Below are 69824 nucleotides of genomic sequence, written 5' to 3'. Positions count from 1 at the left end.
AATCAGTAGTACTAATAGGGAGACCAGAGAAATACTGTCTTATATCGTGACCATAATCTCAGACTATAAAGCAAATTAAGTAGCATATGAAACCATCACACCACATCCACAAAATTAAAGACGTTTCATCCCTGATTTGAGCAGGAATAGGACAGAATCGGGTTTTCATCCTTAGGCAAGTTACTTAACCTCTCTGGACCTCAGTTTTATCTATAAAATGGAAATAAAAGTACTTATCTCATAGGGATGTTGTGAAGCTTAAAATAACGAGGGCTGAGCACAGTGGCTCACGCCTGTAATCCCAACACTTCGGGAGGCAGAGGTGGGCGGATCACTTGACACCAGGGGTTCGAAACCAGTCTGGCCAACATGGCGAAACCCCGTCTCTACTAAAATTACAAAAATTAGCAGGGCGTGGTGGCGCGTGCCTGTGGTCCCAGCTACTGGGCGGAGGCAGGAGAATCGCTTGAACCTGGGAGGCAGAGGTTGCAGACAGCTGAGAGATTGGCCACTGCACTCCAGCCTGGGAGACAGAGTGAGACTCAGTCTCAAAAAAAAAAAAAAAAAACACCTTGGGAGGCCAAGGCAGGCAGATCACAAGGTCAGGAGTTCGAGACCAGCCTGGCCAACACAGTGAAACCTCATCTGTACTAAAAATACAAAAAAGCCGGGCGTGGTGGTGGGCGCCTGTAATCCCAGCTACTCGGGAGGCTGCGGCAGGAGAATCGCTTGAACCTGAGGGGGTGGTGCACAGAGGCTGCAGTGAGTGGAGATCGCACCATTACACTCCAGCCCGGGCGACAGTGCGAGACTCCATCTCAAAAAAAAAAAAAAAAAGGTGAGGGGAGTGACAAGGAACATAGAAAGTAAGATGCAGGTCCCCCTCAACCCCAGGAATAAAATAGCCCAATATCCTAGGACAGTGACAGGTGTCTCTGGCGGCTTGAATCAAAACAGAGTGCATTCTAGAACCTGTGGTTTCTAGAAGCTGCACTTGTATACACAAGCAATACCTCTCTTTCCTTACCCAAAAAAAACACATGGCAGAATTCCCAAAACAGAAGGTACAAATATCTGGCCTTTCGTGATTTATGTTTCTTGAAAATCTCATTCTAGGTAAGCATTTTTTATCAAACAGAGCTGCAGATGTTATGTTGACTGGGTGTGTCCCCAAAAGAATCCTAAGTTATAACAGTCTTATTTTATACAGGGCACTTTCCATTTCAAAGCTCAGAACCGAGGAACAGCAGGCTGCTGGTGTTAGGGGAAAGAAGTTCAAGGCAAAAGTCCTACAACAGACTTTTAATTGCCAGCAAGCCAGTAGGAAACCCATACTGCCAAGGAGATAGAAGCAGCCCCTGCCACCCAATCTTTGTTTCCAAAACTTTTAAACCCAAGCCAGCTTTTTTGTCAGGCACTACTGGACTTAGTAGTACTAGTATTACAAATATAAACGACAGTCACTTATTGCTTCCTCACTATGTGCCAAGTTCTGTGCTAAGCATACATTTTCCAAAATGTATGAAAACAACTGCACAAGTGTGCTCCCAACCCCCTCTGCTCTCGAGTCTGAAAAGCTCCCTTCACATCCTCAAATTCAACCTGTTCCCTAAACTCCGGATTCTCCACACCCTTCACTGACCCTTTCAAGGCCAGGAGCCACATCTCTCCAAGCAATATGACCCCCAAACTCTTCATGCAACATTAAACCAAGCACTTCTCTGATCCAAGGCCCCTCCCACTCCCACACACCAATTCCAACCTGCCCCTAACTTGTTCCAACAATTCTGTTTCCCTCCAAACTTCGGACTTACGTAAGGCACAGGATGCCCTCACCGCCCCTCCGCATGCAACGTGCCTGTCCTTCACTCTGAAGTTCAAAATTCACAAACACACTGCACCTGGGTAGAGCCCGGGTTCTAATCCCACGAAAACTCTCCACACCCGCCCGAGTAGGGCCCAGGACTCTCCACCCCCTCACCAGGCCAGGCCGGGGCGCGCTCGGCCTCGCTCCAGACCCTAAGGGGAAGTAGGGAAGCTCCACCTGGCTCCGCAGGCGCGGCACGCGGCTCCTGCTCTGGCCTGGGCCCCGCGGCAGCCGCGCCCCCATCCCGGCGCGGGCGGCAGCGCTCGGGTTGGCTGCGGCGGGCGCACTCGCCCAGCACCTCTGAGTCGGCCTGGCCGTCGTCGCGGGCCCGACGGCGGGCCCAGCCTGGGCCGCGGGCGCGGCAGCGAGGGCAACCCGGGCCCGCCGCGTCGGCGGCGCGTTGGGCACAGCCTCGGCAAAGCGAGTGGCCGCACGGCAGGGCCGCTGCTTCTCCGGGGGGCTCCAGGCACCCGGCGCAGCCCGATTCCTCCGGCAGCGGCGGCTGCAGCAACGGCGGCGACAACACCAACAGCGAAGGTCCAGAAGCCGGGCCTGGGGCCCCAGTCTTAGCTGCCGCCGTCTCGTCACAGCGGCCCCGCCGGCCCCGCCGACTCAGAGCGGCTGCTGCCGCCGCGGAAGAGGCCCGGGTACTCGGACCTGCAGCCGCCATCTTGTTTCCCGTTTGAAGGGAGAGTCGGTTGCGAGGGAGAAGAGTGGAGGGCGGGGCAGTACGCGCGGTGGGCAGTGCTATCTACATATTCATGAGGGGCGAGGCTTCTGTGAGCCCAAAGACGGTTCTCCTCAGACCTGATTGGCCAGAGGGGATACTTCATTAATATTTATTAGTTATTCTTTATATGTGCGGTCATCAGCCGCACTCTCGAAAAGTCCTTGCAGTTTCCTCTTACTGAACTGGAAGAGGTGGGAACTGAGGGGCTTTACTGGCAATTCTGAACGATGTTAAACTTTGATACACGTACTTTTCCTGTAATGCCTTGATAACTGAGGAGAAAGTGAGTGGGGAATATGTGAGTTACTCAGAAACCTGCCTTAGTGTTCATTTGATATGAGGGCCTGAGCTCTCTCCTAAGGATGGGGGTAGCTTTGTGACTGAAACCAGGCCCACCGTGGTAACTAACTGCCAAAAGGAGCAGCCTGTTATCAATCCTACCTCCTCATCCTCTCTCCCCATGTCCCTTCCTGAAACTGCCCCCCTTGGCTGGTAAAACCACACTTTCCTGGTTTTTTTCCCAGGCCCTTGGCTCCTTCTCAGTCTCCCGTGTTTGGTGCTTCCATGTGGGTGTTCCTCTAGGCTCAGGCCTCAGTCCCTTCTCACTCTGCGTGCTGCACTGGTCCACATTTTCTTCCCTCGGGAGCTCCCAGATTGCTGTCTGCAGCCCAGGCCTCCTGAGTCCAGCCCTCCATATTCAACTGCCTGATGGAAACATCCTCTTAGATCCCTACATTCCTCATGTACAAAACTAATGTCACTGTCTCCCATCCTCCTTTCAAAAGTGCTCTTCTTATTTCCTTCATTCTATTAAAGGTCCCATCCTCCCAGGTACTCAAGCTCCAAACCTAGTCATCTTGAACTTCTTCCTTATCTCCCACAAACCATCAGTTATTTAGTCCTGTTAATTCCACTATCAAAATGACTATTTCCCCACCTCTTCATCCCATTCCCACTGCCCAATTCAGGTCTAATCATCTCTCATCTAGATTACTGCAGTAGCTGCTATAGATTGATTGTCTCCCCTCTCCCAACCTCTCTTCTAATCCATCCTCCACACTCTTCGAGTTGCTTCCTATAGGCCAGCTCTGACCGTGTCACTCCTGCTTGAGCTAGGGAGAGGTGCTTGGACTTCGATGCTAGCGCCCTTTCTAGATGCAGAGGTTCCAGGAGAAAGAATGACCCCTCTCTAATGGAAAGGTGGTTCTGCTACAGTAGTTCTCCCATTCTTTGCTTTCTTTGCCCTGGGATAGATTTGGAGCAGGGCAAAGAATGGGAAGCATTAAATAAATGGCATTTCTTAGTGGAAACCTTTATAGGATAACACGAGTTTTGTAAAGAGAGAAAAATAAAAAAGCAACATAGGCTGGGGGCGGTGGCTCACGCCTGCACTTTGGGAGGATGAAGCAGGCAGATCGCTTGAGCTCAGGAGTTAAAGACCAGCCTGGGCAACATGGTGAAACCCCATCTCTACAAAAAATACAGAAATTAGCTGGGCATGGTGGCACTCACCTGTACTCAGGAGGCTGAGGCAGGAAGATCACTGGAGTCCATGAGGTTAAGGCTGCAGTGAGCCATGATGGCACCACTGCATTCCAACCTGGATGACAGAACAAGACATTGTCTCAAAAAAAAAAAAAAATCAACATAATATAATAGAAGGCATCAGAAGCCCTGGGTTTTGATGAGATTGCCCAGAGCTAGCGGTAAACCAATCCAGTGCCGAGTGATTGATTAACTCAGAGAGCAGGGGGAAAAAAAGGTGATGGATTCCCAAGATAAGAACCAGATGGCTAAAGGACAGTCAAGAGTTGAAGAAAGGCCAATGGGTGATTAAAACAAAGACCTGTTTGCATAGAGACCCAGACAGAATCCTGCCAGACACAGAAGTATGGCCTTGGCTAGGCTATCCTTTATCCATGGGTCCTGCCCACTTCCATCCCAACTTAAGGTTCTTGAGGACATTTTTCCCGGATTCTGACAAAGGAGATCTGTGATCCAGAGATCAAGCCAACCATCATTAGAAATGGGACCATTTGTGCAGGCTGTTCACTCTCGATGGTTTGGATCTTTTAATCTGTTTACTGTTGGAGGAGCTGAGCCACAGAAACATAGCATGCTTTCTTGGATACAAATAAATATAGAAAATTTCCTTTAGCAGAGGGAAAAAGCAAGAGGTCTGAGTAGCACTGGACCAGAAGCCAGGAGATCTGGGGTTGGTCTTGGCCCCTTCTAACTCACTGTGTGATTTCAAACAGCTAACTTCCTTCTGGGCCTCAATCTCCTCATTTTTAAAACAAGAGTATTGAAGGCTTGGTGCTGTGGCTCACGCCTGTAATCCCAGCACTCTGGGAGGCCGAGGCAGGCAGATCACGAGGTCAGGAGACCAAGACCATCCTGGCTAACACGGTGAAACCCCGTCTCTACTAAAAATACAAAAAATTAGCTGGGCATGGTGGCGGGCGCCTGTAGTCCTAGCTACTCGGGAGGCTGAGGCAGGAGAATGGCGTAAACCCGGAAGGCAGAGGTTGCAGTAAGCCGAGATGGCACCACTGCTCTCCAGCCTGGGCAACAGAGCAAGACTCCATCTCAAAAAAAAAAAAGAGTATTGAAAGTCATCAGTTCTTGCTCTTTCCCTGCTGCCGCCGAGTCACGCGGAGGCAGAGGCTTGGGTGCGTTCAAGATTCAGGTTCACCTGTAACCCACTGCCATGGCCGAGGAAGGCATTGCTGCTGGAGGTGTAATGGTGGTTAATACTGCTTTACAAGAGGTGCTGAAGACCGCCCTCATCCACGATGGCCTAGCACGTGGAATTCGCGAAGCTGCCAAAGTCTTAGACAAGCGCCAAGCCCATCTTTGTGTGCTTGCATCCAACTGTGATGAGCCTATGTATGTCAAGTTGGTGGAGGCCCTTTGTGCTGAACACCAAATCAACCTAATTAAGGTTGATGACAACAAGAAACTAGGAGAATGGGTAGGCCTCTGTAAAACTGACAGAGAGGGGAAACCCCGTAAAGTGGTTGGTTACAGTTGTGTAGTAGTTAAGGACTATGGCAAGGAGTCTCAGGCCAAGGATGTCATCGAAGAGTATTTCAAATGCAAGAAATGAAGAAATAAATCTTTGGCTCACAAAAAAAAGAAAAAAAAAGAAAGTCATCAGTTCTCAACCTGGGACACACCTCAGAAACACCTGTATATATCAAGGTCCCACCTCAGATCTAGTGAACCCAGAAACCCAGGTGGGGGATACCAGGCTGTGTATTTTTTTTTTTTTTTTAGTGCCATAAGAATTCTAATGAATACTCCTAGGTAAGACCACTACAATAGATAAATTCAAAGGACAATTCCAGCACTAACATTGTAGAAGTCCAACTTCCAATTTCCAGCCTCTTCTCTCCTCTATGCCATTGCTGAGTAATCTTACTAAAAGCAATAGTGGTGACAGAGAGCAAGGCACATCTAAGAAATCTGGAGAGCCACTCACTATGTGGGAAGCTAATAACAATGAGGATGATTCTAAAGTTTCAAGCCTAGCAGCCTGGCATTGTGATGAAAATTGAAAACTGACAAAAATGCATCCAAACCTCTTTCCTTCCTTCCCTTCTTTCTCTTTTTTTTTTTTTTTTTTTTTTTTGAGACAGGGTCTCACTCTTTTGCCCAGCCTGGAGGGCAGTAAGCAATCACGGCTCACTGCAACCTCTGCCTCCCAGGCTCAAGCAATCCTCTCACCTCAGCCTCCTGAGTAGCTGGGACTACAGGCACATGACACCACACCCAGGTAACTTTTATATTTTTTATAGAGACAGAGTTTCACCATGTTGTTCAGGCTGGTCTCGAACTCCTAAGCCCAAGTGATCTGCCTGCCTCGGCCTCTCAAAGTGCTGGGATTACAGGCATGAGCCACCGTGCCTGGCCCAAACCTCCTTTCTATTTAGGGAATTCCCCATTCTGTATAGTATTGATGAGGCTAGGGAAGCTGAACCTGAAGGGATATTCTTCTCCCTGCCCCCTAACAGTTAGGACGTGACACATGACCCAGGCTCAGCCACCTGGCCACTCTTCTCTGAGCTTGGCATCTTCAGCAAGTGACATGAAAACATAGAGACAATTTTAGAATTATTCATAGCAACAGAGACAGTAGGTATGCAACAGCGTGGGGCCCTGGTGGGGTTTGAGGGGGGTGGCCCTGCCATGATGAGGGTGGCCATGCCAGGCTGTACCTGAGACACAGACTTGGCTGTGGTTCCCGTTGCCGAGCCTGCCTAGGTTACAGCCCATTTTCCATATCCAATGCTGCAGTTTTCCTGTCAACTCTTTGTATCCTTTCAGTAAATTTCATTTTTTCTTAAATGACTCACAGTCTCTGTTGTTTACATCAAAGTACTCTAACTGAGACATTAGCTTGTTGTTTTTGAAGTGTCACCTAAAAATGGTTGTCAAGGGTGCTTGGTAGATTATAAAATGATACAAGAAGCTTAAGCCAACAGCCTACAGTAGAACGAGCCCAAATAGCTTTTCTCTAAGGCCCCACCTGCACCACAGACCACCATGGGAAGAAGGATTCACAGACTCCCTTTAATGCACGATGCCAACTGGAACAAATAGCAGTGCAGCCCCAGGTACCAATGCTTCCCCTCCAGCTGCTTTCTGAGGATTGCATTGCTGTCAGAATTCCCTACCATCCTTCTTATAGCACCTCTACCCAGATAGCTCTGCATGGTTCCACCCCACCACTACCCCTTCCTCACTCCTCATCCACATCACTACAAACCTTCCCTCTAGCTGATGGCTCCAGCTTCTCCTTGCTGGACTGAAAGACTCAGATATGAGCAAGGCCATTCAGCCTAGTTCCAGGTGGAGACAAGGCTGTTTCTTCCTGCAAGCCCAAGACCTCTCCTTCCAGCTTAAGTGCTGCTGAGTCCATCCTGAGACCTCACACATCTAAGAAGGAGAAGGCTAAGCCCCTCAGACCACACCAGTGCCACCTGTCCTCTTTGGATAGCATCTTCTTCCTGTGCTCTTCCTCCCTCAAGTCAGATCTCCCCCTGAGATTTGGCCCCTTCCATTTTGCTTTAAAGATTCTTGCACCTTCTTATTTTTATTCATCTTCAGCTCCTTCCCTATTGTTTCAGAGGAAGAAGTAATTCTTTTTTTTTTTTTTTTTTTTTTTGAGACAGAGTTTCGCTGTGTCGCCCAGGCTGGAGTGCAGTGGGGCGATCTCGGCTCACTGCAAGCTCCGCCTCCCGGGTTCACGCCATTCTCCTGCCTCAGCCTCCCGAGTAGCTGGGATTACAGGTGCCCGCCACCATGTCCGGCTAATTTTTTGTATTTTTAGTAGAGATGGGGTTTCACTGTGTTAGCCAGGATGGTCTCCATCTCCTGACCTCCACCTGCCTCAGCCTCCCAAAGTGCTGGGATTACAGGTGTGAGCCACTGTGCCCGGCCTAGGTAATTCTTTTGCAAATCTAATCCCTCCGTCTGTGTTTGTCATGTCATCTGCCCAGCCTCCTCCAGACTCTTTCCAAACACTCTATGAATACAAATAAGACTTGGTCCTTGCCCCCTCAAAGTCAAAACCTAACTTTCTGGCAAAAGTAGAAAAAAATATAGCAGAAAACAGAAGAGTTATAGAAGAATTGCAAGGGCTACAACAGACATAAACAGAGTGCCATGGAAGCAGGGAGCAAAGGTGAGAGGAAGTTCAGGAGATTTCACAGAAGAGGGGACATTTGAGCTCGTTTTTAAAGACTGAGGGAAGGAAGTTCACCACATGGATACAACGGAAAGCAGAGAGAAAATAAGAGCCAAGGCACAAAGGCATAAAAGTTTGGGACCTGTGTGGGACTGATAAAGAATTTGATGTGGCTAGAACATCAGGTTAGAGATGAGACTAGAAAACTGGAGAAGAAAAGAAACTAGAATTTATTGAGCAACTACCACGTGCCAAGTGTCATGCTAAGCAACCATATACCTCTCTCATTTAAACCTAAAGTAATTGAAAGATTTAATATTTGGCCCAAGGGATTGGTACATATGGATTTTTGTTTTGGTTTTGTTTGTTTGTTTGTTTGTTTGTTTGAGATGGAGTCTTGCTCTGTTACGCAGGCTAGAGTGCAGTGGCACAATCTTGGTTCACTGTAACTTCCACCTCCTGGGTTCAAACAAGTCTCCTGCCTCAGCCTCCTGAGTAGCTGGGACTACAGGCATGCACCACCACACCCGGCTAATTTTTTTTTTTTTTTTTGTATTTTTGTAGAGATGGGGTTTCACCATGTTAGCCAGCCTGCTGGTCTCAAACTCCTGACCTCAAGTGATCCACTCTCCTTGGCCTCCTGAAGTGCTGGGATTACAGGCGTGAGCCACTATGCCTAGCCTGGATTTGTATTCTATAAGGATAAATCTCGATTCTATAATTATCAGTGAATAACAAAAAGAATCTAAGCAGGCTTCATCCCACCCCCAGAGTTGAGATATTACTGGAGAAAGTATGGTGCAGCTAATGTTCATTCATTCATTCAACAAATATCTATTGAGCACCTACTATGTGGCAGGATTATGTAAGTGCTAAGAACTCAGCAGCAAACACGGAAGACAAAGTCTAGATGCTGACCAGTTTGAGCAGGAACAGCATTAGGTACAGTGTTTGACATATTCCAGCTGCTGTGGAATGAATGAATGTTATCGCCTTAGTTACACTTTTATGTTTAGTGACTTTCAAAGTCACATTTCAAAGCACATTGGTGGGGCAAAATAGTTCTTTAATTTCTTTCTTTTTTTTTTTTTTGAGACGGAGTCTTGCTCTGTCACCCAGGCTGGAGTGCAGTGGCGCCATCTCGGCTCACTGCAAGCTCCACCTCCCAGGTTCACACTATTCTCCTGCCTCAGCCTCCCGAGTAGCTGTGACTACAGGCGCCCGCCACCATGCCCAGCTAATTTTTCTGTATTTTTAGTAGAGAAGGGGTTTCACCGTATTCGCCAGGATGGTCTTGATCTCCTGACCTCATGATCCACCGGCTTCGGCCTCCCAAAGTGCTGGGATTACAGGCGTGAGCCACCATGCCTGGCCTCTTTAATTGCTTTACATTTTCCCTCCAGATGCCTATAAATCCACTTAGAATTGGCAACTAGTCTTACTCCTCTCTGCACCTCCCTCTCCTCGCCTCAGTCTTTCTTCCTCTTTTCCCTGCACTCAGGGCCCCTATTCTTGTTCCTCTAGGCTCTGCCCCCAAGTTCCAAGCAATTAGTTTCCTCTTTGATTTAGTTGTTTTTAATTTTTTTTTTTTTTTTGAGACGAAGTCTAGCTCTATCACCCAGGCTGGAGTTCAGTGGCGTGATCTTGGCTCACTGCAACCTCCGCCTCCTGATTTCAAGTGATTCTTCTGCCTCAGCCTCCTGAATAGCTGGGACTACAGGTGCATGCCCCCACGCCAGGCTAATTTTTTGTGTTTTTAGTAGAGACAGGGTTTCACCACATTGACTAGGCTGGTCTCAAACTCCTGACCTCGTGATCTGCCCACCTTGGCCTCCCAAAGTGCTGGGATTACAGGCATGAGCCACCGTGCCCAGCTGTTTTTTAAATTTTAATTGACAAATAGAAATTGTATATATTTATAGTGTAGAGTTGTTCTTTTTGTTTTTTAAGAGGATAGAGGTGGCTTTAAGAAATCCTTTAGGTTCACAACCCAAATGTCCATCAATGATAGACTGGATTAAGAAAATGTGGCACATATACACCATGGAATACTATGCAGCCATAAAAAAGGATAAGTTCATGTCCTTTGTAGGGACATGGATGAAGCTGGAAACCATCAGTCTGAGCAAACTATCGCAAGGACAGAAAACCAAACACCACATGTTCTCACTCACAGTTGGGAATTGAACAATGAGAACACTTGGACACAGGGTGGGGAACATCACACACCAGGGCCTGTCGTGGGGTGGGGGGCTGGGAGAGGGATAGCATTAGGAGAAATACCTAATGTAAACGACAAGTTAACAGGTGCAGCACACCAACATGGCACATGTATACATATGTAACAAACCTGCACGTTGTGCACATGTACCCTAGAGCTTAAAGTATAATAATAAAAAAAGATGAGAATTAATTATCATTAAAAAATTTTTAAAAAAGAAATCCCTTAGGTTCAAGATATAGAGAATAAGAGGGAAAAGAAATGGGCAAATGGCCTTATCCAACTGCACTCAGAGTGAAATATCTAAAAGACAAAACTTTCTCTGCTAGTATTGCTCATCTTTTATAGCGTAAATCACATTTCTTATTCTCACAGAGTCTCTATTTTCCCAGTCTCATCAAAGATATCCTACTACCTTCACTTTGGTCCAAGTCTCCAAGAAGGAGTGGGTCATGGACCTGTCCCAGGAAAAGAATGAGAAGAGTGAAAACCTCTTCTTGTCATAAATAAATAGACGAATAGTTACATTGAGCAGAATGGAGGATTTGCCTCAGAAGAGAGCACTGTGATTGCAGCAGAAGAAAAAGTCAGGGGAGCTACAAAATAGCCCCTCAGAGATTGACTTTGTCTACTTTGGAAAGAAACAGGAGAGATGGGTTCAGCTGGAGGCTGAGAACAGAAAGCATGATCTCCCAAGTTCCTTTGTCCTGAAGGAAGACAGGCTTCTATGCCAATCTACTAGTGATCAACGAGAAACCTGATGGGTTCTGCACTAGAATGGTCATCGTCCCACTGTTCTTTGTTTACTTGGCTCTGTGTTCTGCAATCCCATCCCTGGGAAATGCCTGCAGGCGTCTCCTGGGTCTGCGATGTTGCTCAGTTTGACCACCAGGGGGCAAACTGAGCCTACGCGGTCTCCTCCACCCAGTTTCCAAACTCCAGAATCAGAATGTCAGAGCTATAACTGGCTTTAGAAACCATCCAAGGCTTCCAATCAAACCTTTTTGTTTCAAGAGAAGAAAACCAAGGTCTAAAGAGGGGAAATAATTTGCCAAAGCCACATAGTGAGTGACTAGTAAAGTAGAAACTAGAAAACAAGTCTTTTGACTCACTACTCCAGTTCTACACATGTTCCACACCAAGCTTTCTCCAGTCTCATATTTAATTCTAGAATACATCGAGTTTTAATGCTATATCTCTATGAAAAGATTCTCTCCCAATTAGATTGTAAGAACTTGGGGCAAGGGACCATGTTCTGACCAACATTGTACATCTTCTCCTCTAGCACACTCTTCTGCAAGGCAACCTGTATGCCCAATACAAAAAGGAAGATTTCAACAAATATTGTTAAACTGCTATATGGCAAGTCCAATAATGGTTCCTGATAACACAGAGATGAAATATACCATCTCTGCCCTCATGATACTCCCTATCTAGGGAGGGAGACAGATACACCAACACCTATAATTTAAGAGATGAGCATTTAACAGTGATGTAGAAAAGGCAATATGGAGGCACAGAAGAGGAAGTGACTATGTACCTGGATGGAATACAGAAGTAGGTCCTAAAGGAAGAAGGAGAACTCATTAGAGAAGGGAAATGGGAATTACAAATAGAAAGAATAGCAGAATAAGCCAACACAAGGAGGCATGGAGGCATGTGTTCAGTGAAAATGACTCTGAGTAGCTACACCCAGTATAGATAAGAAGTTGGACTGAGGCAGAGGAGGAGGAGTAAATAAGACTAAAAAGGAAGTCCGAGGTCAGCTGTAAAGTTGCTATTCATTTATTCAGTCATTCAACAAACGTTAAATACTCCCAAGTGCCGTGCAGTGCTGTTATTGATAATGATGGTGGTGAGATGATAATAAAAGTAACGGTAATAATAATGATGATGAAAATACTAATGTGGGTGAATTCCAAGGATTTGGGGTCTTGAATCTAAGGTTCATTACTCATATGAATCAGATAATACAGATAAATATTCCATCCTCCATTTCTTTTCTTTCTTTTTTAAATTCACTTTCTATATCAATAGCACACCTACAAATATGGTGAACATTCCTAAAACCTGCCAGACTTTCCATAAGAAGTGAGGCAAGCACCAACCCCACAAACTGACACAGTACAAGAAGGGTAAGGATCCACTGTATGTCCAGGGAAAGCAGCATTATAACAAGAAGCAGAGTGGCTAGGGTGGGCAGACTAAGCCAATTTTCCAGAAAAAGGTTAAAACCACAAAAAAGACTGTGCTGAGCCTTGAGTGCATTGAGCCCAATTGCAGAGCTAAGAGAAGGCTGACTATTAAGAGATGCAAGCATTTTAAACTGGCGGGAGATAGGAAGAAAAGGGCCAAGAGACCTAGTTCAAAGCTTCATCTTTTTTTTAATTGTGAAGACAATAAAATATTGAAGTTAGGTTCACACACACATACAAAAAAATCTGTTATGTATTAGGCATTGTTCCAGGAGCTAGGGATACAGCAGTGATCAAAAATTAAAGTCCACAGCCAGACGCAGTGTCTCACACCTGTGGTCCCAGCACTTTGGGATGTCAAGACAGAAGGATGGCTTGAGCCCAGGAGTTTGAGACCAGACTGAGCAACATAGCGAGATGCTGTCTTTGTCTTTAAAAAAAAAAAATAGAAAATAAAACAAAAAAAATTAAAGTCTAGGCTGTTGCAGAGCTTTTGTGCTCATGAGGGAGACAGATAATATACAAGTGAAAAAATGTGTTTCAGAGAATGATAAGAAAGGAAAGAAAACAAGGCAATAAGATAGAAAATTACTCAAAAGCAGGCATCATTACATAGGTTGGACCAGGGAAACATCACTAAAGAAGTGACATTTGAGCTGAATGAAGTATTATCTGTAGAAAAGGTTGAGGGAAGAGCATTCCAAGCAGGAGAACTAGCAAGGGCAAAATCCCTGAGGAGGGACCAGGCAGCTTGATGTATCCCAGGGACAGAAAGAAGGCCCGTGTACTAGAGCATAGTGAGCACAGGGAGAGTGGTCTGAAGTCAGAGTGTAGACAGGGCCAGGGCATGGAAGGCTTTACATATTTGGCAAATGATTTGGATTTTATTCTTATTTATTTATTTAGAGACAGTGCCTTGCTCTGTTGTCCAGGCTGGAATACAGTGGTGCGATGTTGGCTCACTGCAGCCTCCACCTCCCAGGCTCAATCAGTCCTCCCACCTCAGCCTCCAGAGCAGCTAGGACTACAGGCTTGTGCCACTACGCTTGGCTAATTTTTTAATTTTCTGTAGAAATGAGATCTCATGATGTTGGCCAGGCTGGTCACAAACTCCTGGACTCAAGTGATCCTCCCACCTTGGCCTCCCAAAGTGCTGGGATTACAGGTGTGAGCCACTGCACCCACCCTTTGGATTTTATTCTAAGTGCAATGGAAAGGTTTTAAGCAAAGAAGGGACTTCACTAATTTACTTTTCTTTTCCTTTCTTTTTTTTTTTTTTTTTTCAGAGATGGGGTCTCACCCTGTCATCTGGGCTGGAGTGCAGTGGTGCAATCATGGCTCACTGCAGCCTTGACCTCCCAGGCTCAAGCAATACTCCTGCCTCAGCCTCCCAGGTAGCTGGGACTACAGGTACACACCATCATGCCCAGCTAATTTTTAAGTTTTTTGTAGAGGCAGGGTCTCATTTTGTTGCCCAGGCTGGTCTCAAACTCCTGGGCTCAAGCAATCCTCCCACCTCAGCCTCCCAAAGTGCTGGGATTACAGGCATGACATATGACGCCTGGCCTGATTTACATTTTTAAAAGATAATTCTGGTGGCTCTTCATTCCCACCTTTAGGTGGATACAGTGCCTGCCACCTTCCAAGTGCGTGACCCAAGTTGTATGGCACTGTTTTCTGGTGCTCTAACTGCATCCTCACAGACCTACTGAAAGAAGTCTCTGAGAACAAACTGCTTTTCTAAAGTCCCCTGAATGTGGAGGAGGTGAGAGAACAAGGTCCACTCTCTTTGATACTTGGTAAGTGAGGATGCCCCAGTAGAGGAGGCCTCTGGCCAGTGGCAGGGCTTAAGACTCTAGAAGAATGATGATCCCACTCCATGTCTTCCGCTGAAGACACCATGTCCCCACTCAGTTTTCCTCATGAGGGCTCTCTGACATTAAGGGCTTATGTGTTCCCCATTCTGGTTTCCTGATACTTCCTCCTCTTGCTGTGTACAGATTGTCCTGGGAACAGAGGGCTCAATGAGGGAGAAAAAAGACTTGGGAATATTCATATAGCCGTATGGAAACCCATGTAAATACGGATGAGCCTCACTTTAAGAAGATCCATTCACTCACATAGATACTGATCGAGCACCCACAATGCATCAGGCACTATTTCAGGTGCCGAGGATTCATTCATCCATTCTACAGACATTTTTATTTAGGCCAACTATATGCACAATATCTGGAGAGCCAAATAAATACAAAAATGATAGTAGGTTCTAAATAAATGTTTGTTATATAGGTGAGTAACTGACTCAGTTGAGGGGTGAGAGTAGGGTAGGAATTGTTCACAAATAAATTAACTGTGAAGGTCCTTTAAATAAGACTTTCCTCCTAATGTAAATAAATTGGACTCAGCTTTATTTATTTATGTATTTATCTAAATGGTATAGGGTTTCACAATGTTGCCCAGGCTGGTCTCAAAGTGATCCTCCCACGTCAGCCTCCAGAGAAGCTGGGACTACAGACATGCCACCACCACTGGCTGAACCCAGCTTTAAAGAGACTATTTGTTCATTGCTTTTCAGCACCTAATCATGTAAAAGCAGCGTACTAGAGCTGGCTTTTACCAGCTAAGGAGAGCCAGGGGTTAAATTTTCAGAAATGTTGCAAGCTGGTTATTGAACACAATCATTCCTAAAAATTAAATAACAATGTATAATTAAATAAGTTACACTTAAAACACAGGTAATAAAAACTGAGTCATCACTTCCTAATTACTACTCTCAATGTTCTTGAGGTTATTTACAACTACTATGTCGATAGGGAGGAAATACTGTATAACGGTATTTCACTGTGCCTCTCTTCTCCACTGCGCTGTCAGTGATGTCACATTGGTAGCGTGAATTGGCCACAGTGGGAGTATTTACACCACCGACATTGGCAACTGTAAAAAACAAAACTTTTTTTCCCCTGGAGAACCAGTTGTTAAACATTTACCAGCACACCACTGGTGTAGAGTCTCTATTATGTAATCTTCTTGTGATGAATCTTCTTTTAGAATCTTATGGACAGAATTAAGCGGACTAGGCTAAGTCTCTCCTTGACACTGATCCCTATGATCCTTATCGCTATGGTAATTTTACATAATTAAGCAACCTGTGGCGGAGGAGGTGGCCTTTTAGTCACAAATAGCATGTCACATGAGGACTGTTTGAAGGAACTAGGATATTATTCAACAAACCTTTATTTAGCCGCAAATATGTGCAAAGCTGTGTGTTGAAGGCTAGGGAAGATATTAAATAGTAGTCTATGTTCTCAAAGAACTCACTATAGAGGAGGTGACACAAAACCTATTGAAAATACAATGTAGTAAGTGCTATAACAAAGAAGTATGGAGCGGAACGGAGCTAACTCAGAGACCAGCAAAGAGGATTCAGAGCACCTAGAATACAAGTGTCGGTATCTGTCTTGTTCTCCACTGTGTCCCTAGCACCTAGCACTATGTCTGGCCCAGAATTTGCACTCAATAATTGTTGCATGAGTGAAGGAGTTAGCAATTACCTTAACCCTTGAAAAATAAGTAAGCTTGCCAGACAAATCAAAGTGAGTACAGAGAGGGCATTCCAGGGCGAAGAAACAGTGTTTGCAGAGGCATGGAGGCCCAAGAGCTTGGCACATTTGAAGACAATGTTTAATGTGGCATGAGGGGTCCCGGGACCCAGACTGGTAAAGGTGAAGGTATGGAAGAGGGGTTCTCTGCCCCAAATCTCTAGAGAGCTCTCAAAAGACAAAAGGACTTGGCTTGTTCTGTATAGCCCTGGGGACAGAGTGAGGGGCAACACAGGCAGTCACAGAGAATCAGATTTCAGTTTAATATAAAGAACTTTCTAACAGAGCTGTCCAACAGTGGAATGGGCTGCCTTGGCAGGCAATGAGCAAGTTCGCTATGAAGGAAGCAAGCAGATGCCAGATAAACTCTTGGTGCAACAAATTGCTATGGGGAGATGCATTTTTTTTTCCTGACTAGATTTTGGAAGAATTTATTCAGTCTCCTTTTTAAAAGGATATTAAATAATATATAGACAACTCTCTTCAATAGTAATTCTACAGAAGACACAAAGACTTTCTTTCCTTCTTTTTTTCTTTTTGAGACAGAGTCTTGCTCTGGAATGCAGTGGTGCGAACACGGCTCACTGCAGCCTCAACCTCCTGGGCTCAAGCGATCCTCCTGCCTCAGCCTTCAGAGTAGCTAGGACTACAGGTGTGTGCCACTATGCCCAGCTATCTTTTTTACTTTTTGTAGAGACGAAGTTGGGGGGGGGGGGTCTCACTTTGTTGCCCAGGCTGGTCTTAAACTCCTAGGCTCAAGCAATCTTCCCACCTCAGCCTCCCAAAGTGCTGGGATTACGGGTGTGAGCCACTGGGCCCGGCCTGACACAGAAACTTTCAAGTGTTTGTTTCTTATGTCAATCATTGACTAAAGCTGAGGCCAATAGTGGGCTGAAGGCTTTTCCAATCACTGAGGTCTTCACTCACTCATGTAGCAATTATTTATTCAGTATCTGTGTGTCAAGGACTTTGCTAAATGCTCGAATTACAGATATAAATTTCAAAAGGCACCTGCACTCACAGTGCAGGGTAAAAATGCAAATAAATACTTACACTCCAACAGCTACAATTCAAAGTGCTATGGGAAACACAAAGACTAAACATTGACTTTGCCTGGGGGACTCAGGGAAGACCTTGGAGTGGAGGTGACTCAACTGACCTTGGAAAGTTAAATGGGATTCACTAGATGGAGGAAGAGAGAGTCCAGGCAGAAGGAAAACATGTGTGAGGATATGGAGGTGCGATGACGCATGGTCAGTTTGGGGAGGTGACCGGTTGGCCAAAGTGTAGGGTAGGTGGCAATGGTAGATTGGAACTAAAATATGCGTGGTGTTCAATTCAGTGCTGAAAATTTTAGATTTTAATCTATAAATGATAGGAAGTGAATAATAGGTTTTATGTGGGAAAGTGATGTGATCAGATTTGTCAGTAGAAATGATCAGCATAGTTCTCAAGGCAGGTGTGACGAAAATAGATAGGAGAGATCTAGATTAGGGGGAGGAGACCTGTTAAGAGGTTGTTGGGAAAGTTCAAGTAAGGAATGAAGATGGCCGGGTGCGGTGGCTCATGCTTGTAATCCCAGCACTTTGGGAGGCTGAGGTGAGTGGATCAGCTGAGGTCAGGAGTTCAAGACCAGCTTGGCCAACATGGCGAAACCCCATCTCTACTAAAAATACAAAAATTATAGGTGGTGCATGCCTGTAATCCCAGCTACTCAGGAGGCTGAGTCAGAAGAATCGCTTGAACCCAGAGGCAGAGGTTGCAGTGAGCCAAGATCACGCCACTGCACTCCAGCCTGGGCGACAAGAGCAAAACTCCATCTCAAAAAAAAAAAAAAAAGGAATGAAGATGGCCTCAACTCTGGGGATAATAGGGATGGACAGGAGGGCTGAGATGGTGGAGGCCTTTTTTGAAGTATGATGGGCAGGATGTAGGGGAACCCATCTTAATCCACTTCTTACATCTAAGACATGAATATATGTGCACAGCACATTTTAAACAAAGATAGAGAAAGGAAAAGATCACCGTCCCAAACCCTTGGGATGAGATTGTTTATGCAATTAAGCAGCACAGGATTTAACTCTGAGATCCCTGGAAGCAAAGGCAAAAAGGGAAGCATGGTGACATGCATAAGCTTGCACTATCTGTTAAAATAAAGAATACTCAGGGGAAAGGAAGAGACTGGCCAGATTAGAGTAGAAGTTAAGCCTGAAGGGCACTGGACAGATCATGTTTGTCCCTGATCCTGAGAGCCCTAGGAAGGGCCAGTTTGGGGATCACTGGTTCCTCCTACTGCTCTCTTTTGGAGGGTGGAAATCTTGGGGGTAATACCCTGAAAGTACAGTGCAATGGGGAGCCCAGCCTTGGCCCAGAAAGATACCTTTACAGCCAGCCAGCCAAGTGTTTAAACCCGGAAATATGATTCCCTACCAGAGTGGGATATGGCTCAACATCCCTTCCCACCTCATACTCCTCTGGCACTCTTTGGAGTCTCCATTAGCTCTTCAAGAGAAGCTGGGCAGAAAGTTGAGGTCCAAAGCAAGGATAGATGTATTTACTCAAAGTGGCCCAACAAGTTACGGATGGAGCCAGGACAGTGACTCTGCCCTTTTGATTTCAGAGCTTGTGTGTTTCTGGTCTGGCCAGAGCTGGCTATTCTCTTCTTAGTGTCCTATTAGTGCATGTGTTCATTCAACACAAGAGATGGAGCACCATTTGAGGGTGGAGGGTGTCAGGGCCCTGTCCTCAGGGAGCTCCCCTTCTGGTGGGAAAGAAAACTCTTTGACAATCAGCTCTCCCTAAAGATGACTGAAGGTGACCATCACTCCCAGAGAAGTGCAGGCCTCACCTGCAAAGGCAAAGGAGAGATCTTGCCTTGATTCGGGAGTGGGAGGGGGGAGCAGAGGAAGACCTCCAGGAGAAGGCACAGGATCCCTATGGGCTGACGTTCCTGAGAATGGCGCATGGGCAGACGGAGTGGGGACAGGGGCCACTGGTATTGTAGGCACCTGGAATTAGGACCCCTTCTCTTTGTGGGGTGAGTGCTTCGACGTTCATTACCTTATTTCATCTTAGCAACACTCGTGGGAAGATAGTAGAGATATTTTAAGATCTTAAAATGCCCATTTTAAAGCTGGGAAAACAGACTCTCCGGTGGCGTGCTGTAGACCACAAACTGAATTAAGAACGCCAGTGTTCTGATTCCATCCATCTGCCGAGTTCCGGGCACGCACCGCAGAGCGCCTTACCCTGAGCCTTCCCGGTACCCGCAGCCCCGACAGCTCAGCCTTCCCCACCTGAAAGTTCCACCTGAGGTTTCCCTCAACTCTGCCCTCCTGCATTCTTGGCGTCGCGGGGAGTCAGGGGTTAAACCCCGTGGCCCGCGTGGCCCCTTCCCCCTCCGCAGCCCCCTCGCCTCCACTCGGCGCCGCGCCTGGAGCGTCCGTCCCGGAGACCCGCACAAGAGAGGAGGGGAAAAAGTGGGCCTGTTTCTCGGGTGGCCAATCCACCGAGCCCGCGGTGCCCCAGAGGAGGCGCCAGCGCTAGGCCAGCGCCAGGCCGGGCTGCCTGCTTCCCGCGGCAAAGTACAAATGCGCCCGAGCGCGGCGCCTGGAGCCCTTGGCGAGCACAGCCGTCCCGCGCTCAGCCTCCCTCCGCGGCCGCCGCGCCGCCGCCGCTGCTGGGACCGCCGCCCCGCCGGGCCCCAGGACCCCGCGGCCCGACCCCGAGCCCACCGAACAGGGGGCGCCGGCCGCCTCTAGCCCGCGCGCCCGCAACACCCGCTGGTCCCGCGCGCCTCGCCCGGCGCTGCGCGCTCGGCAGACGCCGGTCCTCTCCCTGCTTTCTCCTCCTCTCCCTCTCACCTTCCCCCTTTCTTTGATCGCCTCTCCCTTCTGCTGGACCTTCCTTCGTCTCTCCATCTCTCCCTCCTTTCCCCGCGTTCTCTTTCCACCTTTCTCTTCTTCCCACCTTAGATCTCCCTTCCTGCCCTCCTTTCCTGCCCACCGCTGCTTCCTGGCCCTTCTCCGACCCCGCTCTAGCAGCAGACCTCCTGGGGTCTGTGGGTTGATCTGTGGCCCCTGTGCCTCCGTGTCCTTTTCGTCTCCCTTCCTCCCGACTCCGCTCCCGGACCAGCGGCCTGACCCTGGGGAAAGGATGGTTCCCGAGGTGAGGGTCCTCTCCTCCTTGCTGGGACTCGCGCTGCTCTGGTTCCCCCTGGACTCCCACGCTCGAGCCCGTAAGTAGACCGGGAGGCTGGGTGGGCAGAGGAGGGATGCGGCCCCTGGAATGTGCGGGACAGCGCCAGGACCTGGACCCCAAGCTCTTCTGACAGCCGTCCAGGCAGCACCTGTGCCGGAGGGGTGGAGACTCCGTGAGGACCAGTATGGGCCGGGGGACCGGAGGAACTCGGCACGACTCAGAACTGAGAGAGGGCTGCTGCCAGGGACCTGAGGAGGGGCACCAAGGGCAGCGGGGGAGAGGGCAGGGCACTGTGTTTTGGGTTGGGGGAGGACTTACTGTTCCTAGGAGGGAGTCGGGTATGTCTGGCTACAGGTAAGGAGTGTGATGGAGAAGAAAAGGCTTTTTGCCTTTGGAAAGAGCCATTGGACAGAAATGAGAGGTAATTAGGATAACCTTCCCATTCTTTTCTCTCTTTTGATCCTCGCAACTCTCCAGTGAGGTGGGTATTATCATTCGCACTTTCCAGATGAGAAAACTTAGGCTGAGCAAGGAGGAACTTGCTAAAACTTACAGAGCGGGTAAGCCATCCAAAGCCAGAACTCTAGTTCCAGATCCCATGCTTTATTCCCTGCCTCACATTGTCTAGAAGGAACCCTGAATTTGCAGCGTGAGACTCTGGGAGGCGGCAGGGCACAGTGAGATAGACCAGCGTCTTCACCATCCCAGCCCCGCTGAATGCCAGCTGCTGGGAGGCCGTCACAGAGTGCACCTCTCTGACCCTGGGTTTCCTAATCTATAAAGCGGAAGTAAAAATCCTAGGAGAGTTGATAGGATTAAATTAGAGAAAAGAGGTAAAGCAGCTAGCACAAGACTGGTGCTTGATAGCTTCCAAAAAAAAAAAAAATCAGTTCCCAATTATGCTTTTCCACGTAGATACAGTGTAACATCAAACAGGTTACATCATCAATCTGAGCCTCAGTTTCCTCACTGCGCCCACAATAGGCTGGTGTTCCCCCCTCCCCATGCCCAGCCAATCTCTTAGAATGCTGTGAGGATGGGAAACCAAACCTCATTCTCTTAATCAGAAGAAAGGAGCTTCATTCAAGCAGTGGGTTTCTCCAGGACATACATGGCACAGCCTGGGATTAAGACCCTGCGTTCCCAACTCCTAGTCTGGTGCTCTTTCCTCTCCCCAGCTCAGCTCCTCCATCTATGCCTTTCTTTTGCACGTGACATTCTGGAGCTGGTAGTGCTGGACTTTGTTACGGTCTTGTTTCTGCTCATGGAGCAGGCTGAGTGTCTCTGGCCTGCCAGCAGCATGAGACTCATAGAAGTCTTTCCATTACATAGAACAAGTAATGGAATTAGCTCAGTGTTGTATTCAAATCCTGGCTGTGCCCCTTAGAGCTGTGTGACTTTTTGTAAGTCATAACTTCTCTGAGCCTCAATTTCCTCATCTGTCTAAGAGAGATACTAATCCAGAACTTGCAGGGTTCTTGGGAGGATTAAAGGAGGTAACGGATTAAAGTGCCCAGCACAATGCTGTGTACTTAATAAATGTCTCTTCCGCTTTCTTGAACCCTGAGGGTTTCCTCCTAACACCTGCCTCCTATTTCTTAAAAGAGACTTTGCACAGGATGCCCTCCATGCCTGCCTCCCATCCATTTGACACCTTGTTCTTAGTCCCTGCAATTTTTTCTCCAGATATCATTGCCCTTGATGCATCTTGGAAAGATGTCCTAGAACAAGACTGTTATCCTACCCACACCCCGCTTCTTTGCTTCCCATATCTTGTCAGCCTTTCATGGCCTTGCCTAGGTCACACCGCTTCAAGCAAACTCTCCCCGGTGACTTGATCCACTCTGATCTCCCTCCTCTGTGCCTACCTGGCCTTCAGCTCTGTACCTCTCAGCAGGTCCTGCCAGTATTCCATCTTCCCTACAGCCTTGTAAATACAGATCTCCAGACATGTGAGAAAAAGACTTGGAGCCAACTCATTAGGGTGAGGTGGACTGGCACTCATTGGAGAATGTTAAGATTCCTGGATGTTAGAGCTGGTGAAACTATCAAAAACCATCTGCTTCTACCCATCAATGTACCTATACTTAGAGTTAAATGGAAGCCCAGAAGAGAAGAGTGACTTGCCCAAGGTCACACAGCAAATTTATTAAAGAAAAGAACAAAAGCCAGGCACAGTGGTACACACCTGTAGTTCCAGTCACCAGCTACTTGGGAGGCTGAGAGGGAGAGGAACCCTTGAGCTCAGGAGTTCAAGGCCAGCCTGGGGAACATGGTAAGACCTCATCTCTTAAAAAAAAAAAAAAAAAACAGAACAGACCTGGGTCCTGGACCCTGATTTGTCACTTATTGGCTGTGTGAGTTGGGACAGACCACTTCTTTATCTGAGCCTCATTTTGTTTGGTGCTGACAGCCTATGAATCTAGAAAGGATCCTATAGTCATTTGCCAAGGTGCTATTTGAAGGTCTCTTACAAAGGTCCTCATCTTAGTTTAAGTGAGATCTCAAGCCTGTTGTGGGTCAGAAATCTGGTGATATCTTAGGTGCTTTCAGAAACAGTGCTAACGGATGGAAATTTTCAAGTCTGTGTGGTATCAGGTTCCTGAGGTGTCGGAGCCCTGAAGAATGCCAAGGGCCTGTGAACACAGGTAACAGTTTGCTCCTCAGGCTATTCAAACAAAAAGTATTCTCTCTTTGGTTCTATTTCCAGCCATAGATTGAGCCCTAATCCCAATACAGACTAAGTTGCAATTCCAGCCATAAGCCAAGCCCTAATCCTCCAACCTTGGCCACAGGTTGAACACCAATTCCACCCCTATACAAGACCCCTTACCCAGGCTGGGTCCTTGACCTGGTTACTGACCAGTACTGGTCCCAGCCCCAGGCTGAGCCACAGACATGTGTGATGCTCGTCACTCTAGACACTTGGCTCTTTGTGGATGAGTGTCCACCAGAAGCCTACTATCTTCTTACCTCCCTCTTCAGTGCTTTCTGCCCTACTCCTCTCAGCTCCTCTCTTTGGTTCTCTTCCCTAATTGTCCCTTGTAGGTGTCTAGTATGCTCTGCTTTCTCTTCCCTCCCTCCATCCAATCCTGCTTTCAGGAGAGTCAGTTACCAGGTAAAAACATGGGGCTGGGTGCAGTGGCTCACGCCTGTAATCTCAGCACTTTGAAAGGCCGAGGTGGATGGATTACTTGAGCCCAGGAGTTTGAGACCAGCCTGAGAAACATAGCAAGACCCTGTCTCTAGAAAAAATAAAGAAATTAGCCTGGCATGGTGGCACATATCTGTGGTCCCAGCTATTCGGCAGGCAGAGGTGGAAGGATTGCTTGAGCCCAGAAGATGGGGGCTGCAGTGAGCTGTGATTGCACCACTGCACTCCAACCTGGGTGTCACAGTGAGACCCTGCTGAGAAAAAAAAAATCCATGTATTTTTTTCTTCAAGGGTTTTGTTTATTATGGGAATCGAAGCTTTCGTTCCCAGGTGATGAATTCCGGACCCTAGACGCAGGCATGGGACAGGAAGGGAGCTCTGCTGGTAGGATGTGATGTGGAGGGCAAACCTGGAATCAGAAAGTCATGGATCCAGCCCTGGCTGTGCCATCAATTCCAACTGTGACCGTGGACAGGTTGCCTTTCTCTACCTCTCAGTTTTCTCCCCTGTAAAGTGAGACGGTTGGACTCAAGTGGATGATTATTGAGGACCACTCTAGTTTTAACACCTCGTAATTCTAAGTCTCCAAAACCCAAAGATGTGGTTGCCTTGATTCCGAGTCCACTCTGGCCTTTGGAATAGGGATGTGGGAGGGTGGTACTCCTGCCCTGCCAGGGAGGAGTGGACAGGCAGACCCTCAGACACCAGAAAAAAGTGCCTGGATGGCCTGGGGCAGTGAAGGTAGTGGGAGACCGGCCAGAGGGGACCTGCTTGTCTGCCCAGCTTAGTCGCATCCCCATCTACCTGTGCAGGTGTGCATGAGGCAGTGGGGAGCACCTAAGTGAAGGCCTGAAGTCCGGCTCCAGGCTGACTTCTCTCTGGATCTCTGACTGGGCCGTTCTGCACCTCTCCTCTCCCACCAGCAGAGGTCTCTGCCTCACTCACTGGCGCACAGGCTGCTGAGCCTGAGCCCGGCAACAGCTGCGCAGTTGCTCCAGCTGTTGCACCTGTTCCAGGACTGGCCTCTCAAGTTCCCCCAGCCGCCAACCATGGCGCCGGACTCTGGGAGAGGGACCTTGAATCCTTCATATTCTCAAAGAAAAGGACTGGCATGACAGCGGTGCCCCTGGGAGGTGTAGTACAGAGATCATTTCAGGCGTCCCCCTTCCTCTGTCCAGGACCCCATCCTCATTCTTGTACTCAGGAGTTCTTTTTTGTGTCTCGCCAGAAGCCTTCTGTTTACAAATTAAAGCCATTTCTTCTAGTCCTGCCTAGTAGGGGATGGGTGTCCCTGTAAGCATTCTCTCCACATCTGACGACTGGCGTTGAAGATTGTGCTGGAGTGAATCAAGCTTAGTCAAGTCCTGATCTCTCTCTGGGACTCAATTTCCCACAAAGGAAACAGGGGACTGGATGTCTCTGAGTCCCTAGCTTTCTACGATTCTATGAATCTAAGCGTATATGTCCAAGGCAGAAAAAAATGTGAACAGTCCCCACCCTGTTTCCTGCCCTTTAACAGGTAACAGAGCTGCCTTTCCTGGTTCAATAGTTCTCTCCCTAGAGGCCCTTCTATGCTCCTGTATGTCTGTCATGTGCCAGAGGGAAAAGTCAGGTTCAGAGAAATGCAGTTCCTTTCTCCGGGTTGCACAGCTCAGCCACTGAGGAGCTGAGGCTTTTCTTCTGATTTCCTTAAGAGGCCTCTCCCATCGGGTGCCAGAGCCCAGAGCAGAGCTTATGTCTCAGAGGGGAGCAAGTTTGTTTGTGTGAAGAGGGGATTATAAATAAATAGAGAAAGTATGGCTGTGTGGGTGTGAGGGAAGAGATGTAAACGTTCTACATTCCTGGGCAGCCTGGCTCACTCAGGTTTCCTGAGTTCTTGCAGCCTGGGGACAGGCCAGCCACAATTCCAGACCTCTCTCCTGTCACCCCGGCCCCTCCTGATGCCCTTTCCATGGTCTTGACCAGCCTCCCCTCCAGCCCAGAAGCTTCTTTCTAGTTGTCTTTTCTGCTTCCTGTTGGGGAAGAATTCTCAACCGCACTAACCCCTCCTAACTGACCCCCATAAAAAAACCTTTTATCACAGCATGAGAGTTTCAAGCCAGACTGTGGGATGAACTTGGAACTTGGATAGAGACAGTTTGGAAATTTTGACTTATGCGTGAAGATCATGGAATCACTCATCCCCTTAGCTACTCTGGGCTCCTGACCTTTTTGTACATGTTGTCATTTGGTTTGGCCAGTGGTTTGAGCATTCAGATGGCAGGGAGCTGGAAAGTGGGGGTTTTCAGAAGCTAATTTCTGTTAGGTGGCAAGGTAAAAGTGCTGAAAGGGAATTGGCCCTCTTCCCATATAATGAACTACTCCTTTTGTTAAAGAAGGAGGCTTCCAGGGCCGGGCGTGGTGGCTCACGCCTGTAATCCCAGCCCTTTGGGAGGCCCTGGCGGGTGGATCATGAGGTCAAGAGATCGAGATCATCCTGGCCAACATGGTGAAACCCCATCTCTACTAAAAATACAAAAATTAGCTGGGCGTGGTGGCACTCACCTGTACTCCCAGCTACTCGGAGGCTGAGGCAGGAGAATCGCTTGAACCTGGGAGGCGGAGGTTGCAGTGAGCAGAGATTGCGCCACTGCACCACAGCCTGGTGACAGAGCAAGATTCCATCTCAAAAAAAAAAAGAATGAAAGAAGCTTCCAGGACTAAGGACCGTCAATTGGCTCCTCTTCCAGAATCTCTCCCTCTTTGTTAACTCTGTTCTTTCATCATTGATTTCGTTCATGAGGCACGAACTCTATCTATGTAGGCTCTGCATTGAGCACAAAATTTAATGAGATCTGGTCCTTGCTCTCAAGAAGGTCCCAGTTTAGTTAGGAAGCAAAGCTTACTTAAGAAGTACCTCTAATCCATTTGTGATGAGAACTGTAATGAGGGCTGAACTCAGTTCTGCAGGAAAGGCCAGTGGCTGGAAGTTTGGGGCAGCTTCACAAAAAGGGTAGCATCTAAGCTGGCTTTTGAAGAATGGGAAGGAGTTGGTCAAACATTGGAGATGGAGGATTCCATTCCAGGTGGAGGAAACAGCATGTTTGAAGGCACAGTAGGAGCAAGCCTGGGGGCTGGTGGAAGAGTGAGGAATTTAGCAAGAGGAAGTGAGGCTGAAAACAGGGTCACCACAAAAAGTTTTGCTGGAAAAGCAGGCAGGAGCCACCTCACGATAGGCTGGGGATGACACAGTGACATTTGGAATCTGTCTGGTAAACATTGCTGTCCTGAAATCAGATTAGATCAACTAAGTCCAGTCACTTTAAGTCTGTTCAGACAGGTAAAGAGATTTGGCTGTGGCCCATCCAAGTGGACACTTCCTGTGGGAAAGGGAGCTAGTGTCTAGCACTTTGGATATGCCAAAGAGAAGCCTCTGTGTCCTTCATGAACCACATCCACTCCCACCTCTGTGCCTTTGCATCTAGCACCCACTGCCTGAGAAGTCCTTCCCCTTCTGCATCTTGTTAATTTCTCCAAGATCCAGCTCAGGCATGTTCCTAGAGAAGCCTTGCCTAAAGACCCTATGCTCACGCCATCATAGCGTTTGTCAGACTGAATGTATTGTATCTATCTGTGTTCTTCACTAGGCTGTGAGCTCCTTCAGGTGACTTTGTTTTAAGTCATGTACCAGGCCCATGAATGTGTATAATGTTTGACATACAAAAAGTTCAATAAATAAATGAATAATGGGAAGTAATATTACTGTAGCAGTCCCCCAGTATTCATGGTTTCAATTTCTGAGGTCTCAGTTTCCTGTGATTAACCTCGGTCTGAAATATTAAATTGGAAATTCCAGAAATAAAGAATTCATATGTTTTAAATTGCACATCATTCTGAGTGGCATGGTGAATTCTGTTGCCATCCCTCTCTGTCCCATCCAGAACGTAAATCACCCCTTTGTCCAGTGTGTCCACGCTGTAGATGCTCCCCGCCCGTTAATCACTTGGTAGCTGTCTCAGTGATCAGATCAACTGTTGCAGTATTGCAAGGCTTGTGTTCAAGGAACCCTTATTTTACTTCATAATGGCACCAAAGCATGAGTAGCAATGCCAGCAATTTGGATATGCCAAAGAGAAGCCATAAAGTGCTTTCTTTAAGTAAAAAGGTAAAAGTTCTCAATAAGGAAAGGAAAAAAATGGTAGAGTGAGTTTGCTAAGATCTACAGTAAGGATGAATCTTCTATTTGTGAAATTGCAAAGAAGGCAAAAGAAATCTATGCATGGTCTATGTAGGGTTCAGGACAAACTGTGGTTTCAGGCATCCACTGGGGGTCTTGGAATGTATCACCCAAGGATGAGGGGGGACTACTGTATTACTAATGATAATAATGTTTACTGCCTGTTATGCCAAGTGCCCCACACTCACATATGTGTTCAGTCCCGAAACCTCAATCCTGACCTTGATGGCTCCTTTGCCCTCTCCACCCATATCCTATCCAGTCTGTCCCAAAGCCTGCCCATTGTACCTCCTAAGTGTTTCTCAAATCTGTACTTTTGCCCATCAGCACAGCTTCCATCTTGGTCCAGGTCCAGCATGATCTCAAAACAGGATGACTGCAACAGCCCCTCCCTGGTCTCTCTGCCTCCAGTCTTGCCCTCCAATCAGTTCTCCATTCCTGTGAGCACAGTGATGATTCTAAAATGCAAATCTGATCATGGGACTCCCCAGTTTAAAGCTTTTCCATGGCTTTCCTTTGCCTCTCGGGCTCTCAAAGCCCTCTGTGAGCCTCTGCTTCTCCTTCCAGACTGGTCTCTTGCCTCTCACTCCTGTCTTCCCATTCTCTCCTCCAACTTCTGAGCCACTTTCATCTCTGTATCCCCGCCCAAGGTCTGTGGGCCTGAGGTGAGTTGAGGCAAACTAATCTGGTTTATGAGTGGGGCTAGAAGAATGCAGGAGGCCACCAGAATCACGATTGGTGCAGTAGTAAATGAGACCTGGGAGATTTGGCCTCAGTGTGTGCTATGATGTTCATCCCCTAATAGGTGCCTGGGGATGACCACAGAGAGCTCTGGGAGTCAAAGAAACACCACAGGAAACAAACTATTAAGGAAGTCTGGGGTCAGTGCCTAGATCTGTTTTTTTTTTAAACCTATTTAGTTGAGCATATAATATATGTCAGGCACTAGGCATATTACATATATTATCTGACCTAATTCTACAGTAACTCTGAGAGGTAAAGATTGTTATTAGTTCCATTTAATAGATGTGGAAACAGAGGCCCAGAATGGTTAGGTAACTTGTCTAAATTCAGGCTGCAAATAAAAGCCAAATCCACAATTTGAACCCCAGCCGATCTGACTCCAAAGGGTCCCTGAGAAAAGTCATGCTTGGTCTCTGAGATGGGGAGGGATGCATGGGCACATGTGGGATGAGACTTGGTGGTGGGGTGGGAGAGGAATCAGGGCAGGTCCAAGGCCAGGGCAGAGGTGGGAACGCCACAGAGGACCAAAGGGAGTGTATGGGAAGAGAGTGAGGTATGAGACAAACTTTACCTCCTTCACACTCAGGTGACACACCTGTGTCACTCAGGACTGGTCCTACTGGCTCCCTGAACTTCATCCTAACCCACTTTGGAGCCTCTGAGAGCCTAGGATGTATGAGACCATCAACACATCCAAGAATCGTAGAATCTTGGAATGATCGAATCTTAGAACCACAACATTGGACAATTCTAGAAGCTTTGTGTTCTAAGGAAATACAGGTTCTTAGAAACATGGAATTCTCAAAATCCTGAACCTTAGAATCCTAGAATTTTAGAGTCTTCAAATGTTGAAATCATGGATTCATAAAGTATCTATGCAGAAAATATTTGAAGATCATAGCTTACCCCCTCCCCTTATTTTGCAGATGGGAAACTGAGGCTCAGAGAAAGGAGGATGAGTCTCTGAATGTCACACAGTGAACTTGTGGCTTAAAGAACTAAAACTGTTTTCACCAGCCATGTTCAAGGGTTGGGGCTAGTGCCAGCACTGCAGGAACTGAGGCGGCCTGTCGCTGTCTGGCAGTTCTTCCTCCTGCTTGGTTTTGGCATGGCCTTGGGCACTCATCTCACTTGAGGAAGAGAGAGCTCCAGGCCATGCCACCCTTCCTTGTGCCTGTCACCTTCTAGGGTATGGTGGGGTGGGGATTGTGGCCACTGGAGGCCTCCTGCCAGGCCCCTCACATTCTCAGCCTCTGCCAGGTCTGTTGGTGGGGGGAAGGGGCCTCCTGCCTGGGCATTGGCTGAGACACTCTTTCTGTCTTCATGCTCTGAGCAGGCGGTGAGGTGAAGGGGGTGCCAACTGGCACAGAGACCTGGGCTACAGGGCTGCCCCAAGGAAGGTAGGACAGGGCTTCTTCAGCAACAGGCTGAGACCTAAGGTGGTGGCAGTGTTGCAATCACCCCCTCCCTGGTGGGAGGAGGGGACTGAGGAAGAAAGACATTATTCACTCCTTGGAGAGTTGGGCTGGCTCTGACCAGCACCCCAGCTGGGCCCGTGTCCCACCCTCTCTGCCAGTAGAGGCTGAGAGATAAACACAGCTCATTTGATACGGGCCAGCCGGGCCTTGCTGGCTTGCTGGGAATGTGAGAGGCGAACTTTAATCGCTCCTCCACTTTGCGGAGTTGGGAAGGGAATGGCGAGGGAACTAAGCCATGTGTTCCTACTCTCAGCGACCCTCGAAGCACAGACTGAAGGCATCGTGACAGCAGTCTCAAATCTTTGTTCTAGGAGGCCCAAGAGGGCAGAGCAGGAGCAATATGAGGAACCCGAGAGAGGCCAACTCCAGCTCCTTACAAAGAAAACCTTCTGATGGTTAGGAATAGCCCATGAGCTCCTGTTTCCTGGAGGCGTGTGTCAGGCAGGGGCTGCACGCCAGCCCAGCCCCCAGTGCTGAGAGGGAATTCCTGCACTGAATGTGAGCTCCCCGCTCACCCCACCCAACTCATTACTGCTTTCAATGCTCTGCGATTCTGTTTCAAAGTCTAAGAGAATGTGATTTAGGAAGTGTAAGAACCCATGTTTCTAAGATGCTTGACTCTGGAAAATGAGAAGGAGGCATGAGAGGCAGCTTCTCCATTTTAGACCAACAGGGGACTAAGAGAATAAGCTAGGGAGTCGGGGATGGTGGCTGGTGGGGCAGAGAGAGAAGAAGGCCTTTAGGCCCTGGAATTGTGTAAAAAGCCACAGGAGATGAGAGATGAGATGAAGAGAAAGGAGCTCTGCTTTGGAGGCAGGAGTCCTGGGCTGAAATCCTAGCGGAGGACTTTAGGCAAGTGGCATAGTCTCTGTGAGCCTTCTCATAATTGTGGTAACAGTCCAAAGCCACTGCAAGACGGATACTGTCATCTATTCCAGAAGATGACAATGTCCATTTTGCAGTGGCTTTGTGATTGTTACCACAATTATCATAATAATAGCATTCAACTAAGGGTCAGAAACTGGACTGGGTAAACACTTTACAAGCGTTATCTAATTTAATGGTCAAAACGATAATGTTAATGAGATAATTAACTTCTATAAGGGGTTCGGCAAAGAGAAGATAGTCAATAATGTTGGTTCCCTTCTCCATATTTCAATCTCATTTAATTCAACAAATCTTTACTGGCACTTAGCTTGTGCTGAGCCTCCCAGTTCCTCCTGAAAAGAGCTCAGGCAATGGAGTGTTTCTCCCTGCTGGCGTGAAGATCACTAGGTACGTGCGTAGAGGAGGGTTGGTGAGGATAGCGCGGGAGGCAGAGGGGCAGGGCACAAGGCTGCAGTGCTGGGCTGGGAGGTCTGACCCAGGGCTGGAGGTGAGTGGGTAGGAGGTGGGAGCAGGAGTGGATCAGTGGGTTATGGGAGGTGAGAAAGGCAGAGATTTCAGGAATGGAGGATTGTAGGAGAGATAGCCAACCCATGGAACAAACGATTTTAGTAATTCTTAGAAGCATTCATCCAGATATTGACGACTGATGTGCGATTGCAAAAAAGTCCATTGGTGTGCCAATCACAAATCACAGTAGTAGCAACGACCATTTTTAAGGATACTTGAAAGTCAGTTTCCTAACAACCTTCTCATCACGGCTCACCAAAATATAAGGACATAGTACAGTGTGAAAGCAAGAAAGCTCCCGGAGCCATGGCCTCAGGCCCCATCCCTGCCAATCCTCCTCTACACAGGTACCTGGTGATCTTCACACCAGGAGGACTTTGTTCAAAAGTTGGGCTACAGGACCCAGAGAATGTGTACACGTGTGTGTGTGTGTGTGTGTGTGTGTGTGTGTGTGTGTGTGTACGGGGGAGGGGGATGGGAGAGTAGAGAGGGGTGGGAAGGGAGGGAAGGGTGTGGTGAGGTACTAAATAAGCAAAATGGGACAAATAAAAAGGAAACAAGCATGATTGTGAGGGCAGAGGAGCGTGGGACTGAGTCAGGAGACTGGTGCTGTCATCGCTGCCTGGTGACTGACTTGCTGTGTGGCCCTCAGGTGTAACTTACCCTCTCTGGGCCTCATTTGTCTAATCATAATAATTAACGTTGATACCATGATATAAATCTGTGCAGCATTTCACTGCTTGATTCCCTAACTGCCCTGTGAGATAAGCTTTAAGGCTTAGAGACAGTGGCATGCCCAGCGTTGCACAGTAAGTGTGTGGTAAAGTCGAGATTCAAACTCAGACCTTCTGGCCCCTTGCCTAGGAGAGCATGCCCAGTTGTCTAGCAGATTCTCTTTTGCCTGAGTGGCCCAGATGACATCTCTTTTAGAGCTAGAAAGAAGGAGAAATGAGACAGGGTCTTTGGGCTGGAGCCTCCTGGGACTAACATGGCACTGGTCGGTTTGCCAGGCCCAGACATGTTCTGCCTTTTCCATGGGAAGAGATACTCCCCCGGCGAGAGCTGGCACCCCTACTTGGAGCCACAAGGCCTGATGTACTGCCTGCGCTGTACCTGCTCAGAGGTAGGTTCCTCTGGCCACCTGACCACCTGTGTCAGGGATGTCTGAGAACCCTCCAGAGAAGTCACCCCAGAAGGAGGACCAGGCCTTCTAGAACTGTGCTGTCAGCGGCAGCTGAGAGACTTGGGACAAGCCACTTCACTACTGAGTACTCAATATATAGGATTAGATGGCTACTGTGTACCTCCCAAAGATAAGTCACACAAACATTAGTGGCTGGGTTGGGATGAGGGGCCTGGTCTCCCATCTCACATCCCAGCCTTCTTTCTACCTCGTGCTGGTGCCAGCCTCCCTGCCTCCCACGCAGCCCAAGACAGAGCCTTTTTGACCTTATCTCCCATTCCCTCCTTTTCATGTACTATTTCCTCCAGCCACTTCAGCCCTGCCTTAGGATGTGTTCCCCCACCTCCACTAGCCCAACTACTTGTTCCTCAAGGATTTGCTCAAATGGGAAAATGACCTCCACCTGGAAGGATTTTCTTCTTCTGGGATCCCACATAAGTTTCTCTGCCCCTTTCTCCTGATCATTGTTGACCAGGCAACATAGTTACTGCCCCTCCTAGACTGAACCTCTGAGGCTAGGACTTGCTGGGCCCTCACTCACACCTGGCATGATTCCCTGCCAAAGGCTGAGCCACCTGGGGTAGAGACCATGTTTTTGTTTTCCATCTCCTCCCACCCCATCGCAGCCCACAATAATCCAGCACCTCCACAGGGCCTTGTAAAATCAACTGGGCAGAATAAATGAGACCCCCATGTGGTCCAGAATTCACAAGTAAGGTATGAGATTGGAGGGGCGGAAGAGGAGGAAGTGGCTTAGGAGGCCTGAAAAACCCTTGGCTTTAGCTCAGCTGCCTGGAGCCCAGTGTGGATGTCCCCAGCTTTCTTTGTCTGGGTGTTGGTGCTTGGAGGGAGGGGTAGCTAGCTCCCAGCCCGAGCCAGCCTCCCAGCCCCACTCTTTCCCTGCACAGAGCCAAGAGAGGAATGCAGAAGGCCTCTAAGAGTCTCCCTTGTTAAAACAGAACCCTCTGGGGTGGGAGCAGAAAGAGCTCTGGAGGAGATCCTGTGGGGTGGCGGAGGGGGTGGCTAGCCCCCCTCCTGACTCTGACACTGGGGTCTCACTCCTCCTGGGGTCTTTCCTCCTGACTCACCACTGCTTCTACCGTGTTGGCCCCAAGTAGAAATGGGGACACAACCCCCACCATGACTGCCTCCCCTCGGTTTGCCTTAGCACATCTGAGGCCAATCAGCCTTTTCAAGAAGGACTTTATGAAATATAGCCAGAGAACAGAAAGGAAATCATAACAGAAAATTCCAGACATATCATGTGGTCCAGTTGACAAAGTCCAAGTTTTTTGAGCCATTGGAGTTAATTCATTTCTCCTTTCACAGAGTTCACATACAGTTTCCTCAACCCAGAGGACTTTTGCTGGTATCTGCAAAATATACCCTCAATCCCTCCACTTCTCTCCACCATCACTGCTCCCCCTAATCCAAGCCACCATCATCTGTCATCTCTTTCCTGGGCTGCCACACAAGCCTCCTAACAGGTCTTCCTGTTTCCCCCCCAAATCCATCCTCCACGCGGCAGTGAGAATGTTTTTGTTTGTTTGTTTGTTTGAGACAGGGTCTCGCTCTGGCACCCAGGCTGGAGTGCAGTGGTGCGATCTCAGCTCACTGCAGCCTTGACTTCCCAGGCTCAGACAATCCTCCCACCTCAGCCACCTGAGTAGCTGGGACCACAGGTGTGTGCCACCATGCCCAGCTAATTTTTGTATTTTTTGTAGAGACAGGATTTCGTCAGCTTGCCCAGGTTGGTCTCAAACTCCTGAGCTCGAGAAACCCGCCTGCCTCAGCCTCCCAAAGTGCTGGGATTACAGGAGTGAGCCACTGTGCCCTGTGAGAATGGTCTTTTCTCAGCATGAAACTGATCATGTCATTCTGCTCTTAAAACCCTCCAGTAACAGATGATGAACTCATTGACAGGCATACAGAGACTGTGTGCTGATTGTCATGTTCTGACTTAGGGAAAAAAAAGAGAGGAAAGAAAAAAAAAACCTCGAATAGCTTTTCATTGGACCTAAAGTAAAATTCAAATTTCCCGCTGAGGGCTCTGCTTCTGTCTTATTCTCCAATTTCTTTTCTTTTCTTTCTTTTTTTTTTTTTTTGGAGATGGAGTCATGCTGTCACCAGGCTACCAGGCTGGAGTGCAGTGGTGCAATCTTGGCTCACTACAACCTCCACCTCCCAGGTTCAAGCAATGCTCCTGCCTCAGCCTCCCAAGTAGCTGGGACTACAGGCACCTGCTGCCACGCCCAGCTAATTTTTATATTTTTAGTAGAGATGGGGTTTCACCATGTTGGCCAGGATGATCTCCATCTCTTGACCTCATGATCTGCCCTCTTTGGCCTCCCAAAGTGCTGGGATTACAGGCATGAGCCACCACGCCTGGCCTTATTCTCCAATTTCATTTCATACCTGCTCACTCTGCTGCAGCCACACTGACCTCTGTCGGTTTTTCCAACACTTGAACCTCATTCCAACTTGTTTCCTCCACTTGGAATGTTCTTCCCTCAGATCTTCTCATGAACAGTTCCTTCTCATCTCCCAGTTCATAACACAAATGTTTCCTCCTTATAAAGCCTTCCCTGACAGCTGTTTCTAACATAGTCTACCCCTATTAATGAAATAATATTCCTCTATTTATTTATTTATTATTTATTTATTTATTTTGAGACAGAGTCTCGCTCTGTCACCCAGGCTGTAGTGCAGTGGCACGATCTCGGCTCACTGCAAACTCTGCCTCCCAAGTTCAAGTGATTCTCGTGCGCCAGCCTCCCGAGTAGCTGGGATTATAGGCATGCACCACCACGCCCGGCTAATTTTTGTATTTTTAGTAGAAACGGGGTTTTACCATGTTGTCCAGGCTGGTCTCAAACACCTGACCTCAAACAATCTGCCCGCCTTGGCATCCCAAAGTGCTGGGATTACAGGTGTGAGCCACCACGCCAGGCCCTCTATTTTATTATATATCATAAATTTAACATCTGAAATCTTCTTGTTCCTACTTGCTTACTTTTTTTTTTCTTTTTCTTTTTTCTTTTTTTTTGAGTTGGAGTCTCGCTCTGTTGCCCAGGCTGGAGTGCCATGTCGTAATCTCGGCTCACTGTAACCTCTGCCTCCCAGGTTCAAGCAATACTTCTGCCTCAGCCTCCCAAGTAGCTGGGATTACAGGCACACCACTACTGCCTGGCTAATTTTTGTATTTTTAGTAGAGACGGGGTTTTGCCATGTTGGCCAGGCTGGTCTCGAACTCCTGACCTCAAGTGATCCTCCCACCTCGGCCTCCCAAAGTGCTGGGATTACAGGCGTGAGCCACTGTGCGCGGCCCTTGCTTACTTCTTTAATAGTCTATCTTTCACTGTTAGGATGTGAGCTCCGGGAGGGCAGAAACCTTGTTGTTCCCACTAATTGCTATGTTCCTAGTGTTCAGAAGGCCTGGCACCCAGTAGACCTGCAGCAAGTATTGAGCTGCTGATACTCAGCAGCTCAGTGAATAAGTCCATGTCTACCCACCAGAGGCAGCTCAGCATCGTGGAAAGTACACGGGCCCTGGTGACGGTTTTTACATGCTGTGTCATCTTAGGCAACTTAACCTTTCAAGGCTCTTTTCTCATTTAGAAAGTGTGACTAATAGTGTAGTATCTACCTCTAGGGGTGTTGAGAAGACGAAGTGGGATGATTTTTATATAACGTAAAGGCCCTACCTCAGTAGCCACTCAATAAATGGAGGCTATGACTTTCCTGAGAAGTTCCCTGTGACTGCAAAGGGCTTTTCCAGGTGCCTCACCTGCCCTTTCACCGCTAACCTGTCTCCATCCTGTTTCCTGCTTCGTGGTGCTAATAATCATCGCCATCCTTGGCTCCTCCAAGGCCAGAATCAAGAGACCGATTCTAACTCTTCAGGCCACACAGTCCCTTGCACTCCATCCTAGTTTCTCATCTGGGAACCTCAGATGTCTAGTGTCTAGTTTATCCTCTAGACATTTATTAAGCACCCATGTGCGTTGGGCCTCTAGAAGGCCCCTATTAGAGCTCGGACCAATTCTGTGGACTCTGGGATTCCCCTTAACACTGACTAGTTCTCGTGATTACCTCTGGCCATCTTGGGAAGCAGTGACCCCAGAAGGCATAGGGCCAGTCAAGGGTCTTCCATGGGGCAAGAGGCTGCCTCTGGGAGAAGTGCTATCAGGGAACTCAGGTCCAGGGAGAGGGCAGGAGGAAGGAACCAGGGGGAGAAGCGGGGCTAGAAACAAACTTCGCCAACTTCAGAATTGTGAACAAAGCGGGCTTCATTCATCTAGGAGAGGACCATCAACCCCTCCTTTCCTTACTCTCGTTTATTCACTCACTCATGCATCCATTCAGACTCCAGCAGCCACTAACTTGGAGCAAGGCCCCATTCTTTGGAATTCGTGGTTGAATCGGTGACACAGGTGTAAATGGTTCATCACAATGCAGCAGAGTGACCCTTGTAACAGAGTGAAGAACAAGGTGTGGGAAGGCTGAGGGGCCAAAAAAACTGCCTGGAGAGCTGGGAAGACCCCCACGAGGGGTGGTGGCCACTCTCCCTCGGTTTCTGCTTGTCTCTCTCTGCGTATGTTCGCCTGCCCAATTCTCTCACTTGCTATGCTTAAAAAAGAGAAGGAACTTCAGGCCCCTCCTTCTCTGGTGCCAACTCCAAAGGCTTTGTCCAGGATTACCCAAACCTCCCAGAGATTTAGGGGGTGGATCATAAAGCCATCCGTCTTCTCTACATGAGGTTTTTAGTCTCACACCCCCTCCCAGTCACCTGTCCTCATGTTTCACTCCTTTCTTGACCACAAGGCTCAGGCCCAGAGTTAAAAGGACCAAGCCCTAGAGTTAAAATAGTGCAGTCAAAGCATCAAGATCAATGTCAAACAACTCTAGGCTTACATGTCTTTCTCTGTGAAGGGGACAGTGTTTAAGCAAGTCCATGACCAGAACTGACCTCCTTCAGGGTAGGGGAGGCACATGGATGTGTGGGCCAAGTGAGATCCCCTTGGTGGGCAGGAATGGGGAGGAACTGGGCACACTTAATTGTTTTCAGTCCAATCACAGGCTTACGACAAGTTCAGACTTCTGCAGTTGGGGTGGGAGTTTTGGGAAAGGACAGGTACAGGTGGAAGACGATGGTTCTTTGAACCAGGGCTGACCCTTGTGTCCCCTTCAGAGCGCCCATGTGAGTTGTTACCGCCTCCACTGTCCGCCTGTCCACTGCCCCCAGCCTGTGACGGAGCCACAGCAATGCTGTCCCAAGTGTGTGGGTAAGTAGCCATGCTCCTCCCCATCGTCCATGGACTTTTCTCCTACTCCCAGTGTAGCCCTCTAGCTGAGGGAGACCCCTGCAAGGAGAGGGGCAGTCTCTACCCATCAGAGGTGTAGACACACAAAGGTGCTCAAGGGAGGAAATATCCCAGATCCCCAGGCAGTGCTGGGGTAGCAGAGACTTCATGTCCTTAAGTAGGTGTGCATGGCAGGGGAGGGAGGACATGCAGAAAGGAGCTGCAGGAAACAGGGCCTTGCTTGGGCTGCTGACTGGCACACTTAGGCTCCAGTCTCCCTTGGGCCTTCCAGAGCTGGAGGGTGTGGGCGCAGTCTGGGAAGTGAAGGTGAGTGATCTTGGGCTTGAAGATCCTAAGGGGAGACTGCAGAATTACCACTGGGGGAGCTGAGAAGGACTAAAGGAGTCAGGCCCTGTTCTCTGAGATTCCTCCCACTGCTGAGATTCAGGAACTCTATGTGTCCTGATGCTAAATGTCTATGATTCCATGATTTTAAGATTCTAAGAGCCTCTGAGAATGAGATTCTAGGAAGAAGAAGTCAGAGAAAGGAGAGGTGGTCTGGGAAGAAACTGGCAAAACCAAGTGTCCAGTGAGGGGCAGCCAGAGGGGAGGCCAACTTGGAGGTGGGAGGGGAGGTTGAGAGGAAAATTGATGTTTAGAAGCATCAAGAAAGTGGTGAAGAGGCTCCAGATTTTGGCCTCGGGTCGGGGCTCTGGAATCAGGACTTTCCTGGTGAGCTGGTATGGAGTGGGGCTCATTTTCCAGGGGGGAGCCCAGTAGGGATCTGACTCGTGGCCCCGACATGGGTCATAGAGATTCCTGGCTGTGGGTCCCCGGGGGGACAGTGGCTCTCAGCTTCATCCTGCACAGTGAGGGAGTGTCCTCATGTCTGATGCTGACTCTGGGGGGCCTCACCTCTCCTTGCTGACTTTGGGATTTCCCCCTGTGCTTGGCCCAGGCCTCTTGTTGCTAAAACGCTCTTCACTCCCTCTCTCTTCCCATCCCCTGCCCCTCTGCCTGCTTGGCTCCACAGTTCTTCAAGACTCTGCTCACCGTTGCCATGCCACCAGCCCTTCAGGAAGCCTTCCCTGGCCACTCCTCCCCGGCTGAGTTAGAGGCTCCTCCTCTCTGCTGTCACAACTTCTGTGCTTCCATCCACCCTAGCCCTCACCTGCTACAGCATCATTGCTTGTGGCTTGTCTTTCTGCCTAATTAGATTTCAAACTTCTTTTTTAAAAATTAAAAAAAAAGTTCTGGCCGGTCACGGTGGCTTGTACCTGTAATCCCAGCACTTTGGGAGGCCGAGGCGGGCGGATCACAAGGTCAAGAGATTGAGACCATCCTGGCCAACATGGTGAAACCCCATCTCTACTAAAAATACAAAAAAATTAGCTGGATATGGTGGCATGTGCCTGCAGTCCCAGCTACTCAGGAGGCTGAGGCAGGAGAATTGCTTGAACCTGGGAGGTGGAGGTTGCAGTGAGCTGAGATCGTGCCACTGCACTCCAGCCTGGTGACAGAGCAAGACCCTGTCTCAAAAAAAAAAAAAAAAAATTAAAAAAATGTTTTTGGTAGAGATAGGGTCTCACCATGTTGCCCAGGCCAGTCTCGAACTCCTAGGGTCAAGTGATCCTCCCACCTCAGCCCCCCAAAGTGCTGGGATTATAGGCGTGAGCCACCTCACCCGTAATTTTTGAGTTTGAGTTTCTTGATGGCAAGGGCTAAATCTTACTCATTGCTCCATTCCCAATGCCTAGCATGGTGCGTAGAACAGAGGAGTGCTTAGTCAAGGGGTCTTGAATGAATGAGTGGGCTCTCTCAGGACCAGAGGCTTACCCCTCCACCTGGCAGGATGAGGACGGACTGATGGGCAGGTGATGGGGGGGGGCTCTGGGGGCCAGTGAATGACAGGAGTTTACACAAGCACAGGGACAATCATGCCAGCTGGCACCACTAGAATGTAACCCTGTGAGGGCAGGGACTCTTTTGCTCACTGCTGTATCCCCAGCACCTAGAACGGTGCCTGGCACTGAGAAGTGCTCCATGAACCCTCATTCAATGCTGGATGAACTAACTCGGGCCCCACTGAGCGGAAGCTGAGGCTGCCGGCTTTACCTTCTTGCTCTGGCTGGGGCTGGCCCAGACACTGAGGGGGCTGGAGGGCTGTGGTAGAGGTCATGGGAGGGAGGGACACAGTCAGATGTAGGTATCAGAGGGACCTCTTAGTTAGCTGATAAGGGGAATGGCTGGCAAGGCCCAGGCCAGAGCTTGGTTTAAATATCAAGCTGGGGTCAAATGCAAAATCTTCAGAAAAGTGGCCTTGTTAATTTCAGCAAAGATTCACATGAAACCTCATTTTCTTCTTCCTCCTGCCCCTCCCCCACTGCAGAACCTCACACTCCCTCTGGGCTCCGGGCCCCAACAAAGTCCTGCCAGCACAACGGGACCATGTACCAACACGGAGAGATCTTCAGTGCCCATGAGCTGTTCCCCTCCCGCCTGCCCAACCAGTGTGTCCTCTGCAGCTGCACGGTAAGAACTCCTGCCTTCCCTTCAGCACAGGCCAGCACTCTGGGCCTGCAAAGAACATAGTAGCCTGGACTGCGGACTGGGGGGATTGTTCCTCCTGGCCAAAGCAAAATGAATGGGCTCAGGGGAAAGGGAATATCTGGGGTTTGGAATGTCCTGTCCCTAGCTGGGTCAGGTGACCATTCTCTGAGCTTCCACACCTTCCTGAGCCTTCTGTTTCCCCCAGTAGACGCTGCATTCCTTGAGGGGAGGAAACATATGTTTTTCATTTCTTTATCCTCTGCTGTCAGTCCAGGGCCTAAAGCACAAAAGACATCTGTAATGATTATTGAATGAGAGAATGAATACGCAAATGATCAGTTATCAGTCCTGGGGGACAGAGACAGGGCCAGATTATCTGTAGCAAATGGAAATTAATCTGAAGCTACTTAAACTCCTCCTGCCTATTGTTAGAGCTGGACCTCCGGGCAGGCAGGGCTGACTCGGCAGTGTTATCATGGGACAGAGACTGAAGCTAAGCAGGGCCTCCTCTGGAAAGTCTTCAGCCTCCTCCTTGTAAGGGAACTGGGGTGTAGGCATGGCCTTCCTATAGGTTTGCAGGTGGCTTTCCGCATGTCATTTTTTTTTTTTTTTTTTTTTTTGAGATGGAGTCTTGCTCTTTCACCCAGGCCGGACTGTAGTGGCGTGATCTCAGCTCACTGCAAGCTCCGCCTCCCGGGTTCATGCCATTCTCCTGCCTCAGACTCCCGAGTAGCTGGGACTACAGGCGCCTGCCACCACGCCCGGCTAATTTTTTGTATTTTTAGTAGAGTCGGGGTTTCACCGTGTTAGCCAGGATGGTCTCGATCTCCTGACCTCGTGATCCGCCCGCCTCGGCCTCCCAAAGTGCTGGGATTACAGGCGTGAACCACCGCACCCAGCCCAGCATGTCATTTTTAACCCTGGGCTTGGCAACTCATCCGTGAATTGGCAGGAGAAGTCCCTGCCCTCCCAATTTCCTTACTACCTGATCACCACACTTGGGCCTCAGTTCCTCTGAGTGCGTAAGGGAGTCTGACCAAGTGATCATTAATGTTCTCTCCAGACTAGTATCAGAAACCTGTGTTTGATCTCCAGCACTGTCCCAGTTCCCTGTGTGACCTCAAACAAGTCACTTCTTTTGGGCCTGCCTCCCTATCTTTTCAGTGACAGGGTCCCATCAGTCTGAGTCTTTGAATCTTAAAGTTTCTGTGCTGCAGAGCAAACAGCCTGCAAATAATGAGGAGTGACTACTTATAAATCAACCTAGTAAGCAATTACCTTTTGCAGGGTGTGAGCCTTTTGCAGTGGTCTAGTCTGTTGTGTCACCAGGTTCATAGAAATGCCTGGTTTATAGACAGTACCCGAATGACCCTAGGAGAAGGATATCACTATTTCTGTTTTCCAGATGAGGAAACGGGCTCAGAATAGTTAAGTGACTTGCCTGAGATCACACAGCTAGTAAGTGACAGAGCCAGAATTCAGACCCAAGGCCACCTGGCTCCAAAGCCAATGTTCTTTTCCCTGTGTCCTGCTGCCTCCCCTGAAGGGATGAGGCATGGATGAGGAGGGGGCTGTGGCGAGAGACAGAAATGCTGGGTGGTGGGTGGTGAGAGCATTCCCAGGATTCCTCTGTTCATTCTCCCTGGGTACTTGGGCCTCCCCTTCTTCCTTCTCATCCCTGATTATATGAGGCTGGCTTGACTTCTGGCCTCACCCGAGGGACCAGAACACTCACTTCTCAGACCCTCTGGAAAGGGAACAGGGAAAGGTCTCAGGGCAATAGTGCTTCCCCCTAGGCACGTTGTGCCTTGTGCTTTTCACAGCCATTCCCTCACTGGATCTTCACACCCCAAATGGGTGTGACCCCACTTCACAGAGGCAGAATCTCAGGCCCAGAGGAAAGAAGTGACCACCAAAGGTCACCTGGCCCCTGACCCCCAGAAGGCCCCTTCCCCTGCAGTCCTGCCTTTCAAGGCTGGATCCCAAAGTTGGAAACCAAGGGCTTTCAGTAAAGCGCAAGATGAGCCCAGGTATCACCCACCTGTCCCCCTCCCATGATGTTGATTTCAGTGGGAAAAGCTTGAAGACTGGGCCCCAACTGTCTTTCTAACTTGAGACGGCTCAGGCCCCGCTCCGGCTCCTCATTTGTAGGATAGTGAGATTCCCGCCTTACCAGGCGGCACCTAGGGACAGCCTGGCTGTGAGTGAGTCAGAAGCTGAAGGCTGGATGTTACCTGCAGGGCCTGGAAGTGGGGCTGGGAGGGCATGGGGGACCCCTCCTCTGAGCTGGCCGGGCCTTGCTGTGGAGATGCTGTTGCTTCCCCTCCCCACCATAGGAGAGACCTCAAGGCTATTTGCTCCCAGGGAAGGGGGTGTTCCTAGCCCCAAGGCTAGCCCTTATCAGATCTCATTTCCCAGCTGGTTTGCTCTATCTGTCAGGAGGGTCAGATCTACTGCGGCCTCACAACCTGCCCCGAACCAGGCTGCCCAGCACCCCTCCCGCTGCCAGACTCCTGCTGCCAAGCCTGCAAAGGTGAGTCTGTCCCTCCATCTGGCAGCACTCACCCACCCCTCCACTCCATGGGCCTAGCCATGGACTGTGAGAGCTGTGAGGAACTGTAGGTGACACCCAGCATGTAGCAGACGGCTCTTTCCTCCAGGGTGTGGCTTAGCCTGCACCCCCCAGAAAGCAGAGCCTGGCAGAAGCTGATGTGTTACTTATTTTTATTGCAGTCATTGGGGGAGGAAAGAGGGAAAGGCAGAGTGAAGCAGGTAAGGAGAGAGAAGCAATACAGGAATATGTCCAGGGGCTGGCCTCTGCTTGCTAACCAAGCAAAAGTGACCTATTGCTCTAAGTAGTCTCTGCTTCTCAGAAAAGTCTGGGGGTGGTAGAGGAAGCAGTAAGAATGTGTCCACCAGCCACCAACTATCTCTCCATTGAGCCCAAAGCTCATCCATGTGTGGGACTTCCCTGCTGTGCATGCATGGGTGGGTGCTAAGTAGCCCTGGGAGCAGAGGCAGGAGTGGGCTGGGGTAAGGAGTGGGCGCAGGGGATGTGGACAGGAGCTGCGGGCTTGAGGGAGGGGCACTGTGAGGCTGAGCCTGAGGGAAGTGTTGGGGAGCCTGTGCAGCGGGGCTGCTGCTACAGTGCCTGCCATGGGGGGACAAAGTCCCTGCAAGCAGATGAGCTGAGAGGACCATAAGTGGCACGTGAGAGGGGTCTAGTACAGGTAAGGACTACGTCTCATCCTGCCTTCCTGATGGCAGAGCCGGTCACAGTATTGGGCTCACCAGGGCTCAGAACATGTCTTTTATACAGAACCCAGGTAGAACCTCTTATAAAGCAGGGAGGCAACACATCAGCTAGCAAAGGGCAGGCTAAGCTTGAGCAGAATGAAATGGTCGGACTGTTCCCTGCAGGCTGAGGTAGTCAAGGAAAGGCTCCTGGAGGAGGTGGCACTCAGATAGGGGAGTGCTCCACAGTGGATGCATCCCCAGATGTTTGCATTTTGGAAGGAGCACTGGACTAGGAATCAGGTGACTCCAGTTTAGTCCTGGTTCTTCCAGCTAACTCCATAAATTCCTTCCCTTCTCTGGGCCTCAGTTGTGCCCTGTGATTTCTAACACAGTCTAATTCCAATGTTCTGGGTCTTTGAAACGGGAATGATTGGTGGGAATCAGACTGTGGAGTGAGGCAAGAGATAGGGAGAGAGAGGCCCACTCGGGTTTAGGAAGCTGCAGGGCTCCAAACGGCTTTGTGTGCTGGTTTCCCAGGGGAATAGGGACTGCCAGGGTGCTCAGGCTGGAGGGGCCAAGGGGCTGGAGTGTAGGGTCCTGGGAGTGTAAACCAAGGCCTGCTGACTTCAAGTGTGGCTGCCCAGGAAACTGCATCTATGCAGGCTGCAGGGATGGGATTCTGGGCCTTTGGGCCATCCATGGTAAATACTGAAAGGTATGGCCCAGTGTCCCAGAGAGGTGAGTTTCAGTAAGGACCAAACAAGATGCTCTGTTTCAAGGAGTTCAGTCCTAATGGTTACCAGGACGTCAGTACAGGGAAACTGAGGCAGCAACCCAGTTGTAGGGGTCTTCATCAACCCAACCAGGATGAAGAGAGGCTGTAATGGGAAGTGGAAGAAGTCCCCACTGGGGCAAAGGAGCTGGCTAGTGGGCTGGGGCTGCAGATGGGACAGCAGGCCTTGGGAATGGACAGAGCCTATAGGTGGAGGCCTCAGGGCTCTAGCCAGCAAGGCTGGGGAGCCTGAGGCTGACCCAGCTTCCCTTTGAGTTTTCAGATGAGGCAAGTGAGCAATCGGATGAAGAGGACAGTGTGCAGTCGCTCCATGGGGTGGTGAGTGCACGGCCTTATTGACGGGGTGCGGGACAGGGGGCTGGGATCCAGGGCCTAAATCTCGTGACTCTGGGGCAGGCAATACCAGTTATTGTCCTCATTTCTTGTTTGTCCCCTGGGTCGGCTACATGAATGTCCACTATATTCCAGCCCCTCTCCCTAGCCTCCCATCATGGGTCCCATCATGGTTGACGGGTAAGGAGTGGCCTGGGGGAAACAGGTCACCACGCAGGGCAGCAGCAGGCCCCAAACTTCCTCACTTTCCTCTTGAGAAACACTTTGACACTATTCCATCTACAGCCTGTGTCTCCCCTTAATTCAGGCATCTTCTTCCCAGGGAATGGCCTCTAACTTGGGCCAGCCTTCCCCACCCAGTTCCTGAGGTACTGGCTCTTTAGAGCCTGCCTCTCTGTACCCCCCTGTATCTTGGCCCCTCTCAAGCTTGGTCTAGGTTAAGATGGGCTTAGCTGGACAGCTGTCTGGTCTGAGAGGAAGGAGATAGAGAATCACACATTGATTCAAGTCCCTGACGGGTCCTCTCTGCTATGTCTGCCACATGAACAACTCCACCTGCTATTTCAGCCTGGGCCTCCTGGTCTCTGGGAGACTAGAGGCTGCCTCCCCTTCCCAGAGATTCCCCAGGAGCCTGAGCCCATGTCGGCACCCTTCTCCTCTGCCAGCTCATCCTGCTGCCCTCCCCACCCAGGCAAGGCCTTCTCAGGTGGGGGCCTGAGACCTGAGAGCTGAGGGTACCACAGGACCTAAACCATTCCCTCCACTTTCCTTCCTGTCCTCTTCCTAGGAGGCAGTGCGTAAGTGAAACCCACCCAGGCTGAGTTCCAGGCTCTGATCAGCTACTTACTGATGGGCTGGGTGACTGGAGCAAGCATTAGGAGACTGAGCTGTTTGATTCCTTCTTGCCTTTATTCCACTCAACACACATCTCCCAGGAGTGTCCTATGTGCCTGAGCCCGTGCTGGGGCCTGGGACAGTTTCCACTCTGGGAGCTCTTGTGAGCTCAGGCTCTGGGCCATCGGAGAACTGACGCAGGGACTGTACCAGGCAGGAATGGGCTCTAGAAGAAGGAATGTGTGTGGCTCCAGGTCAGCGAGGGAGGTAATAGGCTCTGGTCCCTGCCCCAAGCCCACTTGCTCCTCTCCTGTGGCCAGGAGCTGCCCAATCCCCAAACTCTGAGCTGTCCTCGCCACACTCCTATTGCTGTCACTGACAGCCCTCTCAAGACCTGGTCTGGAGGGACAGGGTCTGGGGGTTTTGGATCCCAGGGGTTCAGGAAAGAGGGCCTAAGCTTCAGAGACCCTTTGTCTCTGGATGGGGCCTGCTCTTGGTCTTCACGCCCCATGGGATTCTGGGGCCTGATGCCATCTTCAGAGGGCCATCCCCTTGTCCAGCCACCAACTAAATCTCCGCAAAGGAGAACTGCCTGCCGTGCATCCTCACTGCATGCTCACCTTCTGTTTCCCAAATATGAAGTTCTCCCTGATCAGTTACGTCTGTCAGATCAAGACCTCAGCACCCTCTGCCCACCCCAACCCCAAGGCCCTGGCTCTGACAAGGCCCAAGAAGGGCTTCGTGGAGGCCAGATTTCCAAATCACTATCCTCTGAGAGTTTTCAAAGATCGAACTGTCTGAAAACATCTTAGACCTCATCCAGATCTTTCTATCCCTGGTCTCTGCCTTCTCTTCTCTGGGAAGTCATGCTGGGGTCTCCCCACAGCCTCTTGCTGCAGCGTGTCTTGCTGTTCTGGCTCCAGCTGGGGCCTGCTATGCTCAGTCAGTGACTTTCATCCTTCCTGCCATTTGCAGAGACATCCTCAGGATCCATGTTCCAGTGATGCTGGGAGAAAGAGAGGCCCGGGCACCCCAGCCCCCACTGGCCTCAGCGCCCCTCTGAGCTTCATCCCTCGCCACTTCCGACCCAAGGGAGCAGGCAGCACGACTGTCAAGATCGTCCTGAAGGAGAAACATAAGAAAGGTGGGGACTGGACCCTCCTCCAATCTGTGAGGCAGGGAAGGGGGGCCCTGACTGCTCCCACCTCCCACCCCCAACCCCCTGAACCCTCTCCTCACCAGTTCCCTAATTCCAACTTGGCCATGAGCTTGTAGACTCGGAGAATGCCAAAACTGAATGAGGGTGCTCTTAAAGATCATCAGGTTCAAACCCCCATTTGACAGATGAGGACACTGAGGTTCAGAGTATTGAGTAAGAGACAACTAGTTCTGGAACAGTACAAGATTTTTTTTAGCATCTACCGAGTCTTTGCTGGGAAGAGGGGCAGACAGAACAGATAGATGGGAAATGGAAAATGGTCTCTGCCTTTGAGGGGCTCATAGACTAGTTGGGAAGACAGACAAGTAAATAAATGACTTTAATATAAGGAAGTGTGCCGAGGGACAGTTTTTGACAAAGGAAGGAAGGAGCAGAGCGAGGCTGCAGGAGGACAGTGGGGATGAAGTAGAGAAGGTGGCCAGATGGGCAGCCATGGCCACAGAAGGGGAGAAAAGAGACCTCCCTGCAGGGCGCCCTGATGGCTGGAGAAGGAAGAGCTATGGGGCTACTGAGTCCTGGCCCTGCCTTGTTCAGATGGGACACTGAGGCAGAGGGGGGAAAGGGACCTGCCAGGGCTCACATGACCAGGTGATGACAAAAGTTGACCTCAGTTCTCCTACCACAAGATCAGCACTCTCCTTGCTCCCGCAAAAGTGCCCTGAAGGGTGAGGGAGGACTCTCCATCTTCAGTAAGTTCCTTCTGGGCCCATCTCAGCTCTGAGTGCTGCAGTGGGCGGTGTCAGGGAGAGGGGACAGGTTTTATACCCTGGCCTATGCTTTGCAGGCAGTGTGGCTAGGCAGGACTGGTAAAGTGAGGGCTCCCCAAAGGCCCACCCCACCCGCTGCTGGACCAGAGGCCCTGGCCAGGTCTGAGGCCCTGATCCTCCTTCCTTCTCACCCTCCTTATTCAGCCTGTGTGCATGGCGGGAAGACGTACTCCCACGGGGAGGTGTGGCACCCGGCCTTTCGTGCCTTCGGCCCCTTGCCCTGCATCCTATGCACCTGTGAGGATGGCCGCCAGGACTGCCAGCGTGTGACCTGTCCCACCGAGTACCCCTGCCATCACCCCGAGAAAGTGGCTGGGAAGTGCTGCAAGATTTGCCCAGGTACACAGGGGCACTGGGAGCAAGGAGGGCGCTGGCCAGAGTGAGCCCTGGGTCTCTCTCCCCAGGGCCACAGACACTTGGAACATCTCAGACATGGAAGGGCATGCATCGGTGCCACAGGATGCAGGGCATGTCAGACACACAGGAGTGGAAAATGTCAGATGAAAATATTAAATGGATAGAACCAGGTGGTGTCAGGATAATAGATTCAGAGGTTGTTAACATAGAATCAGTAATGTTCCGGATTCCATGAAGTCACAACATTTTAGAATATTAGAGCTTTGAAGAGGTACAGCCAACGTTTATTGAACACTTCATGAGCTTCTTGTCTCTCCAGAGGACAAAGCAGACTCTGGCCACAGTGAGATCAGTTCTACCAGGTGTCCCAAGGCACCGGGCCGGGTCCTCGTCCACACATCGGTATCCCCAAGCCCAGACAACCTGCGTCGCTTTGCCCTGGAACACGAGGCCTCGGACCTGGTGGAGATCTACCTCTGGAAGCTGGTAAAAGGTGAGTGCTGGCCCACTCCCAGTGGGGTGTACCTCTGGCCAGTCCCCCTTCCCGTGCCCCAGACCCCACAGGGGCCTTAGGGACGTTTTGCTGATCAGGTGCCTCTGGCTGCCCCGCCAGGTTTAAGAGCCCCTGATTCCAAGATGCAGGGAGATAGTGAGCCTGACTGGTTCTCTACAATTCTGATAAGCTCCTCCCGCTGATGCCAAGGCTCGATAGTGCTCCCTCTCCTGGGGGGAAGGCGCTGTTGCACCTTGTGAGGAGCCAGGCAGGGAGAAATAGACAGATGTCTAATGGCAGGATTTTAGCGCTGGGAGCGGGGGTCTTCTCAGGCAGGAGGGCCCTCACAGCATCCTCAGAGTAGGAGGGCCTGGAGGCTGGCTGTGTTCAGCCTTTTTAAGGTGGTGGATCTTATCACTCCCAGGTAAGTGGACCTCAGAACCACAGTTCTCATTCTGTGAGAAACCCACCCTCTTCAACAATCTGCTGCTATCACCAACTGAAGGTCAAGGGGAGTTTTTTCTACTTTTTTTTTTTTTTTTGAGACAGGGTCTCAGTCACCCAGGCTGGAGTGCAGTGGCATGATCTCGGCTCACTGCAACCTCATTCTCCTGGGCTCAAACGATCCTCCCATCTCAGCCTCCTGAGTAGCTGGGACCACAGTTATGAGCCACCACGCCCAGCTAATTTTTGTATTTTTTTTGTAGAGATGGGGTTTTGCCATGTTGCCCAGGCTAGTCTCGAACTCCTGGACTCAAGCAATCCTCCGGCATCAGCCTCCCAAAGTGCTGGGATTACAGGCGTGAGCCACCACACCCAGCAGGTTTTCATTGATAAGGAAATTGCTGAAAGTTCAGTTTCGTGGCCTTTCTTGTAAAACATAAGTCCTCTGGGTAGAGTGAACTGTTAAGCCATGATCCAAATTAAACTCTTTTAAGTGTGAATTAGCTCTAAAGTTCCTTTCCTCTACTGATGGTTTTGGCTGGCGGGGTGGGGGTGGAAGAGGGAATGATGATAAGAAAAATGACAATGATAATAATAACCAATGTGTGTAGCACTTTGGAGTTTACAAAGTGCTTTCACATTCACTATCTCATTTGATCCTCAACGATCCTGAGAGTTAGATATTATTATCCCCATTTTACAGATGAGGAAACTGAGGCTCAGAGAGGTGAAGTACCTGGCCCAAGGCCACACAGCCAGTAAGTGGAGGACGGGAGCTAGAGCCCATGTCTTGTGGCGTCAGATGCGGCTCTTTCCCTGCTCTACTCTGCCCCCTGTCGTAGGAGGAATGGACGAAGAAAGTGGAGCTGTTCAGCCTGGAGAAGAGAAGACTCAGGGGGACAGGACTGCTGGCTTCATGGCTCTGAAGGGCTGTCCCAGGCAGAGGGAGCAGCTGTGTTCTGAGTGACCGCAAGAGTCAAACAACAAGCAGGGGCTTTGGGTTCGAATCCCAACTCTGCCAGTTTGAATCCAGACTCTGCTATATCTTAGCTGTGTGGCCTTGGGCAGTCACATGATCTCTCTGGGCCTCAGTTTTCTCTTCTGTAAAGTGGGGAAGAGGGTTTTTGGAGGATTAAATGACATGACATCGGTGCAGCCCCTGACATACACGAGGCACTAAAAATATCAGTCTTCTCATTCCACCATATCAGGTTGGTGAGAAATGCAGAGAGGCAGCTTTCAGCTCCAAGAGAAGAAGAACTTTGTCACACTTAGAGGCTTCTGCCAGTGGAAGGGAGGGAGCAAGCTCCACTTACGAGAAGTGTAAGGGGCTGGTGGGGATTCCGTCTGCAGCTGGGGAGTTAGATTCAGTAACCCTTAAAATTTTTTGAGCCTTAAGATTCCATCAGTCCCAGCTGGGCCTGGTGGCTCACACCTGTAATCCCAGCACTTTGGGAGGCCAAGGTGGGCAGATCGCTTGAGCCCAGGAGTTTGAGACCAGCCTGGCCAACATGGTGAAACCCCATCTTTACTAAAAATACAAAAATTAGCCAGGCATAGTGGTGGGCGCCTGTAATCCCAGCTACTCAGGAGGCTGAGGAAGGAGAATCACTTGAGCCCAGGAGGTTGCAGTGAGCTAAGATCGTGCCACTGCACTCCAGCCTGGGTGACAGAGTGAGACTCCATCTCAAAAAAAAAAAAAATAATAATAATAATAATAATAATAAAAAGATTCCATCAGTCCCTGGGCAGGTTTTGGTCACATGTTTACTCTGGGCCTCTCTCCCTCCGCTGCCCCCAACTAAGTGCCGAGACATGGAGCATAATAGGCCCCAGCCTCTGTCCTTAGGAGGCTTAGTGACCTGGATGCAGTGGAGCTTATTGGGAGCTAAGCTGGTCAGGGAAGGCTTCGTGAAGGATGGGCCTCAATGATGTAAAGAGCCAATGAACAGATAGTGTCACTAAAAATTAAAATAAGTAAGTAAATAAATAAAGAGGCAAGAAGGGTACACTGCAGCCAGGATGACAGTGAGAGCCTCAAACGCTGGCTCCAGAGCTCACGCCCATATGCCCTGTGCTCTGTGACTGGTGTGTATCAGACACTATGTATAATGTATCTCATTTAATCCTCTTAAGAAACCTAAGGGGCACGTATTAATGCCCCCATTTTGCAGGTAAGAAAACTGAGTCTGAGAGGTCAAATGACTTACTCAAAGTCACACAGTTTAAGCAGTAAAGCAAAGATCAAATCCAGCTCTGACTCTCCCCAGTGCCACCTCCACAGAGGTGACCTTGTGCTTTTAGGGAGGATGGCCAAGGTGTGCCAGGATGGTACAGTGGGGGCATAGCTCATGGCCAATCTCATTGTCACCAGGCCCAGCAGAGAAGGAAAAACAACTTCACAATGCCAGGCCCTGCCATCCTGTCACTAGCAAACCGCACCCCATCTCCTCACCCTGTGGGTTGCCTAAATGCCCTATCAGCCTCCCTGTTCCCTCCCTGTCCCAGACCGTGGGAGTTAAAACAAACACTACCCAGGGTTGATTGTCAGTGGGAACCACTCACTGTTTCCCCAGTCCAAGGAACGGAAACAAAGTGAGCAGGCAGATGCTAGGTGAGGCCACACCACGAGGGGCCAGCCCCAGACACAGGAATCTAACCAGATAGTTGGCTTAGGGTTAAGGGCCTTTTAGATTCTAAAGTTTCACAGTAGGAAGGATGTCGGGGTCTCAATTCCAAGCCCTGTCTAGGAAGGAAGCCCCCCTGCAGCCTCCTGATGGCTTGATGGTATCTGGCGCCTGACTGTACATACCCCGACTCCTACTCCAGATAGGTGACACACTTCCAACACTGTGAATTGCTCAGCCCAAAGGGCATCTGACTTCACACTGAGCTGAGCCTATCCTGTGTCCCTGGACTTGCCCATTGGTGCCAGCTCTGCTTTGAAGATCCACAGAGCCTACCTGCCCTCAGACCTGCCACAGCCCTTCAAAGGGCAAGAGGCACAACCATGACCCTCAGGCTAGCTCTTGATTCCAGGCCAGAGACCCAGTCCTTTCAATTATGCTTTAACGCTTTACAGACCACAGTATGGGAACCCGCCCTCATCCCTGCCACCTTCTCTCCAATTTTTCTGTAACTCGGGAGCATGCAGTGGCAGGCCTGTGCCGAAGGACCCATCCCCATCTCATCTCATGCTTGTTGCCTGCCGCTATGATATAATCCCTGGGCCTTTGGAGTTTCTTCCATATCCTGGTCCTTGGCATCTGGGCTGGGGGGTCCATGGACAGTGCTGGACATTTCCTGATTCCTGGAACTCAGTCCCAGGATCAGGGTTTTCTGTTCCCCTTGGCGGTAATCCCACGCTGATTCCCATAAGCAGGGCCAGTTCTTGGTCTTCTTAAAGGCAGTGCTGGCCTAGCAGAGGCCTTGCTGGTTGCATCTGTTCTTTCTGGCCAGAGACCTTGGTGAGTAACAGCTGGTGCAGCCTTACAGCCCATGTGCTCAGGGCCTCAGAGCCATGTGTGGTGCCAGTGGCCAGTACCCCATGAGATGCAAACATCAGGGGATCCAGCTAATACCTCATTCCCCCTTGGGGCCTGGCCTAGACTGGGCATGTGGTGTGTGTGTGTGTGTGTGTGTGTGTGTGTGTGTGTGTGTGTGTGTGTGTGTGTGTGTGTGTACTTGTTCATCTATCTATCCATCCATCCATCCATCCAGGGATTCATTCATTCTACATGCCAAATGTGGGCCAGGCTCAAGGGACCCAGAGAGGAGAGCCCTCTGGGAGTCCCCAGTCTGGTAGAGGAAGCAGGAGTAGACACAATGAGAGCACATTAGAAACAGGCACAATCACAGATGGAAGCCAGGTGCTGTGGGTGCCCCAAGGAGGAATTGCCTTGGGTGGATTAGGGAACACTTCCCAGCTAAGGCTTGGAGCACAGGTAGGAGTTCATTTGGTGCTAATAGTAGAAGTAGTGGCCAGGTGCAGTGGCTCACGCCTGTAATCCCAGCTTGTGCTTTGGGAGGCCAAGGCAGGTGGATCATATGAGGTCAGGAGTTCAAAACCAGCATGGCTAACATGCTAAAACCCAGTCTCTACTAAAAATACAAAAAAAAAAAAAATTAGCCAGGCGTGGTGGCGGGCACCTGTAATCCAAGCTACTCAGGAGGCTGAGGCAGGAGAATCGCTTGAACCCGGGAGGCAGAAGTTGCAGTGAGCCGAGATCACACCATTGTACTTCAGCCTGGGCAACAAGAGTGAAACTCCGTCAAAAAAAAAAAAAAGAAAAAAAAGTAGAAATAGAAGGCAATAGTAGAAGGTATTCCAGTAGAGGGAACGGCATTTGAAAAGGCTTGGCCTCCTCAGGGGACGTCAAGTATTTGGTTAGGGCTAGGGCACAGGCAAGCCACTGTAACTCTGCCACTTGCTAGTTCTTTGGTATCTGAATAAACACACCTATTGATTTTTATCATATGTTCTATGCCCTGAGAAAAGCGTGACCAGTTCACATGAGCCAGCCAACCTTCCTTCCTCCCTTTCTGCCCTCCTTTCCTTTTTCCCTCCTTCTCTTTCCTTTCTTCCTTCTCTCCCTCCTGCCTTCCACTTCCCTCCCTCCCTGCACTGGGGACAGGTGGGTGTTGTGAGAGCAGGATGGTGCAGGTGACAGGAGCAGGATCAGCAAAGAGAACAGACAGAAGAAAACAGGCTTCACTGTGGAGGCGACAGGACGTCAGGGAAGAGGAATGACAGGGTGACGTATACATGTTCTAATGACCACAGCTAGGATTGCAGATTAGAGGGGGAGTGAAAGGGGTTAGGACTCTAGTGTAGTGACCCAGACAAGACAACAGGGGCCTGAGTGAGGATAGTGGCAGAGAGATAGGAGAATGGATTCAAAATATTGAGGAAATGTCACCAGCAGGATTTTGTGTCTGATCAGAACGGGGTGGGGGAGGGAGTGATTGGGTCCGTTCTGTGCTAAGTCACCCTGTTTCACTTTTCACTGACTGTAAGTTTTTGCCTTGCCTGCTCACATCCTTGTCTCTGCCCTCAGGAATCTTCCACTTGACTCAGATCAAGAAAGTCAGGAAGCAAGACTTCCAGAAAGAGGCACAGCACTTCCGACTGCTCGCTGGCCCCCACGAAGGTAGGAGCTTGGGCTGAGGAATGGGGCCCGGCGGGGGGGGGAAGAAGGCAAGGACACAGGCCAGAGCCTCTCGGGGAGTTCCCAGGCTGCTGGTGCCGGGAGGAGGGGCTGTCAGCCACAGACGTCAGTTCCCAGCACAGGAATCCAGTGGGTGTCTGCGCCAGAGATTTCCTAACTCCAGAGCGGGAAGGTGAAGCAGAGCTGGCTGGATTTGGTTCTGGGGGTGGAGGGAGAAAGGGCTGTGGAGAGGGGAGGTCTGAGCCCCCAAACCTGGGTACTGCCCACTCCCTCTCTACTGGAACGTTTCCACTTTCCTTCTATACCTTACTTTTAGGAAGATGGACCCAGGTGGGGTTTCGGGTCGGGGAGGGGAGGTCACAGAGGGGAGTATTACCAACAGGTGTCAGGAAACCAGCTCTGTCCCCCAAGGTTGTTTGAAAGCTGGGTCATGTGCCCCATCACACCCAGTGTGATGGCACACTCGCCTCCAGGCTCCCTGTGGGCTCTAAACCCTGGCCCTTGCAGTTCCTCCTGGCCCAAGGCTTTTCCAACCCCCAGCTGCTGCCTCCGTTGTGCACGTGCAGACACATACGCCTCTTCCCTCTTCTGCCCTCCTCCATGCAGGTCACTGGAACGTCTTCCTAGCCCAGACCCCGGAGCTGAAGGTCACGGCCAGTCCAGACAAAGTGACCAAGACATTATAACAAAGACCTAAACAGTTGCAGATATGAGCTGTATAATTGTTGTTATTATATTTTAATAAATAAGAAGTTGCATTACCCTCAGCCCTGCCTTCTGGGTTCATATCCAGTCTCCTGCATGCTCTCCTAGCAACTCCACAAGGCAGACCTGGTTATCCCCATTTTACAGGGGTGGAAACCAAGATCCAGAAGGGATAGAGAATGGTCCCAGTCCTCACAGTGAGTTGTCACCAGAGCCAGGGCTAGCTCCCCCAGCCTCCTCACCCAGGCCCCCCACTGCAGCACCTCCTGCTTTTCCGGGCAGCCCCCCTCCCACAGCTCTTTGACACTGAGCCTCAGAAAGAGGAATGACTCTAATTAGCCAGGGGAGGGCGTTAATGGAGCCTTAAAGCACTTTCCCAGCAAATATTCCTGGGATCCTCACCACTGTCTTCACACCCTACAATGAGGAAACCCAGTTAGGGAGGAGCAGCAGGCAGTCATTTGCCCAAAGCCTCAGAGCTGCTTAGTAGCAGATCTGGAGTCGGAAGGCAGATCTCTCGCTCCAGGCTAGCACTCCTTCCCCAGTTCCACAGTGTGGCCAGTGTCACGAGCCCAGATAGCCTCACCTCAGAGGATTTCCAAGACTGGGCGGTCAGATTGCTAACCTGGCACCATGCTCTGAGAAGGCCCAACAGTTAACAATTAAAGACACCATTAGGGCCGGGCACGGTGGCTCACGCCTACAATCCCAGCACTTTGGAAGGCCAAGGCGGGTGGATCATCTGAGGCCAGGAGTTCGAGACCAGCCTGGCCAACATAGTGAAACCCCATTTCTACTAAAAATACAAAAAATTAGCCAGGCATGGTGGTACACACCTGTAATTCCAGCTACTCGGGAAGTTGAGGCACGAAGATTGCTTGAACCCAGGAGGCAGAGGTTGCAGTGAGCCGAGATTGTGCCACTGCACTCCAGCCTGGGTGACAGAGTAAGACTCCATCTCAAATAATAATAATAATAATAATAATAATAATAATAATAAAATAAAGACACCATCAATTATTTACCCAGCCCACATGTACAAATCCTTATAATTTCAAAGATGTTTTAATGTCAATGATTTCACTTAAGGTGAAAGGTGTAGGCACTACCCACATTTTAGAGGAGGAGATGGGCTCAGGACCACCACATGTCTTCCCCAAAGCCTCACAGTGGTGTGCTGAAGCCAGGGCTAGAACTCAGGCTCCCGGCCCCAGGCGGGGTTCTCTCCTCAGGACAGCTAGTCTCAACCCTCTCACAACCACGGCTCCTCCATCCCCTCCCCACCCAAGCCTGATCAAAGCTCCAAAGAAATGGTGGACAGTAGTCTGTTGACTGGACTTGTGCAGCCACTCAGAGGGCTCTGGCCATTGTCTCCACAGCCTTGGCCTTTTTTGTTTTTTTTTTAAGAGATGGGGTCTTGCTATGTTGCCCAGGCTGGTCTAGAACTAATGGGCTCAAGCAATCCTCCTGCCTCAGCCTCCCAAAGTGGTGAGATTACAGGCACGAGCCACTAAGCCCAGCCTCCATAGCCCTAATCTTGAACCTAGGGTTACTAAGGTTTGGGAAGTCTGCTAAGGTTTGGGAAGTCTGATGCCACCCTTATTGAGCAGGGATGAGTGTCTCCCTCCCCTAACTCCTCTGCCAGCTCCCAGGGGTCTGGATTTGAAAGTTTGGGGTTTGAGGCTGGAACCTCCCAACATCCCCTGAGTCAGAAGACATTCACCTTCTCCCCTCACAGCCTCTACCTGTCCCTCCTCAAGACGACTCACAATTTTGGCCTGGCTTGCTCACACAGAGGGTTCATTTGGAGCTCCAGGGATGGGTTCCGAGCCTGCCTCATTTAAAGTGCAGGAATCTGAAAGCTTAACCATTCACAGGATAAACTCTGGTCATCCTTCAGCCTATCTCAGATGTCTTCAGTGATACTTTCCCTGACACATCTGTGCCCTGTACCGTGGCTCCTTTCCTGGAAAATGGGGTTTGGAAACAGGGCTCTGTCATCAGAGGCAGTTCCAGGGTCTCCGGACAGGAGTGGACTTCGCTGTACATGTTTCCTGATGCTGCAGGCCAAATTGCCTTCCTGGTTTCTCTGATGGGCTTATGGGATGCTTCTGAGGTTCGCTTTTCCACCAGGGGGACACATTCAGCACACTGCCCTCTCCTGACTTTGGTCCAGACCTTTCTGTGTGTGTAAACACGGGCTCACTATGTGAGTCTGCAGGCAGCTCTGCCATGTTGTCTTCTCTTTCATGGATTCATTCATAAAACAGCTTCGGCGCTGCTCTCGGGTGGGCTTTATGCTCGAGCACCAACACAGTGCGGGGAGCTAATTGCCCTTCCTGTGCTTTTAGAGCCTCAAGTCTGGAGGAGGAGATAGAGGAGGGAGCAGCATCCGAGCCCCTCAGTGTTGCCAGTGCTAAGGGCAGGGACCAAGGGGGCACAGCCCCAGCCCAGACTGACGACACTCAAGCAGGCTCGGAAGGTGAGCAGGAGGTAGAAAAAAAAGGGGGGAGAGAGAGAGGAGGGTGGGTGACGGTACAGGAAGAGAAAACTTGGTAGACGGTGAAAAGTAGCAAGTTACGGCAGAACCACAAATAGCTCACTGTCACTGGATGATAATTTGAGGCAACGAGCAAAGGGAGGTGAGGCTACACAGCTAGCTGAAGAGCTCTGACTGCATCCTGAAGGCTAGCAGGTAGCCCCAGGAGAGTTTCAATACTTTGGTCAGATTTGTGTTGAGAACACTGGTTCTACCGGCCAGATGAAGAATGGCCTGGTAGAGTGAGGCTGAGGCCAGGTAGGAGGTGGCTGTTATGGGATCCATGTGAGGATGACTCTGGCCTGGGTAGGAGAGAGGTCATGGGCAAGGCACAGCGGATGACTGGCTAGACTCAGGATTGAGGGAGAGCAAGGAGCAAGTGTGTACCTGGTGTCTCACTTGGTGATACCTTCTGGGAGAAGAAGCCAGAAGTTTCAGCTGAGCACACGCTGAGGCTCAGGAGGTATCCACAGCCCTCTGGGTTTAATAGGTCTGGAGAGAAAGCTGGGCTAGAGGCAGGGCGTTGGGAGCTGTTGACCTGTAGGTGGTAACTAAAGCTGGGAGAGGGGTTGACACTGGCCTGGGAGAGATGGTGGAGTAAACAGAGTGGGAGCAAGACGGACCTCAGAGCATCAGCAAAGGGTCAGCATGGCAGACAGGGAATAGGTGGGGGAGCAGGGTGCTGAGAGGGCCAGGGTGAGGCTGGCAAAGAGACCTTCGTGGAAACAAGGAGGCTCCAATGGCCACAGCAGGGAGCACAGTCAGGAGAGCTGAGAGGTGGGAGCTGGATTTTAGGTGCTGAGATGGTTTCTGGGAAGTGAGGAAACAGACAAGCATTTTAAGAAAGCTGGCAGTAAAGAAGAAGAGAGGCAGAGCTGTGGCTGGCTGTGCACATGGGCTTGAAGAAGACAGCTTTTTGGCTGAGAGCAAGTCTCGGTGATGAGGAGATGCCCCAAGAGAGGGAAAATCAGGAGAAACAGGAGTGAGGATGGAGGAAGGCAAGATTTAGGGATGGGTTAAAATCCATTCTTCCTTGGCCTCTAAGCTGCTGCATAACCCTACTCATCTCCCCATGAGTGTGATGAGGGAGAGGGGAATGGGGGGCTCCCAGGGCTGACCAGCCCTGCCCCCGCATGGGGCTCCCCAAGGCTCCAGCAGGGAGTCCCATGGGATCCACTGTCCCACCGGTGGCCAGGCTGGGCACCGCCAGAGCTCCCACTGAGGTAGTGATATCCTTCCTGGCCATTGGTTAACAAAGCACATTCAAATCCATTGTCTCATCTGATCTCTAGCACAGCCCAGTGAGGTGGGGCTTGTTAACCATATCAGACAAGGGAACTAAGGCTCCAGGGAGAGAAGGTCACTCACCAAGGTCACAATAACAAATGGACAGTTGGATTCCAACTGGGGTCTACGATTCTATATCCTAAAGTCTTAATTTTATTTTTTTAATTTTTTTGTGCAACTTTATGGGGTACATGAGAAATTTTGCTGCATGTGTATAATGTGCAGTGATCAAGTCAAGGCATTTAGGGTGTCCATCACCTGAATACATTTTTGTTAAGTACAATCACCTTACCGTGCTATCAATCACTGAACAGAATCCTTCTGTCTTACTGCATGTCTGTACCTTCAGCCCAGTGTTCTTCATCTTCCCGCTCCCCACACCCTTCCCAGTCTCTGTCATCTACCTTTCCACTCTCTACCTTTATGTGATAGGATTCTGTATCCTTATGGGTCCCAGAGCACAGGAAGGGGCCGGGTCCTGGGCAGGGGCAGGCATCACAGACCTGGGCTCAGAGTCCCCATTCCACTCAACCTTCCCAGGTAGCTTTCTGGCCCTGATATGTGATCATCCTTCACAATGCCAGGCCTGGCCTCCAGGTTTCCTGGGGATGTTTCCTCCTCCTCTGGCAGCTGTCACGTCACTCCCTTTGTCCCCCCACGAACACTGGGCTCTGGGAAATGGCAGTATTTCTGAGAAACAGGACGTGGCCTGTGGTTTAGGGCTAGCCTGGGGGTGAGGGATGGCCTGGGGCCCCACTGGACACAATGGCATCTCTCTCTACGGCTGGCTCAGCCACCCTGCTTCCCCTCACCCTGGTCCCTGGAAGACACCCCCTGCCTGCCACCTCCTCCATCAGAGTCAGTTCATGGAAATGAGCAGGAACCGCTGTAGGAAGGTGGCTGAGGTTGGAAAGGGGGTGGGTTGGCATGGGTTTCTATGTATAGGGCGTTTTCTCAGACTTTCTAGAATTAGAACCTGGATCTCTGGTACCCAGCTCAAGACTGATTTAATGACCACATGAAATTTGATTTCTCTCACCAATCCCACATTTGTCTTCCTCCAGCACAGATCAGAGCTCACATACTTGCCCAAAGTCAAACAGCAACTGGGAGGTGGGGCTGTGATTGGTACTCACAGGGTCTCACTCCAAAGTTCGGGCCTCTCCTGCCCGGTGACAACTGGGCCAAGGGTGAGATCAGCCTTCTCACCAGCTCCCCTGCCACCAGCCTCTCCTCTCCCACCCCTCCCCCTTCCCAGTAAGTCTTGCCTATCAGAATGATCTTTCAAAAACATAAATCTGACCATGCCTCTCCCTTATTAAGCCCCTCCCTAAATGACTTTCCTTTGTTCTCAGGATGACACCAAATCTCCCCCCGCTCACCCCTTCATGATCTGACTCCTGCTGCCTTTTCAGTCCAACCCTTGGGTTTATCTCCCAGCAATACCCAAGGGTCCTGCTGCACCATCTGACCAAGTTGCGATGGATCTGGGCTCCAGAAAGACCTGAATCATGGACTCTGACCCCATCAGAACATTCCCTCTCCATTCTGAACTCTGTTGACCCTGAATAGTCACACCTTCTTTCCAACCAACTCTTTCAAGAAGAAGACAACACACTACACACTGTTGAACATTGTAAGAGCTCCCAACCAGATCAGGTACAAAGGACCTTCCCTTCCCATTCCAATAGAAATACTTTGGGGAGGAATTCTGACTGGTCCATATTGGGTGACATACAGCCAGTCTTGGGTGGTCAGGGATGAGGTACTAGCATCTCATGATTGGAGTAGGGGAAGAGCAGCACCCCAAAATAAAGGAGTGGGTGGCAAACACAGGGAGTGGTAACCAAAGGGATCCCCGTTCCCAGGCCACCACTGCTACAACTTTCTTGAAACTGTGTCCTCTCTTCCATGCCTTTTACAAGTTGTTTCCTCTTTCTGGAATGCCTTTCCCTATTTTATGCCTGTACTATTCCATTTTATCTTTCAAGATCTCCTAGAAAAGCCCTCCCTAGTCCTTGGCTGCCCCAGCATTGTCTGCTCCTCAGTAGTGGAACTCATACTTTTGTACTGCAGTGGTCCGTTTCTCCCACGGGACAGTTAGTGTCTGGAACAAGAGACCACATGTTATCATCTCTGCACTTCCAGCCCCTAGCGTAGTTCCTAGCCCACAAGAGGCATTCGATATATGCTAATTGAAGGAAGGAAGAATGACAATGATGGTAAAGACAACAGTGGTAAGATGTGGTCAATAAATGGTTGTTCAACCCTTGAATGATCACCACTACCACTGTCACTGCCATTACCACCACCACCACCACCGTTTCTGCCACCTCTACCACCGGGACCACCCCTCACACTTGCAGGGCCCAGGCAAGAATGCACGTGAAGACTACCTATCACATCCTAAATATTTAAAAGTTATAAATCCAACTAACTAAACTGTTACATGAATATGTTTTGTGTTCCTGCCTTGACAAATGTAACTTCTTAATGGCCTGGAAGGCCAAATTCAAATTTAAAATGTTCTGACTTCTCTGAATTCTTGACCAGAATATGTAAACCCAGGGAGAGCCAACCCTTGACCCCTGGCTTCCAGCTGTTGGCCCACCTCTCTCCTCATTTCACCTCCATCCTCTACTGTGAGGGGTCCCGTACACACACGTATGGACACCCCAATCTGCATGTCTATGGTGGTTTTAAAACATGTCCACAAATGCTTTTATACTCCTCCCATTGAAAGGTAGCCCATGTGTGGCCCATGTCCCCACCCCTTAAATCTGAGTAGGCTGTGACTCATTTGTACCAACAGAATGAAACAGAAATTATAAGGGCTGATTTCCAAGCCTAGGTCAGAAATGGCAATGCAGCTACTGCTTTGCTTACAGAGATAATTGCTTTTGGAGCCCTGAGCCACTTGTACAAAGTCCAACCACTATGAGGCCACCATGCTGTGAGGAAGCCAAGACGACATAGGTGACACACGTATATGCTCCACTCAACAGCCCCAGCTGAGCTCTGGGCCAACTATCGGAAACAATAAGCAGATATGAACATAAAGACCCCTCCAGAGGAATCCAGCCCCCAGCTTGGAGTCTCCCCAGCTGAGACCCCAGACATTGTGGAACAGAGACAAACCATTCCCACGATGCCATCCCCAAGTTGCTGACCCACAGAATTCATGAGGATTAGAAAACAGTTGTTGCTGGGCATGGTGGCTCACACCTGTAAACCCAGCACTTTGGGAAGCTGAGGCGGGAGGATCATTTGAGTCCAGGAGTTTAAGACTAGCCTGGGCAACATAGCGAGACCCTGTCTCTATAAAAAATAACAAATTACCTGGGCATGGTGGCACACGTCTGTAGTCCCAGCTATTCAGGAAGCTGAGGTAGGAGGATTGCTTGAACCTGGGAGGTCAAGGCTGCAGTGAGCTATGATCATGCCAGTGCACCCTAGCCTGGACAACAGAACAAGATCCTGTCTCAAAAAAGAAAAGAAAAGAAAAAAAAATTGTTGTTTAAGTTGCCAAATTCTGGGGTAATTCATTATGCAGCAAAAGCAAATGGAACTTTTCCAAATTTCTTCCAGAGCCCCAGCAAACTATCCCTCAGGTGTAGAGAACAGACCTAGGGAAGAGGACTGTGCAGTCCAAGAAGCAGACTCAGGGCTGCTTGGGCAGAGAATTCCAGGATCCTAGGTCCCCACTGTGGTCTAGAGGGGAGGTGGGGTGCACATACCCTCAATCCCATGGACCCCTTGGGCTGTGGGTAGGAGTGCAGCTGAAAGTGGGTCAGACTGGGGCCCTCCAGAGGGCATGGCCCGGGGTGGGGGTCCCTCTTTCCTGGGCTTAAAGGTGGTCCTGCCCTCCTTTACCACCATGGCTCCCTGCTACTACCAGCACAGGGGATGTAATTGTCCTCTGTGTCCAACTGCATCCTCAAAAGTCTCCAGTCTAGAGAGGGAAAGAGAGACATAAACAATGACAACAGAGTGACAAACACAGAAGAAGGCACAGGGGGGCTGTGAGAACCCATGGCCAGGGAGCGGGGAGAGGGGTGTCAGAGGAAGCTTCCTGGATGAGGAGACATCCAAATAGAGACGTTAAGCAATTATTCAGGGAAAGTGGAGAAGTTGTGTTTCAGTCCTAGGAAACAGGGAGGTCAGAGGCCTGACAACAGGCAAAAGTGGTGACAGGCAAGGATACAAATGGAGACTCCATGTCATATCACATATGATCTATTACATATTATGATATGTAGTCTCCATTTGCATTCTTGCCTGGGTCCTGCAAATCGGAGGGGTGGTACTGGTGGTGGTGGAGGCAGTAATGGTGGTGGTGGCAGTGGTAATGGGAGTAACAATGGTAGCAGTGATCATTCCAGAGCTCAACAACCATTGATTGAGCACCTACTGTATGTTAAACATCTGGGAAGCAGCAAAAAGTTCAGCCTGGCAAGAGAGTAGTATCGGGCAGTGGATGTAGGTGGTGCAGGAAGTGGGGGTGAGGGGCACGGGCTTTAGAGAGAAGCCTGGAGAGGCAGCAGAGGTCAATTTCCCCAGGGCCACCAGAACAGGGCTGATATTACGGAAGGATGGGCTGGCAGGGCTGTCAACACTGGGGCCTATCCTGATTGCCCAGGGCCTATTCCAAATCAGTAGTTATTTTGAATATCTCTCCTATTTTTGAGCCTGGAACGATTTCCAGCAGGGGAGTGACTCAGACAGATTTGTGTTTTACAAAGATCCCTGAGGCTTCTGTGGGAGAAAGACTTGGAAGGAGTCAAGAATGGAAGCAGGGCAATCAGTTAGTATTAATAAGTTATTGCAGCTACCAGTGACAGAGATGGTGGCAGTCTGGACGAGGGTGTGGCAACAGAGAGGGAGAGAAGTGGGTGGGATTGCCAGCTATTTAGAGGGTAGAATCAACAGAAGCCACGATGAGTCACACACAGCCCCTCACAGTGCAAAGGGGAAGAAAAAGCATGGATTTCAATAGCAATTAAAATCAGCATAGTTGTGCTTCACAGGTTATAAAGCCCTTTCACATGCACTGATGACATGAACCAGGGCTGGTGGAGTGAGCAGGGAAGATTTTCCTTCTGTAGGGGAGGGTCATGTGAGGGGAAAGGTTTTTTGCTGCAGCCCTCCCTTTTCTTCCAGACTCAGATGCTATCAGTTAAGGACATGAGCCCTGGTGCTGCAGCAGCCATCTTGTGGCCATGAGGCTGAGAATGATAAAAGCCAGGATGCTGAGGAAGGCTGTCCTGAGCTGAGACCTCAATGACCTTGATGACCTACACTGAAGCAGTCTGGAGACCACATACTTCCACATTTCTTGTTAAGAAAACAACAGATGTCCTTGCAGTTTATGCCACTGTAGCGGCACTGCCATTGACCCAATCACAATGCCTGTTATCCCTTTACCACTGTCATACATACCAGCTCCAGTGAGCTTTCATTCCCAACAGCCAGCACCTGCTTCTCTTTGTCAGAACACTGACCTCAGGCTGCCTGAGCCCACTTTGCCAGTGAGCGTGGAAAACCAGAAGAGCCTGACAATGTCCACCTCCACTCCACCCCAGGTGGCCCTTAGCTCAGACAGATGAGTATGGAGGTGCCAATCCTCCAGCTCCCTTGTGCTGATGTGGATGACTCTGAGGAGTGATTGCACGATCTCCGGAGCTCCTCTGCAAGTCGGAGTCAAGCTCCCCTCTGCGGGACTTGGCCTGAATCACACCCTTGCCTTGCCTTCTTCCCTTCCCACTTCTCCACACCCCTACTACTGGTTTGTCTTGGAAACACTTCCTAATACATCACTTTCATCTCATCTTCTCATCTCAACTTCTGTTTCTAAGAATCCCGACCTAAGACAGCCACTGTTAGTCAGGTGTTCTGTACTTGCAGCCTAATGCATTCTAACAGACACAGGCCCAGCAAGGTAAAGGTCTAATAGCAATTTTGCTATGTTTCAGATGTAGGTTTCCTGCCTGCAAAACCTATCATTTGTTTAAACGTGCTAATAAGCTGATGATTAAAAACATAACTTTGTAAAGTGCTACATCCTAAACATAATAGCATTGGCAGCTAATTACTACCAATTACTGAGCATCTCCCATGAGCCAGGCACTAGGCCAAGGCTTTGATTACCTCCGTGACCCCATTTAATCTTCATTAGAACCCTATAAGGTGGACACTGTATTAATTTTGTATGCTGAGTAACAAATTACCACAAATTTAGCATATTTATTGTCTCACAGCTTCTGTAGGTCAGAAGCCTGGGAACAGACAGTTCTCTGCTTCAGGGTCTCACCAGCCTACAATCCAGGCATCAGTTAGAGCTGTGGTCTCATCAGAAGCTTGACTGGGGAAAGATCCACTCCCAAGTTCCCTTAAGCTGGAAAAATTCACCTCCTTGCAGTTGCAGGATTGAAGCCCTGGTATTCTTGCTGGCTGTCAGCCAGGGTCCACTTTCAGTTCCTAGAGGTGACCCACAGTCTTGCCACGTGGCCTTCTCCTAGGCCTTCTTGTAGCACAACAGCTTACTTCTTCAAAATCAGAACTCAGAGTCTCTGACTCCAGGGAGGGTACAGTTCCTCTTTTAAGGAATTTTACCTGACTAAATCAGGCCCACTCAGCATAATCTCCCTTTAGAGTAACTCAGAATGTAATAATTTGGAACCCTAATTACATCTGCAAAATCTCTTCACCTTTGCCATGTTCCAGCGGTCAGAAGCAAATCACAGGTCTTGCTCACACTCAAAAACTGGGGATAATACAGGGTGTGAACATTATGGGTGCCATACTAGGGTCTGTCTGCCACACTATTATTATCCAAATTGTACAGTTGAGGAAACTGAGGCAAAGAAGAGTTTAGTAATGCTACCCAAGATCATACTGCCAGTGAGTGAGCGCAGAGTGTGGTTTCAAACCCATGCACTGTAGTTCAGAGCCTGCACTCCTTTTTTTTTTCCACCCATTTCCCCTTTCAAGAAGGAGCCTGCACTCTTATCTGTTACTCTGCACTGCCCAGACACTGCTCCAAATACTTTCCCTTCCTTATGTCCCCAAATTTCCTTGAAAATACAAGGAGGAAATGGAAGCTCAGAGAGGTTAAGGAACTTTTTCAAGGTCACACAGTACTGGAGTCAGGGCCACAAACTAGGTTTATAAATCTCCAAGACCCAAGATCTTTAGAGCTTTTTTGGAGGTTCTAGTAGGGGAGCATAGCTCCTCATATACCCTTGACAGAGGGATGGTCCTCCTGTATCAGGAAGGTCATCCTCTTTGACCAAGCATGCAGCTTCAGGAGGGATGCGCTGGAGTGGTGAGGGAGGAAGGGGACACCCGCCTAGCCAGCCAGACTAGCCAAATCAACCCTGTGATCATTGAGGTGACAGATGTCACAGCCAGATTGTCTTCACATCAAAAACCCAAGATCTTAACCAGTGTAGAAGGCAGTCAGTGCTTTAGCAGAGGAATAGAGAGTACAGAAGGAGTTCACAGGAGACAAAGAGCACCCCTACTGGGGCAGGGTGGGGCACAGTCATAGAGAAATAACAACATATAGCTATTTGAAAATGGGGGAGAGGGAGGGGAGAAAGTATATTTCCAAGGAGGGGACAGGTTAAGCAAAGGCAAAGCCGCAGGAAAGCACAGGTGTTTGGGATTGAACAGGGGTGGAGGGTAGTTTTGGGGGCACTGAGAAAGGAGACTGGAGATGTAGCCAGGTCCCAATTTGGAACACGAGGCTGAGGGGTCAGAGCTTTATTCTGAAGACAGTGGGGAGCCACACTCCAGTGACCCCACTCCTCTGCCCACAGGGAGCTCTCAAAGGGTGCTGAGCAGCAGCAGTCGCGCACAAAAATGCCTTTAAGAGGGTGAATGCAGTGTGTGGAAGACAGGACTGTTTAGGGGTCTTCCTGCTTCTGATGGCATTTCCCACTCAAGGGCACCTGTGATTTTCCCATATCCCTAGGAGGAAGGGTTGATGTGAGGTCATGACCATTTTATGAGTGAGGAAACTGAGGCCCACTGGGAGACATGGGGGCCTGTGAGGGTAACAAGGCCCAGTGATGGGAACAAATGTCTCACTTCAGTCCTGGTGCTGGGAGTATGGGGACCAGCGATTATACTTTTCCTGTTTTATGGCTCATCCATCCTCATTCATGTAACAGAATCAGCATGAGGCTGTGGATTCCAAGGCCCCAAGCCCAAGGGTTCCGATTCAGCAGATGTGAGGTGGGGCCATCAACTGGCCTTTTTAAACAAGCACCCTGGTGACTCAGGGCCAGGGTATCCTTCAAGAAACCCTCAAGGGTGTAAGGATCCCAACCTCAGTGGGAGAACGCTGCTCATGATGCAGCCTTACCTGTGAGGGCCTCCTCCTGCCCCTTCCTCTGGGGGTGCCTCAGCCCAACTCAGGCCTCATCAAGTCACTGCCTCCAGCCTCAGCCCTTCAACCCCTCCTTTACACAGCAGCCCAAGTGAACTTTCCAAAAAGCAAAGCTGGCTTTCTCACGGCCCAGCTCAAACCCCTCCCGTGGCTCCCCGTCACACAGGTGGAAGCCAGCCTCCCCTGCCCGGGTTCCCGGGTCCAGCTCCAGAGAAGGCAACGCACCTGAGTTTTACTCCCCCGTTGCCTCTGCCTGGGCTGCCTTTTCCTGTGTACCGGGGGACCCCTCCTCAACCTCACCTAAGACGCAGCCCCCTGCCCCCAGAAAGGCTTTCTGTCCCTTGCCCCAGGGCTAGAATACCTGCTGACCTTTTGTTTCTTATGTAAACCTCCCAGCAATACTCTAAGGGCTGGCTCCGGCGAGTGCTATTAATAATGGGGAAACGGAGGCTCAGAGCGTCAGTAACTTGCCCCAGGTTCCTCTGCTGTAAAAGGCGAGATTCGAACTCCAAACAGCTGCCCCTGGAGGGCTCCACTTCCCGCGGTTGCCAGCAGGAGTGCGCGGAGCCGCGGGGATCCGAGAGGCGGGGGCCGCGGTGGGGGCGCTGGAAGAACGGGGGCTTTGATTCCCATCTCCCGGCGCAGACCCAGACGCTAATTAAAATCGCCTGGGCCGCGGGGGCGGCGGGGCGGGCACAAAGCCGGCTTTGACCGGGCGGCGGCGGCGCTGGCGGGCGCGGGGCCGCGTCGCACAGGGGCTGCTTGTGGCCGTGTTTGTTTTCGCTTGTAAAGCGCGGCCGCGAGCAGTGCCCGGGCGGCGAGGGGGTGCCCAGCCCGGGGAGGGCCCCTGAGGCCACGGCGCCCGCCCCCGCCCGCCCGGCCGCGCTCGCTCCCCAGGGCCACCCTGGGCAAAGCCCTGCCCACTAGGGCCTCAGCTTCCCTTTCTCTCACAGGATGATAGCGGTGTCACTAGGAATGAACGCTTATTGGGCGCTTACTGTATTCCAGGGCCTGGACTGAGGCTTCTCCCACTTGGTTTTATGTCATCCTCCCGGCTCTATTAATATCCCCATTTTACAGATGAGGCCCAGGGAGGTTGAACACCTTGCCCAAGGTCTCACGGGTTTAAAGGAAAGAGCAAGGCCTAAAGTCCAGCAGAGGGAGAGCAGGGTTCAGGGCAGCTGGGTCACAGGAGGTGGGTGTATCGGGGAGAATATTCCTGCTCAGAGCCCGCTCACTGCCTATCAAGCTGCGCTTTGAGAGTGAGCTCCCATCGCCGGGGTATTGAAGCAGAGCCTTAGACTGAACCAGTGGGGGCCCTCTGAGCTTCCTTCCAGCCTGGGCCATTAGGGTCCCTCAGTGTGCGGGAGTGGCACTGCCCTGAAAGGAAAGCCTTTTCTGGGCTGCACTGGGCATTGGGGGTGGGGTCCGAGTATTGCCAGTGCTGGCAGAGGAGTAGGTCTCTGTGGATGGGTGGGAACCAAGAAAAGATAGGAGCTTCTTCCTTGGGAGCCCCCATGTTTGGAAGAATCTCCTGGCTTCTATAGTCATTGAATCACCAAATCTTAGTGGCCTTTGCACTTGCACCCACCCTGTGGTTCTGTCTTTCACTCACTTTTCACTGAGATTCCCACTTATCCTTCAGTTCTCAGCTCAGAGCAAGTTATACCCTCCCAGCACCCATCACTTCTTCATATCCATCACAGTGGTAATGGTGCCCTCAAGGCATTGGCCCTTTCTGTCTGACTCAGAGCCCTGAGGACGAGACTGTATCAGCTTGCCCCCCTCTCAGCTACCAGGTCCCTCCCTTCATAAACAGGCCCAGGAAGGTGCACTGGGGAGTATTTCCTCTGGTGCCTCCAGACAGAGCTCAGTCAAGGCCTGGCTGGAGGTCTTGGGATGAGAGTGGGCATGGTCAGAGAAATACAGAAGCCTGATGGGGGCCCAGGCTCACTGCCTAAGGAGGTGACTGATAAGGCGGCTGACAGTGTCCATCCAGTGACATGGCACCGATGGAGTGTCCTGTGGCTGGGGGTCCTGCCTCCCTTCTGAGACTGGTTCTCTGGTAGCCTCAGCTCTGTGCCTCTCTTCCTCCCTCGAGCTAGCCCCCCAGCCCCCATTTGCCCTGTGTCTGCAGATGGCTGGCTGGGAGGGCTTCGACCTAGATAGGAGTCCCCCACTGATCCCAGCCACCTGTGAGGAGGAGAACAAGGCGGGAGGGAGGATTTCTCTAAGGCTCTCCCCCTCCCTAAGACCTGGGAGCCAGAGCTTGGACAGAGACACTATTAACACAAACTTTGCAAACATGGCTTCTAAAAATAGCTCTGGCTGGCAAGGCCCACCTGGCACAGACTGCACCTTTGCGGCTGCTGGCCTGCTCCCCTTGGAGCGTGGGCCATCAGTCTGTCAGCAGACATGTCACTCTGCCCTCTTCCCCCAGGGGACGGGGCAGCCACAGCCTTGGGTGGGATCCAGGGGAGAGACCCTCGTGAAGGTGGGGCTTGTCCCAAACTGATGAGGGGGAGAGGGAGGATGTGCGATGTCAGGAGGAAGACAGTCTTGGCGATAAGGTGGATTGAGGAGACAGCACTGCCCACAGGGAGCTCTCAAAATGGGTTGGGGGAAGGACAAAAATGTACGAAAGAAGACCAAAGCAGCATTTAAACTCCTGCAAATGAAAGTGCCAAGACGAAGAAGGAAAGCCTGCGGGGAGGAGGGCAGGGCCAGGA

General features: G+C 50.1%; 4 protein-coding genes and 1 non-coding gene across 8 annotated transcripts in view; 4 read left to right on the top strand and 1 right to left on the bottom strand.

The window, feature by feature from the left end:
- Positions 1 to 2569, bottom strand: part of RNF169 (ring finger protein 169) — an 87615-nt gene extending 85046 nt beyond the window's left edge. The window contains exon 1 of one of the 2 annotated variants that reach the window (XM_004051813.5): positions 2045 to 2569. In XM_004051813.5, coding sequence (XP_004051861.1) covers positions 2045 to 2537 — 493 coding nt within the window. In that variant the 5' untranslated portion in view covers positions 2538 to 2569. Of the gene's footprint in view, positions 1 to 1981 lie in introns of both variants that reach the window. The other variant, XM_055356816.2, reaches the window with a different exon arrangement.
- Positions 2570 to 5268: 2699 nt separating this feature from the next.
- On the top strand, positions 5269 to 5749 carry LOC101149210 (small ribosomal subunit protein eS12-like). The gene has a single exon (XM_055356786.2). The coding sequence runs from the start codon at positions 5308 to 5310 to the stop codon at positions 5704 to 5706; it is 399 nt and encodes a 132-aa protein (XP_055212761.2). The 5' UTR covers positions 5269 to 5307; the 3' UTR covers positions 5707 to 5749.
- Positions 5750 to 19921: 14172 nt separating this feature from the next.
- CHRDL2 (chordin like 2) lies at positions 19922 to 54939 on the top strand. Of its 3 annotated transcripts, XM_004051814.4 has the most exons (12): positions 19922 to 20541; positions 32502 to 32614; positions 37866 to 37959; positions 40367 to 40509; positions 42967 to 43060; positions 44820 to 44875; positions 46700 to 46868; positions 47855 to 48049; positions 48387 to 48560; positions 49708 to 49762; positions 54062 to 54154; positions 54779 to 54939. In XM_004051814.4, exons 1-12 carry the CDS (start codon positions 20460 to 20462, stop codon positions 54867 to 54869), a joined length of 1359 nt encoding a protein of 452 aa, XP_004051862.4. In that variant the 5' UTR covers positions 19922 to 20459; the 3' UTR covers positions 54870 to 54939. The 3 variants fall into 3 exon arrangements, with proteins under 3 accessions (XP_004051862.4, XP_004051863.4, XP_018891499.3); XM_004051815.5 differs by lacking the exon at positions 49708 to 49762; XM_019035954.3 differs by lacking the exons at positions 19922 to 20541; positions 37866 to 37959; positions 49708 to 49762.
- LOC115936371 (small nucleolar RNA SNORD43) lies at positions 34575 to 34637 on the top strand. The gene has a single exon (XR_004071863.1). It is a non-coding gene; the product is annotated as a small nucleolar RNA SNORD43 (small nucleolar RNA).
- Positions 52525 to 53011, top strand: LOC129525609 (uncharacterized). Its single transcript, XM_055356784.2, is given in 2 exon segments — positions 52525 to 52689; positions 52691 to 53011. Coding segments are annotated over 2 exon segments (486 nt in total).
- Positions 54940 to 69824: the final 14885 nt, after the last annotated feature.

The sequence above is a fragment of the Gorilla gorilla genome, chromosome 9 (genome assembly GCF_029281585.2).
Source record: "Gorilla gorilla gorilla isolate KB3781 chromosome 9, NHGRI_mGorGor1-v2.1_pri, whole genome shotgun sequence".
In the NCBI taxonomy this organism is placed as follows: Eukaryota; Metazoa; Chordata; class Mammalia; order Primates; family Hominidae; genus Gorilla; species Gorilla gorilla.
The sequence above is the reverse complement of the archived record's forward strand: the minus strand, read 5'-3'. Positions and strand labels throughout refer to the sequence as shown.

Coding starts and splice junctions, on each gene's coding strand:
- CHRDL2 (XM_004051814.4), top strand. CDS start 20,460: ATGGTTCCCGAGGTGAGGGTCCTCTCCTCCTTGCTGGGACTCGCGCTG. Junction 43,061..44,819: donor CTGCTGCCAAGCCTGCAAAG/GTGAGTCTGTCC, acceptor TTGAGTTTTCAG/ATGAGGCAAGTGAGCAATCG. Junction 49,763..54,061: donor GGCCCAAGGCCACACAGCCA/GTAAGTGGAGGA, acceptor CTCTGCCCTCAG/GAATCTTCCACTTGACTCAG.
- LOC101149210 (XM_055356786.2), top strand. CDS start 5,308: ATGGCCGAGGAAGGCATTGCTGCTGGAGGTGTAATGGTGGTTAATACT.